The following is a 67349-nucleotide window of genomic DNA, read 5'->3' on the forward strand; positions in this document are numbered from 1 at the left end:
GCTGTCATACTTACACACCGTCAAATTTACAGTTGTGTATTGTGTTCGTGAGCCTATCTGTGTAATGAGCAAAGCAGAAGACATAACCTTAGTAAATGATTGCTGTTGTTTGCAGACAATTTTTGTTTGCATTTACGTTTAAAGATAGTAGGAAAAATGAAGTGCAGTGTAATATCCTGCGATAAGAAAGTGCAATTTAAATTTCCTTCTGATAGTGTGATAAAAAAAAAGTGGCTCGAAGCAATTGGGAGACCAACATTTTTGTCGCTCCCAAGTCATGGCTTACCTGTCCACGAGTTCTGCTTTTCTTTCACTGACTCTTGCTCCTTTCCCTTTTAAAAGCTTTTTCAATTCTGAAACTTTTAAGCTCCCATAATATTCTTTCTTGTCTTCCTTATTCATTTCAAAATTTCAAATATTCCGCTTTACCACTACACTTTAATTTCCTATGTACATACAATGCTGAAAAGTAATGTTGTGTGAGTGAGACGGCCATGACAGCCGCGACGTGCCCTGGCGCCATCTGATTCAAGCTTGACGGTAAAAGAGCCTCATAAATACCGCGTCCCGGTTCGTTTTCCAGAACACGAGTTGAAGTAAATTTCCGTACTTTTTATTTTATCTTTGCACTTAGTCTCTTCTGGTGATGTCCTGTGACGGCGAAGCAACGAGTTATAAATGATTAGGAAAAAAAAGGGGTTGACGTGGCAGATGACGAAGGCGTAAGGCTCTCCGAGCACTGGTGAATCTGGCAGATGAGGTTACTGGAGGTGGCGGTCGATCCGAGGGTGGAGGCTCTTATGGTATCGTCCAACTACCTGCTGATCAACTGTAAAAACTGCTCTTTACGGGTAGGTGCCCGGCTTATGTATCGTTTTAAGTGGTGGAGACCTACGCGACCGAAAAAAATTTAACGCTCCGGAAATTGTGTAAGAACGACTCGTGTGCAAGATTTTGATTAGAGTTCGGGAAAAAAAATTTGTTCGTTAAAGTTTGGGGGATAAGAATGTTTGTTGATAAGACGCCGCTATTCTTTTCGCAATACAAAAAAAAGACAATAGAAATAGTTAAGACGGTATGATAACGATGGCTAATTAATTTTAGGGGAATAAGAATGTTTGTTTGAAAGATGCCGCTGTTCTTTCCGCGTAACAAAGCTTACGGAAAATAAAATTACATGCAATAATATTAATAAAAATAACTTACATTAGTTAGTTTTGTAGCTTAAAATAAAATAAAACTATTGTTTGGCCACCTGGGTTTGAGGTGTGCGTACGTCCTTTATTGGAAAAAGTAAAAACTTCGAAGGCAAATGTCAAAAAGGGCTAATATTAGCATGCACCTCAGTTGCAACTATGGTGAGTGATAAAGGAAGCGAGTGGAAAATTTTAGGGACTAATTGGATGGCGTGTACCTTGAAGTGATATGTAAGCCGTTGAGGAAAGAAAAACGGGTTGTGAATGGAATTTTGGGAAAATTTGATGATCGGACGTAACATGAGCTTCAAAATCCAGTTGTTATTGAATTTACGGGTTTTGCAATAAGTTGATGTAAATGATAGATCTATAGGAAGTAATTTTTTACTAGAGAAACCTTCAACCTGAAAATATTGTAAAACGCATGATATTTTAGCGTCAAAAAGTTTATTTCGTATTTACAAAGTTTGTCAACCGCAACAATTGCCGAGCAAAGTAAGCCTTCCATCGACTTTATAATCTACGGGTGAGATTTTTTCAATGTAATTAATAACTTGTGGAACGTCGAGGCGACCAATTTGATGATTACGTTGTTTCATAGCTATTGTCGTTATATTGTCACCTTGATTCAGCACAAAAGTTGGAAGTATCAGCCTGTACCACTCGTCATCGTGCAGAACTTCAAAAACTGGCTGAGAACACTTTTGACATCTACACACGAAAATATTTGTTTGGTTGGTTATATTGTTTATGAAAAAATTTTATTATAATGGTTACGCGCTTACCTGACTTTGACATTGACTATACGAGAGTAGGCAGGTTTGGTGAGATTATAAACTACCCTGACTCCAGACCACTGCAGAAAACGAGCTCCCCAGAACCGTTTTGGGTTCTTACTAAACGCAACTGATTCTTCAAGGGTCTGACAAATTTTTTTTTTTTTTTTATTTATCACAGGCTCGTGTGACGAGATAGAGATCGAAAATAATAATAATAATAAATCAATTAAGATAAAAAAAATAAAATATATGTACTTACAGTGCGGAGATCCTCGCCCTTCAGTTCGACTACGTCCCACGTGTTGTCGAACGGCTGCACAGTAGCTACGTCACCATAAGTAATTGGGCCTGGTAAAATGTCATTTCTCACTCCTCCAGCGTTTGTGCAACTTATGGCGGCGTACGTCCAATAATTTGGATTATCTGATTTATTGACGTACTAAATGCATGACAAAGCACGAATAACTACGTGATAAGTACAAATTTCGCAACAAATCTGAAGCTGAAAAAAATTCACCGCATAAACCATCGCATCCGTTATGAGATTGGCCAAATTGCACTCCTCAGCGCGACAGTACGTCCCGTTCAGGAAGGACTTGGTCACGCCCACTTGGACCAAACCCTTTGCGTCCACAGCTTCCTGCCAAGGCTTCAGTTCTTCCAGAAGTTCAGGATCTATCGAAACACGTATTTTCAAATGTACAATTGTATACCACCAGTACAACCTGGCACATGAGTATGATGTATCACTTGCCTTGTACGATTTTTTTGTCCAATAATATTGGATTTCCCTCCCAGTCGGCGACTTCGCCTCGCGAGTCGAACCACACCGTCAAGTTCCCCAAATACTTTGTGAAAGCCGCCGCTTGAACTATCAGTACCGTCCGGTCAGTTCGATTCTGCTTGACAACAACCGGATACTCATCTTCGGGTTTGTCATTGAACGGTGGAGTACCTTTCGATATGCAATTACGGGACATTGGACGTTTTTTGCCAACCAAGTTAAGAAATACAAGTCGTCTTACCAGTGTACAAAAACGTGTGGCTGTGACCGCCAACGATGACGTCGATATCCGGGCAATTGGCAGCGATTTTTCGGTCCACGTCCAGGCCGCAGTGGCTCAAAACTATGATTATGTCGACCCCCTTGGCCTTCAGTCTCGCGGCTTCGGCATTCACCGACTCGATTTCGTCCAGAAACTTCAATTTTCCAGTTTTTGCCAATGTCTGGAAAAGGAAAATTCTCTACTTCAATGACATTAATTTGTGTACTTTGTCATTTTCATGTATAACTTGGATCGATAACAGCTTACACTGGTGCTTTGCAAAATCACGCCAATGACACCGATTCTCTGGTTCCCTCTCGTGATAATCGTGCTGTTTTTAAAGTAACCCTGGAACATCGTAAAAATGTATCAATACGAAAATAATAAAATGTAAATCATCATTTGAAATTTGTATACCTGAATGGTCGGTTCTTCGCTATCGTCGATATTTGTCACAACGACCGGTTTGTTGAACCGCTGAAGGAAAGGTACGAGGCCCTCAATGCCATCGTCAAAGTCGTGGTTCCCTACGTTCTGCCAAACATAAATGGATACAATAACACAATATAATTGTCAAGTTGAAATGATAAGTACGCACTATGGCATCGTGAGGTAGTTTGTTGAGAAAGTAAACGGTGGCGTTCCAAGTGTGGACATTGTACCATAGAGTGCCCATGTAGTGATCCCCGGCGTTGAGAAAAATGGCGTTTGGTCGTTCCCTCATGAGTTTCCGACTTTCTGTCAACAGGCGCGCGAGACCGGCTATGCATTCGTCGGTTTTACGACAAGTGCCGGACACAGCACTGGTTTCGACGAACCTATACACAATATACACGTGTCGAAACCGATCCCGTGACCGTCATTACTTTGATCGTGGCATTTTTGGGATCAGTCAAATTTCCATCCCTTACCTAGCGTGAAAGTCGTTGAAGTGGATGACGGACAGTTCAAAGTATTTGTCCTGCAGCGGGTGGACGGTGACCGTGAACGCGTTGCTGACGCAGAAAATAATGGCACCAATGTAAAGTAGTCCCAGATTCCAGGACATGATGACAGTTGTGGAGTTTGTGTGTGGAAATGTTCTGAAAGATAATGCGGAAACCGAACTTTTTTGTATTTCACCAAAATAAGATAACTAAATATAATAATCAATCGAGTGGGTCAGAATCTAAAGTTTTGAGTGATAAAAAAATGTAATTGTATTCACGCGATAAAAAGAGTACCGAAACTAGGCCATTTTTATACTATTACGTATTTTCATGAAATAAGTGATCAAGCCGCGTTCCTCACTTTTATCAAAATGGAGCTTATCTCGACTCAACAGTCGATAAGAGTCAACTCAAGTTATGCTTCTTTGACTATTGTATAATCGTAGATTTTAAAATAGCTTCTTTTGGGCGTATTTTCGGTGTGAACGTGTGCCCGTGTTAATTGAATTGAAAAAAAATGAATGAAAATAGTAATCACACACATTTAATGATCTATTCGTCATTTAGATTCACACGGAGATAAGAGTAAAAAAAAATAGTTTCGAGCGATTGTACGAAACTTCAAGTTGGTCAACACGCGTAAGTATACCGAATAACAACGCGCGATAAATCACAATGGCACAACGAAATATTTTTGCACGTCGCACACATGGTGCTCGGTTTCTTTGATCTTTGTCTCTCGGGCCGAATAGGACACGCTTAATTTTTCGCGGCCTTGGGCCACCGTTTTCCAGCCACAGGAAACGTAACACCGCGTCTCGTTTAAATAAATTGGCATAAAGTGACGCTTCGTTATGTGTCGCGTGTGTACGATACCCCAATGTATACGTATACACATATAAATCTCTTAGACACAGAGGCGAAGAGTATGGACAATCGAGAGATAAGCATTTATTTACGTTTTTACTAGCGAGCTTGAGAAGAAAAATAAAAAAATAAAATAATAATCAAATGCTATTTTGCTCGAGGTTCAACTGTAAGAGTAAAAACTCACTTACCACTTTGTAACAATGTTTATGGGCTCAGATCACAATATATGTATTTAAAAAAAAAAAAAAAAAATTGACTGTTTATGCAAAGGATGTTTAAAAATCAAAGGGAACTTTGTTGATGAAAATTTGACAGAAATCTTCGAAAGGGTGTGATCTGTTGAGCGCAAATTGAAAGAGTTGGCTCGAAACTTACACCGTAAGTCGACGACTCGAGGAACACAAATGCGATCTCTAGCGGTACAGAAAAGGGAGACGTAAATATTTGTACCGCGTGCACGCACATAAATAAAAGCCTCTCCGACACACAACAGACGCTATGTGGCCAGCTGTGCATGTAAGCACGTGTCCGAGCCTCAATATCCTATGTACTATATGCGCGCAGTGTGATAAGACTATACTCTGATGAAACTTTATTCTTCTCTTCTTTCCTGAGCTCGCGATCATCCATCATAGGTTTTTTTTTTTTTTTTTTTTTTTCTCCAAAACAGCTTTGTTCTTCTCCCGAGTCAATCCTTTGTTTTGTGATCCCATGAGACTTAACTAAATTCGATCAATTGCGACGTTGCGTGTATCTTGTCTTCGTTGTTGGCTGTACAAGTCTACAGCATAAATTGAAGAATAGGAAATGTCACATTTTTCTCATATTGCGTGTTTTACGATGTTGAAGTGACCTCAAAGCGCGATAAAATGAAAAATTATCCTTCGTCTATAACAGTCATCCAATTTTGCCATACACACGGATTTTATCTTTTTGATTTATTGATTTTATAACATAATGTTGCTAACAATCGTATATGGTGCATAATTACAGGATTATAATTAAAATTATATGATGGTTTACAAAGTCACAGGTACCTCTTATGTACATATGTCGTATTAATTTTCTAACTCTAAAGTATTATGTAGCAATGCACTTTTTACGTTCGCTGCTGATACGAACGTTTAGCATTGAGAAAAATTTATTTCTTCCTACTTTGAAGCTGTTACCAGATTTTTTCTATTGCTGCATAAATCGATCGAGCGGTAAGAAAAAAAAAACTTGGTTGCATTTACAGTTTTACTCATTTAACGCTATAATACGCGCTAAAACAACTTTAAGGCCAATTCAGTTGTATGCCTACAGTTTTTAGGTACTTGCACGTGTGCAGACAGAATTTTGACCTTTCGTAAATTAGTCGTCTATGATAAATCGTACTCAGAATAAAATAATTCTGTTTTTATAATATTAAGCCGTTAGCTGTTCTTGATTGTGTTCAATTTTAAATTTTACCTTTTCTTACAAAAGACATATACTCATCCTGTATTGTTTACTTAATGTAGATAAAAAAAAAAAAAAAAAAAAAAAATTAATAGAAACAATTTGTTTGTTTGATTATGATGTATATATGCACGGCGTGCTTGCAATAACAGAAAAATAAAGAAATTGATAAAAATCAAACGAATCAATTAATATTTTGAAATAAGCTGGATATGTATTAAAAATCAATCCAATGAAAAACAGTTTTGTATACGTTAGTTTCGCGTTTCAACAATCATAACAATCTATTTACGAATTTCATTATACGAAGCTCATTCACTCGAGTGGCTTACGTGAATGTGTCGAGTTAAATCTGGTACCGCTGGATTACAAGCTTGATTTTCGGCTATCCGGCAGACAAGATCAGGAAATCAATCAAAATAATTTACGTCGCAAAAAGTGGTTTATTTTCCACCCAAGTGAGGTCACCGTACAGTTTACGAAATATCGCCACTAGCTAATAGCGTATTTTATATACGTCTAAAAATGTCGTAAACAAAAAAACCGTGATTACGAATCATGCATTAATAACATCATTTTTGTTTTCCATCACTTTACGTCAGTTCTAGTACACTATCGTTGCGCGTGATCGTTCCCACTTTTTTTTATTATTATTATTAATTAAATTATTTTATCTGATACTGGTGTAAATTGTAAAAATAACGAAGTACTAGATCTATTTATGAGCAATCAAGCAAGAGTAATGAATATATATTTTTTTAAGTACAATCGCGTCTCACTGACACCAATATTATCCTTGGGTTGACGAGAAAAAACACAATTTCTCAACCTTACCGTATTTTTCACAAGGTAACAAATGTTCATAATACATCGTGTTGTATAACAAGTCAACAAATATTTAATTAACTCTGTTTTTTAAATGTCACCATGAAAAAAAAAAAAAAATCGTACCAAAAAAAGGTAGTTTTGAGTTACCGAAGCAGGTGCTTCGTCTCGAACAATTGAAATACGCGTAATTATTCGCACGCGCGTCAAAAATTCCGAACCGGCCGAAAACCAAACTGCGGGTAAAAAAATCACGTCAATTTTATACAGCGTGGAAAAAGGATGAGAGAAAAAAAAACACTCCTCGTTCCATCTGTATATACTCGCGAGTGGAAAAAAAAAAGATACAGCTCGCGAGAGAGGGATGGGTGACATGTACGAACGTCTAATCATTTCGAAAAGCAGCGCCCGCGCGCGAGTGCTCTCGTGCGTATATTGTACACTTTAGAGCGTGTATAGGTAGATATATATTTATGTATACGACAACCGAGAGCTCTCCGAACTTTAAAGTGCAGTGCAGTGAGCCTTGGAGCGCGTGGCGCACGGGTCCACTATATACCTAATGGGTACACAGGCGGTGCGCTAACTCCTCCGAAAAATATATCAGTCTGGCTCGGCGCGCCTCGGTGACCCGTCTTCGACGGACGGGCTTCGGAAACATTATTTTATTTTATAATTCGGAAATTCGCGTACACGTGCATGTTTTGCCTGTATTTTTTATAAATTGATTCTCATCGCATGTGGTAAATTTTGGCAGCAACAACAAAAAATGGGTGCAAAGTCTCGAAAGGGCCAAGTTTTGTTGGTGCTGGCGACGATCGCGATTTGGGTGTCCGAGGCAGCGCCAGCGGATGACAAGCTGACTGTGCGAATCATCCACACGAATGACATGCACGCGAGGTAAGCACTCGAAATTTCGTTTCGCTGCTCGAAGAGCGAGATCGGTAACGTACGCGTGTGCACTTGTATAGATTTTTCGTGCGCGCAAATCGGCAAATAAAAATACAAGACTGTAGGTACGGGTTATTTAAAGGGGTTGCGTGTCTCGTGCGATGGCATCCCTTTTGGGGCCTTTTTTCGTTTTTTTAACGATTCGAACGATTTCTTTGATCATCCGATCCCGCCATGCCAAAAAGTTGCGATCGGCGTTGTTTTCACGTGCTACGTGGATTGTACTTAGTGCTAATACATGCAGTTACGACAGATAATTTGCGTATGTCTTATCGCTTTATCGTGAAAATTTTTTTATTTAAAATTCGAGAGAGCGATACGAGTTGACGAAACCATACGTTTTCGTAAAACTCCTTTGTAATTATCTAAATAACTCCATTGGCTAGCTTAATGAGACTCTTGCCCTGTGGACAATTGAGGGTCCTATCGATGAAGTTGTGTTTAACTTCCTATCGCACTGATAATTATTGCGGAAACGTTTTAAATAAAATATTTTAAAAAAACACAACTGATAATCCTCCTTTAGTCGATTTGTTTCTCGGGCATTAATTTAAAATTCAAAGATTTTACTATTTACATATAAAAAGTGTTAACCTCTAAATAAATAAAAATATTCAAAAATCCTGATTTTGTCACTATTAAATTGTATGCGCTCACAATCTATCAATTTATTAGATAAACTTATTGAATGGAAAATCATTTAACGATTTTTTTTTGCAAATGACAGATTATGCTCTTTTATTTATGAGTATTTCATCATTCATCTTTATTAATATCTAATAACATAGTCCGCTAATTAACATGACTTTTCAAATGCTAATATCATTAAAATAGCACAGGTAAGTTTTTTGTTTGTGTGGTAGTCCTACTTGTATATTATTCACCTAAATTTTATGTCATTGATATAGTGAGCATGTAATAGAGAACATCTTTAAATCGCTATCGTACTTCTTGTTATTTTGGGAAAATTTGATTTTTCAGCGTTTACTTGTTATTTTTTCCGAGGTTGCATCAATATATTTTCATTGCCAATAAAAATGTCAGAGTTTACCGCAAAATGAATCGCCCAAGGACTCACGTGTTTACTTAATTTATTAGTTCGCTTCGTTTTTATCGTTATAGTTGAGCTTACAAGTGCATATTATTCTTCGGACGCACCAGGAAACAACTTATTACGAAGTCTACTGCAGTTTATTTATTTATTTATTTATTTATAGCTTTTTTTTCTTATTTTAATTTGCATACAAGTGCTCCACTTGCGAGATAATGAAGCGCAAACAATGATTTTCGTGTACTTTTGATAACACAACGGTTTTAACATTGATTGACATCACAAAAGAAACACATCACCTGATTTTGAGACAGTTCTTAACCTTTAGTGCGAAAAGTCATTCTCGCAAAAAAAAAGTTGATACCCAAAGTAGGGTGACAATTTTTAGTATACTGCAAATTCGTTGCAGTGGTTGCAATTGTACGAATGATATTCAACCTTTAATTAGTACGTACATTTCAGATAGGATGCTTTGATGGGTGACATTTTTTAAAATAATCAAGTCAAAATCGTCATATTTTTATAAATTGCCTTACATTAGTGCCAATTAACTTTTAAAAAAATAATAAAATCAGTGTTCACATTATGCGTATGGAACACACTTGTATGTAAACGTACTTCCACTTTTTCACATCAATTGGTGCCATTAAAATATGTTTGATTTCGCAAAACTTGTTAAATAGAGGATAGATGTCATATTGATTTTTCTATAGATCGATTGATTAATTAACATTACTGTGGTGCATTAACACAATTGGATTCACACACACACACGTTTGAAAGCTTTTGCTCGTAATTGAAAATTTTCGTAGTTTCTGCCTCGCGAAAGGGCACCCACCCGCGACAAAATCCGAAACATATGGCTCAATTGCGTGTATTTATCAGATTCGAGGAGATTTCAAAGCGCAACACGATCTGCAGCGAGGCCGAAAAGAAGCACCTGAGCTGTTACGGTGGCTTCGCCAGAATGGCCACTCTGATCCGACAAATGAGAGACGAAGCGCCCAAATACCTTCCCACCTTCTTCTTGAACGCCGGGGACACTTACCTCGGCTCCAGGCTCTTCACCCTGTACAAGTGGAAGATCGTCGCGAGGTTCCTCAACATCCTCAAGCCGGACGTAGCGGTGGGTATCTTTCATTTTTTATTTTTTGTATATCTTTTCCTCTACAGGTATAAAGCGTGAAAAAAGCTGTCGCCGAGACGTGAATCTTTCGGTGCACGGGAGCTTAGGACCGTGTTATTTTTGACAGACACGCGTCCCTGAAAAATACGAAAGGTGCAGGCTTAAAATAGATAAAGGCTCGGATTCTTTTTCGACCCAGCGCTTTGTGCTCGTTTTTTCTTTTTCCTTCCGTTTCTCATTACCAAAGTTCTTTGAATGTCTTTTATCGAGAGACAGCCTAGCACAGCGAGAGGAAAATAAAAGCGAAACAGCCGCGGAATGAGTGGAAAATCGGCAACTTTTTGGAGTAAAATCTACAATCGGGAGTAAAGTTTCACTTTTATTCGGATTAAAAAAGTGCGTCGCTCGCAGTATAACACATGCACATTACGTAAGTTGCTCAACGATCCTCGGGTTGCACGTCGCAATTCCTTCGGAGTTAAATTCGTCCACGCATCAAAAAAGGCACCTATATAATCAAAAAAAATCCGATCGACCACAGAGTTTGGGCAACCACGAGTTCGACCAGGGCCCCGACGGTCTGGTGCCATTTTTGCAAAATGCGAGCTTTCCGATTGTCGCGGCCAACCTGGACTTTTCCGGCGAGCCAGACCTGAGAGCGGCCAAGCAGCTAATGAAATCGTTCGTCCTGACGGCTAGGGGCCGCCAAATCGGCGTGATCGGCTACCTGACCCCGGACACCATGACGCTGTCGCAGCCGCGTAACGTAAAATTTTTTGACGAGGTGCCGGCCATCCGCGAAGAGGCCCAACGTCTCAAAGCTCAGGGATGCCGTATAATAATAGCCTTGGGCCACTCGGGCTTCGAGGCCGACAAGCGAATCGGCCGCGAAGTCGAGGACGTGGACCTCGTGATCGGTGGCCACACCAACACTTTCCTCTACAACGGGCCCCAGCCGGACATCGAGGTGCCCGAGGGACCCTACCCCTACGTCGTGACACAGCCGAGTGGACGGAAGGTGTACGTCGCGCAGGCGTTCGCGTACACCAAGTACCTCGGGAATCTGGAGATGGACTTTGACGCGGATGGCGAGATAACGAGGATCGAGGGCCAGCCCGTACTGGTAAACGCTAGCATTCCCAAAGCCAAGGACGTCGAGGAGGAGGTGTCCAGGTGGGCCGAGGCCGTGAAAAATTGGACGACCGAGGAGGTGGGCAAGACCAAGGTGCTGATCAACGGGAACGAGAAGAGCTGCCGGCTCTATGAGTGCAACTTTGGCAACCTAGTGACCGACGCTATGATTTACTGGGTAAATTGGCCATTTCTTTCTTACTCTTTTTTTTCAAATTTGGTTCAGAGGCGTAGAGACGACCTGTGGACCAGTATCAGTTTTTTGTTACTTGTAACCATATTGCGTAAATTGTATTGAAAAAAAAAAAAAAATTAGAACACCAAGTTGTACGACGGGGAGATTGGCTGGACGGACGCGCCGATAGCCATCTATCAGGCTGGGGGTATAAGGACGTCCATAGTGGCGACGAACGAGAACAAGGTGTCGAAGGACGACGTGGTCACCGCGTTGCCTTACGGTTCGCGGGTTTTCAAGGTATACGTGAAGGCGGAGACGCTCATGGAGGCGCTGGAGTGGAGCGTCCATGACAGGATCAGCCAGAACGAGACCGGCCATGGGGGATGCTTCCTTCAGTATTCCGGAATTCAGGTGCGTGATGGTGACAATTTTACTTATTATAGTTACAATTAGTTTCTAACTGATTGAAAGTATAATATTGGCGCACGAGAGTATTACCAAGCGAATAAAAAAATCTTGATGCGTTTCTACGAAAATAGTTCCAAACGCAGGTATATATCATTTCACCCTTATCAAATGGATTGTTTGGAATAATAATTGAATTTCATTTCAATTTTTAATACTTTTCAACTGTCGCAATTTCTTTGCAGATTTTTTTTTCTTCAGTGCGATTACAAGGCTTCGAGCGGAGAATATAATTCGCTATTATCATTAAAGTTTTCGGTCTGATATGATAAAGATAAAAAACCGTACAGTCCTTATCACAAACCTGTCCATCGCTTATTTTTAATTAGTAACATCAAATTGTCTTCGCTTGTCATTTACTCGGATGAAAGTTGATATTATTATTTCCTGTTGAATTTTTTTTTTTTTTTTTTTTTTTTTTTATTTCATTTTCAACAAAAACAAGCAACCCGATTTATTTTCCAAAAAAGTTTCATCAAACAATTAGCGTGCCATTTACGAGGAAACAAATCGATGTGCATAAATACACGTACAAAGAATTGTACATATTATTTTCCTCGCAATGACAGACATCGGGGGAAAAAAAAGTATAAGGCGAGTGTTGTACTCACGTATAATGTAAACGTAATGCACGTGCGTCGTCACGAGCGTGACATGCACGTCCCGAGCAGTAAAAATTCGCGATGCACACAATGAGTATATAAGTACACCTTTACGCGCTTTACTTCTCTTATCTCTGCAATATGCTCTCTCTAATGCGATTCTTATCCGCTTAATCGCCAACAATGTCGACGACATTTTGAAAAATAATTAGCAAATACTACCATGCATAACTACAAAAAGCATATGATGATTGCTTGACTACCGTGATGCATCGTATCTGCGATTATACTGCGAAAAATATACAACTACTTAATATATTCCGTTAGTGTTGAACAAGTGTATGCATATATTATAGTAAGTGCCCCGAATGGCATGTACAATTTAAGCTATCAAACGAAATTCTAATGTGATTTGTTAATAAAATTAATAAATAATTCATCTACAAAATGTTGACGTGGTGACTGTCCTTTGTTACAAAGTTATATTTGAATTGAAGGCAAATTAGAAGTATTTAGTCAACGACTTGATAAAAAAAGAATCATTATTTTCCGAGCACGATTTGTCATGAATGAACTGACTTACCGAAGGTCAAAATTACAAATATACACCTGCATAGATGTACCTAATCTATAATTGATGTGGAATTTCAGAATTTTCACTTATTTTAAGTTAATCATTGATTGTACTTGAAAAAAATTGGTTTCGTTTTATCTAGTCGTTAACTAAAAGCTTCTAATTTGCGTTCAATTCGGAAATTGAACTTTTCTTTAAAAACACCCGTTTATTTTTACTGTGTAATAATACGTTTAACATTGTATACCATTTTTTTATTCAATTTCGCTTGCATATTCTCTGATGGTATAAAACTTGAGTTTATTTTCATATCTTGAAACTGCAACCAACATTTAATTTAACTGGTTAACAATTTGAGTCAACTCTGTACGAGGCAGTTGATTCAGCTAATCAATGCTACGTTAAATAGTCAAAAAATAGCCACTCAATTAAACTCCCAGTGAAAGTAAAAAATCGCCACACCTGATCGTCCTGATGATTGCATTGCAAGTTAATACCTTTAAAGTATCACAATTACTTTTCCGTCAATTAGCATCGAGTTGAAAAAAAAAAAAAAAAATAGCAATAAAAAGCTCATTTATAGATCTATGTGTGTATATTTAGAACGTCAAAGTGTCGATCAAATGACGCAAGTGCAATAAAAATTCATCTGGTTTTAGGTCACCTACGACATATCGAAGCCACAAGGATCGCGAGTCGTGTCGGCGAAGGTACGGTGTGCCAAGTGCACGGTGCCGACTTATCTGGACCTCAAAAAGAACGCCACTTACACCGTACTTATGCCCGATTTTTTGCACAACGGTGGCGATGGATTTCAAATGCTTCGCAACACGACTTACAAAAATTTAAGTAAGTGATGGATTTACACACGATTGATTTTATTTTTTATTTATTTATTTTTTTTTTTTTTACGATTCTCGCGTGAATGCAAACAGACTTGGGCTCTGATAGATTTTCAGTTTTTTTGCGATACAATTTTTTTGCTGAAAAGAATTTTTCTAAATACAGCTTACAACGCTGTACTTGAAATTATTATTATTATTATTTTTTTTTTTTCAGCAAAAGCAATTTTTCTACAACTTTTAAATGTTTTAAAATATAATGTTACTCAGTGTTTAAGTATAAAATTTTTTGTAGGAAAAAGAATGCCCTGTATTGAGGAAAAAAATTTTTTTCTTCCAAAGTGTTTGAAACTGTGCCCAAATCTGGATGCAAACAATGATTTTTTTTTTTCCTTTCAACGATAATTTCATGAAAGTAATATTGTGTAAATTGGCTCTTGGCAAATAACGTGTTTCGAAAATCGGTATATCGATTAAATACCTCATTTTTTATCGATCTTTATCATGATCATCAATAGTTTTGAAGTATAATCTGTGACGCTATTAATCACAATCGGCATGCCGATTTTTTTTTATATTAAATCTATTTAGAGAACAATAGGGGAAAAAAAAATTTGTATTTTTTTCAGACGTAACAACAGCGGAAATACTATCGGATTACGTGAATCACACGAGTCCAGTGTACCCCGGAGTCGAGGGCAGAATCAAATTCGTGCTGACGTCAGCATCGGATGCACAAACACCACAGCAGAACTGTTCGTCGTCAGCGTCAGACATCACGGGTTTTCACCGGCTATCGTTTTTCGCGAAGCTCAGTTGTTTCACTTTGGCCTTTTTACTTCTTGCCGTCGTTTAATAATTTATTCCATTGTCTGATTAATTGATTGTGGGTGTGTGTGCGTGAATGGGGAAAAAGCGTGTGTCATTGAATGGTTTTGTCATGAGCAAACAATTTTTTTTTAATATTTGTATTATGTTATACTGTGTTCGTCACGAAGCTAGTGAAATGTGCGTGGATTATCTCTGTTGTTGATTTTTTCTAAAAAATGCTTTGCGCGTAATAAATTTTGTACATCCTCCTTAAAATCAAATATACATTGATTTTCCTCGAGATGTAAGGCACGATTCTTTGTAAAAAAAATTATTAAAAAAATTTTACACAATAAAACCTGCACGTTTATTCATTTTTTTTTTTTTTTTTTTTTTTCTATTTATACGTGTTAATTTTGCAATTGACGTACCTACAATCCTGTCGATACTGTCAATAAAGAGAAGAAAAATGATACACTTGCGCAGTTAACGAAGAAGCCAAGTGGTGCGGTCGTTATGGAAACGAACCCGGCAACAATCGAGAAAGCTTTACATTCTTCCGAGGAAAACAAGTGCCTCTACAAGTGTTGAAACCATATACTTTTTGTATACTGGAGTAGGAAAAACGAGAATTTCCCAAATAAAACGATATGATTTATTGCGCCACGCCTATCCTATACCTGAACATGGGAGGAGAGATGCTGTATGTGCTGCAGCAGAGATTGCAAGCGCAGAAGATCAGTCCCGAAAAAACGACTCAAGGCTAGTATATTGTTTATTACTACCAAGAAAAGTTTCGATCTCGAGATGATTTTGTTTTTATGATACACCGCGTTCTATTTATGTATTTTACGACCCAAATAATGCCGAAACGGAAACGGGCAAACGTTTTATTGCGACCCCGGATGCTCACATTATATTTTATTATGTCCTTAACGTGAATGCTAATGCATCACAGCCAAATAGCCCACGCTCTTGTGGCGTGTTCACGATCATCCAATTTTTTGCACATATATTACATTTGTTTTTACCAACAATCAAACAAATAGAATCGGTATAACGTAGGTGGAAAACTAAAGTTTCGACATAATTCTCAAAGTAAAGTTTAAAAAAAAAATGTTAACAATAATCGCAGTGATAAACGACGTGACGGGCGCCCTGCTGAATCCAAAGCAATTGGAGGTAGTGTTCGATCGAGGGCCTCTGATGAGGCTGGCGTGGCTGCGAACGAGCCTCGAACGCGTCGCTCTCTGCTCGATAATGAAGCTCGACGACAATAGCAGCAACAAATTGTTCGACCTCATGATCATGATGGTGAAGTACCAGTTGGCCACGGCCACGGGGCCTCGTGAAGTCATACTCTCGACTCTGAACCACCTCGACGCCATACGCGACATGGTCATGGACAAGAAGCTGCGCGGTTACGTTGACAATGCCCATCGGTACATCGTCGAGGTCAGTTGGCAATCGTATTTCGAAGCTGTTTCGATCAGACATAATATACATTACAAAAATTTAATTAATTTCAGACTTACGGTGGTATGACCTACAAGGAGATTTGGAGTATAAGGGACGATTGCCTGACGGAGATCCAGAGCCACTGCGTTCGCGTTTCGATGCTTTTGAAGCTTGGCATGCAAAACGAGGACACGAGCTTCAATCGGCTCATCCAGAGGTACAACGAAAAGTACCAGGAGCGCCGCGAGGTGCTGGAGAATTTCAAGCTGCTCGACTACTCCGAAGACGAGAACGTCATGGGCTCGCTGTCCTTTTGCGGCAATCGCGTTACTCTGTTGGGGAGGAACATGTAAGTTCTCATAATTATTGAATCAAAAGTCAACTCTGATTGTGAGCCATATGGCTTTCACGCTGAAGTGTTTTTTTTTTCAAATTTTAATCGTCACGTACGGTGTTTTTTTTTTCTCATCAGCTACTCACCAACTTTCGGTCTCGTGCCCAACAGTAGGCTGACCCGCAGCTTGCACCATGATCACCATCATCCGATTGTGGAGGTGAGCAACAAATCGATGAGGCAAGAGATCGAAACACTAGCCAAGCAGCTCGGCAAGGAGGACACGCCTCCCATGCGACCCTTCAGCTTGAAATTGTTTGGACACGATGACAGAGCTGCAATGGATTGCTGCACTCCCGACGAATCGGCCGTTGATTCGTCCAACAAGGATGAGGATGGGAACCTGGTGAGCAAGGCGACTCGGGACATCGAAGCTTACAGGACGAATCTGATCACGAGTATCGATACCGACTTCGCGGACGTAGAGCAGTCGCCCAGACCTCAGGAAATGGATATTATGAACATGTTGGATGCTGTGTGATTTTGCTTGTAAATGTATTACCTATTGAATCGTCACCCACTTGTTTAACGTTTCATAAAATTTATTCAATTTTTCAAAGTTTATAGTAATTTATGGTTGGTTCTTAGCTTTAAGAAAATTATAACGTTGTTATTTACTAAAATAGTTGTTCAGACTTTATATTCCTTAATAAAATGTATACACTATTTTGTATAAAAAATAATAATAATAATAATAATTTTTACACATTAACCCGTCAAGTCTAAAATGTATTTTGCATTGCTTTGTCCACCGGGTTTAAGAGCATTTACAACTGCCTCCTTGTAATTACAAAAAGAAACTAGTTGATGCGGTGGGGCTTTCAGTTCTTTATTTATGAACAGTTGCTGAAGCTCATCAAGCATTTTATGGCGTTCCTCAGAGTTGGCATTTTTATTGGTCCATGTGGTCATCCAGAAGCCCTTGAAGCTAAGGTTCTGCATCAAAATAAAATGTTTTTATCAAGAAATACTTGCAACTTAAACTAAAAAGTTCTTGGTTTATACTTTGAAGATCAAAGAGGAAGCTGGCACAGTCAAAGGCTCTCTGGACATTGCTCCGTAAGTCACCATGATACCACCGTGATCTAAATGTCTTTGAACCTCTGAAGCATTTTTGCCACATACACAGTTCAAGGCTAGTTGGGGCTTTGGTAATGTTTTGCTCTTGAACAAGGTGGTCGTTCTCAACTCTTCTTCAGTCATGACAACATTAGCGCCCAAATCTAACAGTTGGTTCTAAAACAGAAAACGTTTTAGAGTTGGCAAAAAATAACAACAACACAGCCAAATTCTAATAATTACCAGTATTTACCTTCAACTCTTGGACGTCTGGTCTATTTCTAATAATATTTACACTCTTTAAACCCCATATCCTACACAGTTGGATAACAAAAAGTCCAACTGCAGAATTACCACCGTTCTGAATAACAGTATCACCTGGCTTTAAAGGTACAAAGTCCTTTAACATTCTGTAAGCTGTGCAGGGATTGACATTAAGCATACTGGCTGTTATGGTATCAAGATTGTTGTTTATCTATGAAAATAATACAAAATCAAACAGTGTAATTGAATAGTTGTGAAATAAAATAACTTACCTTGTACATATCTTGAGATTTGTATAGAGCATGAGTTCTCCACGTTCCTTTATTGGCTCCATTGGGAACCACTTTATCCCCAACACAAAAATTGTTTGTATTCGTTCCAACAGCAACAATTTCACCCACACCTTCGTTACCAGGTACAGCAGGTAAAGGTGGCTTGCTTGGATATTTTCCCTGTATAGTGTTGATATCAGCTGGGTTCACAGGTGCATAAAGCCATTTTACAACAACCTGTCAAACAATCAACGAGTTAACTATATTTAAATAAATATCATCATAAGCTTGAAAAGAGTAATGGTAAGTTTGTTTCGTTACTTCATTTTCTTGTGGAGCTGTAAGACTCTCTGTAGTAATTTGTAAAACATCTGCTGGTTCTCCATACTCTTTGTACAACAACGATTTGGCACATTCTGAGCTTGACATTAGTCTCGAACCACAATAAAACGTTTTGCGTAAATTATTTACCACCAGCACACTCACTTTTAGGATTTGCATATTGTTTTAATAAACAAAAATTGTAAAAATAAACTGACCGGGTTACTCACAATTGAACACGACTAAGTACGAAATTTCTTTGATCTTACTCAATTTTCACTGATATTTTGGAGTTTGATCTGTTTGATCGTTTAATTTAATGTAAATTATGGGGATCAGCGCCACGTAGCGTTATTTTTCTTCTCAACTTTTTTTTCAAAAAGTCGGCCCCAAACGCCCAAACCATATATAATAATATAATTAATCATTACAATTAGTACAAGTTGACGCTAAGGTGTAAGATGTACGTTAAGTTATGTGTAGTAATTATAGTATCACTACTAAGAGTACTAAGTCGTGCCACATATGGTCGATTTTATTAAACCATATAAGTACAATATGTATGCTTTTGGAGGTCAATTTACAGGTAAAAGACATATTGTAAACTTGCCGCAAGTAGCCTAAAAAATGTCAACTATTTATCGTCTATTTATAAGATTATTTGCGGCTGGTTTGTAATTACTAAAGTGACTTTGCCGTAAATGGCAATAATTATTTGGATCAGCGCCATCTAGCGGTCTTTATTTTTTGGCCAAAAGTGGCTCCCAAAATTCTGAACCAGAGCAATCAGAAAAAGAGCTATTTAGTCAACCATAAACCAGCCGCAACTCTTGATGAAGCTATGAAATCAAAAAACAAAAATACATGTGTTTTTGGCGGCAAGTTAACAATCTATTTTCTACCAAAAAATCTACCTCCTATGTATTTATACCTTTGAAGATAAATTTTCGAGCATAAGATAGATTGTTAAAGTGCCGCCAAAAACACATGTATTCTTATTTTTTGATTTTATAGCTTTGTTATAAGTTGCGGCTGGTTTATAATTGACTAAATAGCTCTTTTTCTGATTGCTCTGGTTCAGAATTTTGGGAGCCACTTTTGGCCAAAAAATAAAGACCGCTAGATGGCGCTGATCCAAATAATTATTGCTATTTACAGTAAAGTCACTTTATTAATTATAAACCAGCCGCAACTGATCTTATGAATACAAAATAATAAGTTAACATTGTTTGTGCTGTTTGCGGCAAGTTTACAACTCATCTTTTACCTGAAAATTGATCCTGAAAAGTATAAATATTCCATTTATTTTACATGGCTTATAGAATCTACCATATTTACAAAATTACAATACTTTAGACCTTTTATCATTAACTCGCGGAAGCACAGCCCTTGAACCTTATAGTTTAAATATACAATTAAATTATATAATATGTACATACCAAGATTTGTGTTACAGAAATCTTGTACAACGATTAAATAGACACGTAAAGTAATCAGTCGAAAAGAGAGACAACTGAAGAAAAAAGGCTTAAAAAAGAAGTTCAGTCACACAAGAAGAGTCTCCTAAAAATGGAGCATTGGATCTCACCTAATCAGAGAAGGTTGGGTTCTTTGTTTATTTATAATACTTCAAAATTACTTCTCTGTAATAAATGTATTTTTTATTTAGTGAGATCCAATGCTCCATTCTTAGGAGACTCTTAGTGTGACTGTGCATCTTTTTTTCAGTCCTTTTTTCTTCAGTTGTCTATTCTAGACTGATTAATTCACGTATATATTCTACTGTTTTTGATGCCAGTTGAGACTTTTAACTTGTGTGTTATCAACCTTTGTTATAGTAATATTAAAACCTCACAACATGAATGTGTGATATATTGCAGAGGAACATATATCATATGTACATAAGAAAAAAAATATTACAGATTTCAGCGATTCGAAGTTTTTTAATCCAACATGGACCATTACAACATTTTTGAGGATTAATCAAAATGAATTTATTACATAAAACAACTTCTTAACTTTTAATATTTGAAATTCTTTAACAGTGTACACAAAAGGTCATTTTAATTAAAAAATTAATCAAGGTAGGATGGGAAGAATCTGCTTCTGCAGACTTACAATAAGATTTCAAAGATGCTTGTATAATCATCATCAATTATTTATTAAATGTAAAGCAGATAAAGCTCTATGTTTGATTAACAAATTTTCTTCATTATCCAAATAAACACAAATCCTTAGCATGAAATTATGAATTTTCACATTCTTTAAATCTGAAACAACTCTGATTAGGTGAGATCCAATGCTCAATTTTTAGGAGATTCTTCCTGTGTGACTGAACTTCTTTTTTAAGCCTTTTTTCTTCAGTTGTCTCTTTTCGACTGATTACTTTACGTATCTATTTAATCGTTGTTCAAGATTTCTGTAACACAAATCTTGGTATGTACATATTATATAAGTTAATTGTATATTTAAACTATAAAGTTCAAGGGCTGTGCTTCCGCGAGTTAATGATAAAAGGTCTAAAGTATTTTAATTTTGTAAATATGGTAGATTTTATAAGCCATGTAAGATAAATGGAATATTTATACTTTTCAGGGTCAATTTACAGGTAAAAGACATATTGTAAACTTGCCGCAAGTAGCCTAAAAAATGTCAACTATTTATCGTCTATTTATAAGATTATTTGCGGCTGGTTTGTAATTATTAAAGTGACTTTGCCGTAAATGGCAATAATTATTTGGATCAGCGCCATCTAGCGGTCTTTATTTTTTGGCCAAAAGTGGCTCCCAAAATTCTGAACCAGAGCAATCAGAAAAAGAGCTATTTAGTCAATTATAAACCAGCCGCAACTCTTGATGAAGCTATAAAATCAAAAAATAAGAATACATGTGTTTTTGGCGGCACTTTAACAATCTATCTTATGCTCAAAAATTTATCTTCAAAGGTATAAATACATAGGAGGTCGATTTTTTGGTAGAAAATAGATTGTTAACTTGCCGCCAAAAACACATGTATTCTTATTTTTTGATTTCATAGCTTCATCAAGAGTTGCGGCTGGTTTATAATTGACTAAATAGCTCTTTTTCTGATTGCTCTGGTTCAGAATTTTGGGAGCCACTTTTGGCCAAAAAATAAAGACCGCTAGATGGCGCTGATCCAAATAATTATTGCCATTTACGGCAAAGTCACTTTAATAATTACAAACCAGCCGCAAATAATCTTATAAATAGACGATAAATAGTTGACATTTTTTAGGCTACTTGCGGCAAGTTTACAATATGTCTTTTACCTGTAAATTGACCCTGAAAAGTATAAATATTCCATTTATCTTACATGGCTTATAAAATCTACCATATTTACAAAATTAAAATACTTTAGACCTTTTATCATTAACTCGCGGAAGCACAGCCCTTGAACTTTATAGTTTAAATATACAATTAACTTATATAATATGTACATACCAAGATTTGTGTTACAGAAATCTTGAACAACGATTAAATAGATACGTAAAGTAATCAGTCGAAAAGAGACAACTGAAGAAAAAAGGCTTAAAAAAGAAGTTCAGTCACACAGGAAGAATCTCCTAAAAATTGAGCATTGGATCTCACCTAATCAGAGTTGTTTCAGATTTAAAGAATGTGAAAATTCATAATTTCATGCTAAGGATTTGTGTTTATTTGGATAATGAAGAAAATTTGTTAATCAAACATAGAGCTTTATCTGCTTTACATTTAATAAATAATTGATGATGATTATACAAGCATCTTTGAAATCTTATTGTAAGTCTGCAGAAGCAGATTCTTCCCATCCTACCTTGATTAATTTTTTAATTAAAATGACCTTTTGTGTACACTGTTAAAGAATTTCAAATATTAAAAGTTAAGAAGTTGTTTTATGTAATAAATTCATTTTGATTAATCCTCAAAAATGTTGTAATGGTCCATGTTGGATTAAAAAACTTCGAATCGCTGAAATCTGTAATATTTTTTTTCTTATGTACATATGATATATGTTCCTCTGCAATATATCACACATTCATGTTGTGAGGTTTTAATATTACTATAACAAAGGTTGATAACACACAAGTTAAAAGTCTCAACTGGCATCAAAAACAGTAGAATATATACGTGAATTAATCAGTCTAGAATAGACAACTGAAGAAAAAAGGACTGAAAAAAAGATGCACAGTCACACTAAGAGTCTCCTAAGAATGGAGCATTGGATCTCACTAAATAAAAAATACATTTATTACAGAGAAGTAATTTTGAAGTATTATAAATAAACAAAGAACCCAACCTTCTCTGATTAGGTGAGATCCAATGCTCCATTTTTAGGAGACTCTTCTTGTGTGACTGAACTTCTTTTTTAAGCCTTTTTTCTTCAGTTGTCTCTCTTTTCGACTGATTACTTTACGTGTCTATTTAATCGTTGTACAAGATTTCTGTAACACAAATCTTGGTATGTACATATTATATAATTTAATTGTATATTTAAACTATAAGGTTCAAGGGCTGTGCTTCCGCGAGTTAATGATAAAAGGTCTAAAGTATTGTAATTTTGTAAATATGGTAGATTCTATAAGCCATGTAAAATAAATGGAATATTTATACTTTTCAGGATCAATTTTCAGGTAAAAGATGAGTTGTAAACTTGCCGCAAACAGCACAAACAATGTTAACTTATTATTTTGTATTCATAAGATCAGTTGCGGCTGGTTTATAATTAATAAAGTGACTTTACTGTAAATAGCAATAATTATTTGGATCAGCGCCATCTAGCGGTCTTTATTTTTTGGCCAAAAGTGGCTCCCAAAATTCTGAACCAGAGCAATCAGAAAAAGAGCTATTTAGTCAACCATAAACCAGCCGCAACTCTTGATGGAGCTATGAAATCAAAAAATAAGAATACATGTGTTTTTGGCGGCAAGTTAACAATCTATTTTCTACCAAAAAATCGACCTCCTATGTATTTATACCTTTGAAGATAAATTTTCGAGCATAAGATAGATTGTTAAAGTGCCGCCAAAAACACATGTATTCTTATTTTTTGATTTTATAGCTTCATCAAGAGTTGCGGCTGGTTTATAATTGACTAAATAGCTCTTTTTCTGATTGCTCTGGTTCAGAATTTTGGGAGCCACTTTTGGCCAAAAAATAAAGACCGCTAGATGGCGCTGATCCAAATAATTATTGCCATTTACGGCAAAGTCACTTTATAGTAATTACAAACCAGCCGCAAATAATCTTATAAATAGACGATAAATAGTTGACATTTTTTAGGCTACTTGCGGCAAGTTTACAATATGTCTTTTACCTGTAAATTGACCCTGAAAAGTATAAATATTCCATTTATCTTACATGGCTTATAAAATCTACCATATTTACAAAATTAAAATACTTTAGACCTTTTATCATTAACTCGCGGAAGCACAGCCCTTGAACCTTATAGTTTAAATATACAATTAAATTATATAATATGTACATACCAAGATTTGTGTTACAGAAATCTTGAACAACGATTAAATAGATACGTAAAGTAATCAGTCGAAAAGAGACAACTGAAGAAAAAAGGCTTAAAAAAGAAGTTCAGTCACACAGGAAGAGTCTCCTAAAAATGGAGCATTGGATCTCACCTAATCAGAGTTGTTTCAGATTTAAAGAATGTGAAAATTCATAATTTTATGCTAAGGATTTGTGTTTATTTGGATAATGTAGAAAATGCTATTTGCTTTGTCTATGCTATTTGCGGCAAGTTTACAACTTATTTTTTACCTGAAAATCGACCTCCAAAAGTATACATATTCTACTTATATGGTTTAATAAAATCGACCATATGTGGCACAACTTAGTACTCTTAGTAGTGATACTATAATTACTACACAATTACACATAACTTAACGTACATCTTACACCTTACACCGTGCTCTCTTTACGAGAATGATAAAATCAGAGGCTGTAGGTATTGTATTGTATTATTTGTATTCCGCAAATGTTGCCAGCAGTTAAGTTACGTATAGGTCGTTGTAACGCCGCATGTCAATAAACTGCGAAATTTTGGGTGGCATGGGAGGATGGGATTAAAAACAGCAAAAAATTTCGAAGTTTGTTGACATGCAGAACCCACCGACAGTTTAAAGCACCCTCATCGACTGTCTGCATGGTAAGTATGGTAGGCAAAAAATTCGGCTTAGGATTTTGGGAATTGGGGCCGACTTTTTGAAAAAAGTTGAGAAGAAAAATATCACTAGATGAAGCTGATGCAAGTAACTTACATTTTTTAATTTTTTTCATTTGTATACTAACTCCGAAATACTAGGTATTTGTAAAAATTGACTCATAAGTATATCCCTTATAACGGAGTTTAATACGTAAAAAGCCAATTCAATAATTGCAACTAGAACTAGATCATTGATTTCATTCTCTTAAATAATATATTATTGTATAGTCATATATTCACACACAAATTGCAATTGGCGAATCTTACTTACAGAACGAACAACCCTGTGCGAACATGTGTTACTAAAATAGATTTTCAATAAAAATGTTGATTTGGACTTTTTAAAAAATTGTGTTGGAATTTTTTTTCCATCAAGCATTTAAAAAGCTTTTTTAGAATTATATTTTAAGTTAAGCAGTAGATTTCATATTCGTTTTTTATTAATGATTCGCACAGAGTTTATTTTCATTTTGTAAATATTGCAACTTTATTTTAGTACAACTTGCTAAGTATTAATAGATGAACAAAACATTTTTCATTGTTGACATGACGGGAAATTGAAATTATAAATCTGCATGTTGAGATTCGGCAGTGACTCGAAAGGCGAAAGCGTATCGCAGTAAGTTACTTAGGTATCCATATCTTGGTGAAGAATGTTGATACATTATCTCAGTTTAGTTCAGAAATGATCTTTAGTATTTGTTTTATCACCACTATAAAACCTGGTACATTATGTACGTAGTTATTCTCTTAAAATGTGTGAAAACCTTAGTTAGAACTAATGATATAAAATTCAACAATTTATTCTTAAACATATATACAATTTATTTACTTTCCGCTTGTAGTCTACATGTTCATTATGCAATTGTAAATTAACTCGACTATACATTGAAATTTTATATTTGTACATAAAAAACTTATTTTAGAGTAATTCAAACAATAGTATATCGTGTGATTTGTATATATTTACAATTTATTTACTGTTTATTTACATTATTCATTTTAAAATGTGATTTTGGATCGTGTGGAATATGGGCACAAAATTGCCATTCAAGTGCAAAAGTATTCAGTTCCAAAAATCAATATTTTTAAGCACAAATAAAAACATTTGTTTGCTGTTATTACGCTTTGAAATAAATGTAAATAAAACAAATAATCAGATACAATTTTTCGACGTAGATGTGTATATATATATATAGATATATGTATGTATATATAAATTCGATATAATACGAACTACCTCACGTGAGTTAAATTCAAGTCGTTAGACATTTAATAAGAGAATTTACAAGAAAGAAAACTATTTTGCAAGAGTAACATGATATATTTGTAATATATAAGCTTTTAAGCATTAAGTAACAATATAAAACATTTTTCATTCCAACAATCATCAATAACAATGTTAATAATTAGGCTGACTTCACTTTAGTAAAAATGTTATGTGATGTCGCTAAGCAATTACACAAAATTAATCTTGAACCTCAGTCAAACAATAAAAAATATTTATCGAGTTATTAGTTTTTATAATGCTGCAATCGTTTTTAAAAATCTTCTGATTTATAAAGCAGTGAATAAAGTTGTATCAATGACCAAAATTTATACAATAATAAATTTTTGCAATGCTTTAAAAAAATCTTGAATTGATGTTTTTCATGCTAAGTTTGACAAAATATACACTAAGCAGATTTTTTAATAATAGTTCCAAATAGTTATAATTTTTAAATTCAACAATTTTTTTAAACAAATCATTTGAAACACAAGAAAAATTTTCTGCTCATCTTTGGCAATTAAAATCTGAAAATTTGTGTATAGAGTTACCATAAATGATTATCAATGAATCAACTACACCTTAATTAATTGTTTTGTGATGAAAATAAAAATAGTACCGTACCAAATTATTAATTTACACATATATTGCGACACTTACCTCCACGTGTATAAAGTTCAATTAGTCACATCAAAATGATTGCATTGTTCTACATTTTTTGCAGCATATAGCACTAAGTTAAATTTTAGAAATAATGTCGAAAAACATGAAATTTAATTATCAATGCATAAACATTAACATTAAGGGTTTGCTGTGTTTTGGTTCATCATCGTAGAAAAAATAAGAACATTAGAGTTTTAGTATAAAATTGGGCGATTTTGATTAACGATTAATTGTATATTAAAAAATTATCTTAAAAATTTAGATTCAGCACTTCTCGAACAAGAAGCTATTAAGAAAAAAAAAGAGCTTCAGCGTGTTAAACATCAGTCTCTAGTACATAAAATACTAGTTCCAGTACAGTATGCGTATCCTCACAGCCTTGTACAGCTTTCTGTAAGACCTGTATAAGTTCGTTATCTAAGCTTTTCATATAAATAGGTGGTAAGCGCGTGCCTTCACTTCCTGCTTCATATCCAACCTGGATTTAATACAGAAAACCAAACGTGGGAGAAAATCAAACAATTTTTCATTACTCCGTTGCATCAAGATGTTATACAAATAACTTACGTTATCAGGATGAATTGTGGTTCGCACAGCGATTTTCGTAAGCCCAGCAGCTGCCAATAAATCTAGCAACTTAACAAGAGCTGCACAAGTAGCTCGAGCTATGCTTTCTGATAATTTATTTATATCCACTGGATAATGCATGCCAAATGGTTGATCATCATCAGACTAACGCACGAGATATTTATTAGTAAGAAAAGTATATAAAACAAATTTTGTGACAAGGGATCACATTACCTTTATTATAAACACTTCAGTCCAGCGTATGAACCTACTTGTGCCCGCAAAGTTAATTCCATTATGTACTCTAATAGATGGAATTCCATCCATGGGTTTGCTGTCAATGGGACTTTTAACTCTAAAATAAATCAAAGACTTATTTTACTACGAAAGAAAAAAAGAGAGAAAATGGTTATTTCATCAAAGCACTAACCCCAAGTTGAACTGCATATCATTTTCGACCCATGTAATATTAACAATCTCATCAGGTTCAGGAGCACCCTGACGACCACAGCCAATGGTAAAATCTTGCATATTTTTAAGCGCAGCTTTCAAAGCTTCCATTTTTTCTGGCATTATCTGAACCATCAAGCCATCTTCTAATATATTTGAGTTTGCAGAAAGGCCCATAGAAGATTTTAAAGCACCATTAATTACAATGAAACTTGCACCAGTCACTGAAAAGTCAATTTGTTATGTTTTGTACAGACGATTTAAAGATTCATAACAAAATTTGAAAAATGTTAAACCATCTACCTTTTCTAGGTTTATTTTGTATATTTATCGCCTGAGTTTGATAAGTGCTCTCATCTTCCAAGTTTGTTTGCATGCAAACTAAATGTGAATCGGCCTCAATGCTAAAATTCGATGCAAAAGCTAAAACGTGGTCGTTCGAGTTGTTTAGACCTTTGATAACCTGATTAAATCGATTCTTCGGGAATCTAACTTGAGTAGTTCTGTCTTGCATATGTATAGTCAAGCCTTGAACTTTAGGTAACGTGTAGGCATAATTACGAAAATCAGCCAACACTTTCATTATGGTGTGGCCGATTTCAAAATACACTGCATCTCTAAATCGAACAGAGATAAGCGGACAAGGGTAGTAACGATACTCAGCACCTAAACGCAAGACCAGCCGAAGTGGAAAAACTTTTGCCCAAGGAGTTTCCCATCTATGAATTTAGATTCATATTTTTTATTATTTTGCGCTTAATTTTTTACGTAAAATAAATGAATATCATACCTGTGTACTAAAAGGCCAACAAGAAACGGAGCTGGGGGTACAATCACTTTTTGTAGGCATTGCAAAGTTTGTCTTATGAAAAGGAAGCCTGCGTGTTCACGAGAACCAAGAAGATTTCCACTTTGATGTATCGACATACCGTATTCGGATATTGTATTTCCTAAAATGGTGTTCAAGATTTTAGGAACAATATTTTTCAAAAATTTGCGAAATAAGTATGTTATAAATTTTATTCAAGGTAATGACTATCTTACCTTTCGTGGCTTCGTGATAAATTTGATTAATGTGCAATAGTAAATCTTTCGGAAATTCCTTTTCATCCGGCATTGTTTCTACTAAAAAAATTACTTCGTCTTGAGCGACGCAAGCTAATCCTTTCGAAGTTACGTTCCAACACGTTCTATTCGCGCAACAATTCACTACAATCAATTTTACGCTAATTAGTTATCTTTATTATTTCCTTAAAAACCAATTTCATCAAGCAACCCCTCCCTCCAACTTACGATTAATTATTTTTACATAGGCATACAGATTGCGATTAATTGCAAACATGACGGGTGGCTCGCATTCGTTTTTCAAGGAGTTGTAAAGACCGTCAACGTCAGTGATTTCATGATAAGTAACCTCTGGAAAATTAAAATTTCAAGAATTGAAGTTTTTTTTCTTCGGATGTTAACAGAGAAAAAAAAAATATCGGGTACTGACGTCCTTTGTGTATAATGACAGTCGGAGGTAGTGCGGCAGAATCCTGGGGTATATAACTATCGGTGACGGGATCGAGGGGAGGGCGATTTTGTTTTTTACTGGCTGCCGACGCCACGTAGCCCTGCACCGGACGTCTCGGTACCGCTTTGCGTGTCGACGGTGGCTTCCAGTCCCACGTAGTGTCGAGCTCTGTCAGGTCACAGCCAGGCCTTATTCCTGTGTTTTTATTATATGAAACGTGTGAAAACAAAACAAACGGGATATGGATCACAGGGCTCGAAGCATCCGCTGATGCGCTAGTGGAAGCTTCGAGGGGCCGAAATTAAAACAGTAATCTTGTGTGTCATAGGAAAGTGGATAAAACATTGAAACTCAAAAGAAAGATTCGAAACAATAATGGATTGCGTGCATGCAAGCGTGAGTGATGTGTGTACGTGTCTTATGAATATGCTTTTAAATGATTGTTCATAAATTCATAGTAAAATATGTCTAAAATTCTTTTTTTTTTTAAATAATTTTTCGGTACAATGACTGGCAACCAAAACTCACCATCGCTGAACATTACTGATTTCGGTCCCTCGGAACGCTGCTTCGTCGCACCTTCTCGTTTGAGAACTCCTACAGGCACCATCACTGTGGGAGGTGGTGGTGGCAAGCCACCTGCCAACTGTTGCAAAGGCGGTATTGTTGAACAGTACTCCATTGGATTGTTCGGATTAGGTCTCGCCTATAACCATTTGTCGAATACTCCAGAAATGGTGCGACTTTAATGGCACTCATCATTTGATTGATGATGCTTTATGTTACTGTGTTTGATCTTTGACTAATCTTTTAACGAGGCACCCACCATGCACAAATTTTTTTTATTTTTTTTTTCCAACAAAACTACTTTTACTTAATTGGATATCAACTTCCAAATTAGTATTTACATAATTTCAACAGTTTACTGTGTGCTGTGTTAATAGTCAAACAAATTAATTGTTATTAATCATGCACAAATTTTTTGTGACAATACTCATGCTCAATTTTTGATATTTAGGATCTTTTGGTATTCAACAAGTTGTCATGGGTACAGATCATACAAAGAAAATACATATGTCAATGTAATTTGAAAATGTGAGTACATTTTTCTTTCTTGATTATTAGGACATGAAGTACACAAATATGACGATGAAATAAAATACCTGTGGTGAATTTATGGTAGAAATATTGGTGTTTAAACAGCCTGCGTAATCACTTGACCCAGTGTCACTTTCAGCTAAAAATTTTTGATAAGTTTTGTTCATCCAGAAAATTTCAAACACGTATGATGGTAAGTATATTAATTAGATTTAAAACCTTTTGTTAAGAGTTGATGACATGGAATACACACTCTCGAATCTACATTGCTTTGATATTCTAGCCTATATCTCATATTGCAACACTTATGGCATAAGACCTTGAAACCAAAATTTGCGTCGAAATAAAAAATAAAAAAACAAATTGACTCCATATCAAAAAAACACAATGACAATGATTGTTATTACTATACCAACCTTGCCGCAAGCCCTGCAGTGATGCCTTCTTTTGTACACGGTAAACTTTGTGTTACACAACATACAGTTTGGTGCATCACCATCAGGTACCCAGAAGGGAGGTTGCTTTCCAAGTATAGAACCAGATTCCATTGAAGAGCTATCTGATACATCTGGGGATGGAGCTCTTCCGCTGTCCTTATCACCCTCTGCATCGGATGTTTCTTGATTATTATGCAGAGCCCCTTAGGAATAAAAATGGATGATTAATATCAAATATCAATCAACAAATAAAAAACTGTACGTACCTGCAGTAGAATTGTCAGACACGTTGATTGTAGAAACGACGTTCAAAGTTTGGGGTCTAGATGGCCTATGGGGATCGCTAGCACTGCTTTCGTCGCACGTCATATTGTTACCAGAACATTTTTGACTAGGCCTACTTCTGCTACCAATTTTGTCGTTGACATCTACATTTCTAGTAACTGAAAATCTCGATATAGTTTCTGTACTTCTAACGGGTGTCCCAGAATGAGTCGCTGATTTCTTATGATTCAAAGGCTTTGCGATATTTTGTTCTTTAGTTTCTAAATTTTTGTTATCCACATTTTCGAGCTGCGAAGTAAGAGCTTTAGCGCCATTCAAATCTATCTTTTCCTCTAAATTTAAATCCAAGCTCTGAGCATCCAATTTGCTCGGACCAGACTCTGTTTCGTTTGTAGTAGACACATAATTGCCGTCGTCCCAATCCTCAACTAAATCTTCATTTTTACTTTCATCGTTTTGGTTAATAGGATTTAGCGTTTGAGTGGGTTCTGTGTTGTCTGAACTTTTTCTTACTTTTTCGTGTATTAGTTTACTTTTAATTTTATTTTCGTTATCTCTAATTTGTGCGTTAAACTTACTTACATCGTGTAAATTATGCGCCGATTCTGAGCACGTTTCTTCATTACCACTTTCTTTGCTATAATCGATTACGGGAAATTTTTTCACCTTTTCTTGAAGATGCTCTTGAGGAACTTGGGGTAATTTGCCTATTGTGACAGATTCAAATATAGGAGCTTCATTGGCATCTTCGTCATCTCGTTGGACGGGCAACGATTTTGGCTTGACATTACTTTCTGCAACAGCGTCGATTTGAACATTTTCGTACAATGCTGCAACCTGTTCACTTGCTCTCTCTTCTGCTTCTAAATCTGCTAAATACTTGTTTAATTCTTCTTCGGACATGTCATCAATCGTAGTAAAACCAACAACTGATTTTGTATCTTGTTTCGGAATTTGTGAGTTATCTAATTGAATATTCTGGAAACCGAGTGTTGTACTTGCACCTAAACTTATAAATTGTGGCTCTTTCAAATTAAAGTGGTCAGTCGAATCGGAGCTAGTTTCTGTTCGTTCAACACTGTTATTTATGTAAAGTTGTTCATAAGCTCCACTATTATTAAATTGTGTATCTGAATTTGGAAAATTCACATTTTCATAGGTGTGTTTAAAGACAGAGCCTATTTTTCTAGCCTCATCAACTGCACTGCAGGCTTCTTGAGCTTTTGGAATATCTGTTCCAATATAAACATTTTCATAAACATGTTCTGGCTCATCCAGAATACTTTTTACCATTTGCTCTGGATTACTAAAAGCACTGGTGATTTTGTTACCAGCTGTCATCAGATCTGGAAAGTCCAAGTCTTGTTCTAATTTATTAGCTTGGGATTCTTTGAACTTGTCTGTGGAGTAGGGATCTATTTTAATGGGCAGCAAGATATTTTGGTAACTTGGAGACACAGAACTATTTCCTTTTTTATTTTCAAGCAGATCCTCCGTTTGGACTGTCAATAAATCATCTATCGAGCACTTTTTAACTACATCAACACTAGCCTTTGGAAAGTTGTTGACAAATGGATCAGCTACATCAATAAGCGCTTCATTTTGTCTAGAATCTTCCATTGTACTTGTCTTGCTTGGAATAGCGAAGTTAACCAAATTAGTGTTTGTGTCATGTACAAACTCGTTGAAGTTATTAAAAATATTGCCAACACTAGGCTTAACAACATTCAATAAAGATGATGATGACGCAGCTTCATTAACATCGATACAGAGGTTTTGTTGCAACTCATCGTTGTGCAGTCTATTGTGTGTGTAAAAATGATTGATGGAATCTAAATTGTCTATCAAGATATTCTGGTCAGAAGATACAGGGTTACTAATATTACTTGCTAGGCACTCTTGTTCCTCGAGAAGATTGACTTCTTTGGAATTGATGTCAATGCCCTCCAAAATTCCAGCGATTCCATCGTCACTGTTCACACCTTGCATAGGAACTTGACAAAATGCATTTGACATTCCATATTGCAAGGGTAGGCCACCAACTTGCAATGGAGCTGCATTACCAGAGACAGCAAGCGAAGGAGCTTGGTCTCCTCTGGCTGAAATAGATATCCAACAGAATTAGGTTGGTAAAAAATTAATTTGAAAAAAAAGTACACTTATTTAAAATTAGTAGTACCAATAATACCTTCATTAAAATCAAATTCACTGAGAACTTTGTTAACGTCAACAGAATATTGCTCCATCATGGGTAAAAGGGCCCGTAGAGATGGAGCTGAAGGAGGAAAGAAAAAGAGCAACAACAAGAATCAGGCAATAGCAACAACAGCGAGGAGTAGGAGGCAGCGCTTACTCCCTGAGCTGCTGCGGTACGACTGTCATTGAAGCTGGCCGAGCGTTGATTGAGCTCGTCACTGCATTTAGAAAAATATAAGAGGCTCTCCTCCTTGCAGGCAAATGGCAGCTGCTGCATCTGAGAGTTGCTTGCTCTTTGATTGAAGGAAGCACTGCATAAGTACCTATACGGTCGATCAAATAACATCAGCAGAAGTTGTCGTTGATGTTGCAGCAGTAGGATGCAGAAACGGAGCAAGAGCGTGTATAGATCTTATTTATACCTCGTGACATCAGCTGTGCGAGTTGTAAGTAGCTGATACAATATAACAAGCATGAAGGCTCTGCTCTGCTGCAGTTTTTTGACGTGCAGAGGATCGCTTCCTTATGATTTGGCTTTTGAAGACAATCCACTCGAAGTATCTGATATTCTGATATTTCTGATAACTCGCCGAAGCAACACAGGGAGCTCTCTTTTTATCTCTCTCTAGGGGTCTTTTGACTTTTGGCTTTGATTTGCCAGCTGACAAGTAAAACAAAACTCTTTAAGTCAGTAACAGTGCGTTTATCTCTACGGTACGCGTTGTGCCATTATAAAACTATATTTCATTTCATTAGTATATAAGTAAGTAGGTCTATTGTAAATTATGCGTCTTTTTTTTTTCTTTTTACACTCAGTTCTCACGTCCGCGCGTATTGCACTTTGTACACTTACTGGTAGAATGACGCGATGAGACTAAGACTTAAGACTACATAACGAACACAACCAAGTGGGCAAAAGTGTGTATCTATTATCACGGACAGATCACGGATATCAGGATATCACCATATCACGATCACGTCATGTATAGGTATACTATAGAGACAGCATTTAATACAAAAGGTTCGTTCAAGCCCCTTTTGGTTTGGTTCGGTTCTCTTAGCAAAGTATACCTGTATATAGCGAACCAAACATATTATCAGAACTGGTTCTGTATATATAGGTGTATTTTGTTAAGAGAACCGAACCGAACCAAAAGTGGCTTGAACAAATTAATCTATAAAGTGTCACACCTCACTCACTCAATAACTGAGAGCAGAGCACATGTTTACTTACACATATATTTTTATATGTGTCATTATCATTACATATCAGATATCACCACTTTCACTCTTTCACACTTCCCGACTCCCGACTATTGGGAATTGGGATCGGCCCCATAGCACTAGCGCCACTGTCCTAGGTTAATCTCCGCAAAGCGGCGAGTTTCAAAAATGGGGAGCGAAGGCTCGTGACTCTCAGCGCCACCAGCTTTTCTATCCTTACACATTGTGGCGTGACTCTGAAGTTTCGAGAGAAGGCTCTCTGAAGGGCCGATCATAATAAGTAGTTTTATTGCGAGTCCGATTCAATGATATAGGTATCGAATCAGAATGCTTGAATCACGGGAATCACTAAATTTTGTTACTTTGCCTGCAAGAGAGCTGTAAGCCCTGTGGAACGAATTGAAACAATTATCATTATCGTTTTTCCGACTTCATTCATTAGCAAATTAGCATACATTATACTCTTTATACAGCCTTTTTTAATTCTTTTTCGCACTATTTATCTTACCATTTTACGAGTTACACACAGCGTGGTTATCTTGAAGATTTCTCAAAGTGCCTACATCGTAAAGATAGAAATTAGTCAATCGCAAATTCACAAATGACAAATTGGGAAATTTTTTTTTTCAAAATACGTTAGTATCTACTTAAGTACTGCCACATCAGTAAAAAAAACACTTAAGTACAACGGCACAACGCACAATTTTACAAAGTTTCTGATTCTGATAACCCAAAAAGTCAACATATATACATGTGTACATATATGTACACAAATATATGTATATGCTTTCTTTATGCATGTGTCGATGTGTCGCGTATGTGCAATATGTGCATGTGTATAATATATGTATAACTGTATTACTGTATGTATAGTAAGTATATAGGACTATAGTGTTGTGTGCCATTGTGGCCAGTTCAGTTGTCAAACTGAAGAATAAAAACTGGGTCATAAGTACTTAACAAGCGAATATATTTCATATGTTCCCTTTTTCGATTTAGGTATAGTCAATTGTTATCGTTGCTAAAATAAGTTTATTTTTTGGAGTTATATATCTCTTGAAGTGGAAGCTCAAAATCTCCAGTTTTTTGGTTTAATGAGCTACATAATGAGCCTGTGCTAGCAGACAAGCGCGTCAACGTCAACTTGGAACTCGCGCCTATATACTCGCCTGTTTTACTTTGGACACATTTGTTGAAAGTCATTAGCTAAGTAGCAGAGTTCTAATGAGTTTTTAAAGAACCTCAATTGGATTGGTCCCGCACTCGAAAATCGTTGACTCAATCTCGGCTTTTGATAAGTATTTTGAACATACAATACGTTTATGTACCAAAAGTTGGATGAGTGTTGCAACCAATTTTGAGTTTTCATTGTGGAGCAGAGTAACAAAATGACTGACAACAAATCTGATAGAGCCACTACTGCCACGAGCAGAACATCGTGTTCCTGCCTTCTACTGTGAGCTTTTATTTTACTGTAACAATGACCTGCAACAGTGATAGTGATAGTAGTTACAGTTGCGACACAAACTTTACAATTCTGAGAAAAAAGTTTCATTGGAGGGGGTCGTTAATTTTTAAGCTACATTTTTCTTGCTGTGTATGATAAGCATACATCTCTAAACAGTAAAGTAGTAAGCAACAATCATGGCTGAGACTGAACCATATCCTGTTCATAAGTGTGTTTTCGAAGGGGACATTTCAATGTTGAATTCTTTGATTAAAACTAATAGTATGAGAAAGCAACTAACAGCCAAAGACAAGCAAGGTAATGTTACCTGATTAATTTCTTGTATATTTATTTTATTACTTTCCACGTGGTACTTGAATATTAATTTTTGTTTTAATACTTGCAATTTAGGAAATACTCCTTTACATTTGGCTGTTATGCTCGGAAAAAAAGGTTCACATTTCTTTTTCTACTTATTTTTTTCCATCATTTGGCAAATGATACTAATAATCAACTCATGTTTACAATGTCATAGAATGTATTCAAGTTTTATTGACTCATGGAGTACCTGTTAAGGTTAAAAATTTAGCTGGGTGGAGTCCTTTAGCAGAAGCAATCAGTTATGGAGACAGACAAACCAGTGAGTATCTGAAAAAGAATATTTAGTATTCTAATTGAGAACGGTTTTGTTATTTTATTATTATTATTATTATTTATTATTTTTTTTAGTATCATCTCTTGTTAGGAAACTCAAACAACAAGCAAGAGAACAAATGGAGGAGAGGAGACCGAATCTTGTAGCAGCTTTACGACAAATGGGTGATTTTTACATGGAATTGAAATGGGATTTTCAAAGTTGGGGTAAGTTTCATTTTTTCGTAGTATTTATTTATTAAGGCTTCAATAAAGTACATACTAAACATATTGTTATATTACCTACAGTGCCTCTAGTTTCAAGAATACTTCCATCTGATATTTGTAGAATTCACAAGAGTGGAGCCTCCATCAGAATGGACACAACTTTAGTGGATTTTAATGATATGAGATGGGAAAGGGGTGATATATCATTTATTTTTAATGGAGATCAAAAACCTAGTAAATCTTTAACGGTTTTGGATAATAAAGCTAAGCTTTATCAAAGAGTGAGATACGAGGTTGTTATCAGTTACTTACTTTTTGTTACCACTTGTCTTATATTATTAACTCATTTGTCATTTAGGAAACTGAACTCGAAATCGAGGATGAAGTGGATATTTTGATGTCTAGTGATATAATGGCTGCCCAAATGTCAACCAAAGGTATAACGTTCTCTAGAGCACAAACTGGATGGATCTTCAAGGAGGACAAAAAAGTATGTGTCTAATATAATTATAGCTGTAGGTATTTAACGACCAATATCAAAATAAATCATTTGATTTTTCCCAAGGAAATGGTTGGACCATTTAATGCTGATTTCTATCAAATCAATGGCATAGTACTAGAAAGTAGGAAAAGGAGAGAGCATTTGAGTGAAGAAGATCTACAAAAGAATAAAGCGATAATGGAATCTTTGACTAAAGGTTCGTCTCAAAGTTTTCAAAATGGAGAGGTGAGAAAATTATTTTTTCATGAGTGTTTTACAGCGGGTTTTACAACTTATGGGTGAACTGATTGTATAAATATGCAACGATTTTTAGCCTACTATAAGAAGGGCTTCATTGAATCCACCACCTGTGTCTAACATAACTTGGGAGGATTACATTTCTGCTCTACCTGGTCAATGTCCACTGTTGGGTAGGAACATAGTATACAAAGAAAGTAGCAAATCATTCAAAGCTGTTGTTGCAATGAGTCCTGACTTTCCTTTAACTGTCGAAATGTTGCTCAACGTTTTGGAAGTGGTTGCACCATTCAAACACTTCAACAAACTGCGAGAGTTTGTACTCATGAAATTGCCACCAGGTTTTCCTGTAAAAATTGATATTCCCATTCTCCCAACTGTCACGGCAAAGATCACATTTCAAGAATTTGCTTTTAAAAACGACATTGATCCAGAGTTGTTTCAAGTACCATCAGATTACTACGAAGATCCCATGAGGTAGGCCAAATTTCATTCTAAATTACATTGTTCAAAAAATAAATATATTCACGTGACTTTTAAATTTATAAGTGATTAAAAAAATTTTTTTTTCTATAACTAGTCATGGGCATTTTCAAGAGTGACCTTATTTAATCAACCATGTTTTAGAAAATTTCGCAAAATTCGTTTTTAAAATTTAGTTTTGTAAAAATAAATTTCAGATGTTATGGAGCATATTTGGATATGCTGATGGTCCTACATACTGTGTCGTCTGTTTGAAGATAAGATTCCAGGGAATTTCGATAGCTTTTATGAATTAACATCTAATGCTTTTTTTTATGTTTGTACTCATAGCTTTTTTGTACCTTTACACAAATTAATAACATTTTGATTACAAATTTTTTACATAACTACGGTGTTGACAATTTAACGAAATAAGTAATGGGAAGCTAAGCAATTTGTTTGTTTCTAATTGGTATTTAAAAATTGGATCCTTCAAACTAAAATGAATATTAAAATGATTTGGACTAAACGCTTAACAGACCCTTACAATGCCCTTATAATATTAACCAAAATAAAACACGTTAATCAAAGATATAATAAAAAATATATTGAGTTAATACCTTGGTGTAGGCATTGATGACTCGCTTGACTAATTTTTCATTTTTCCTTGCAGATTTCCAGACTTATGACGCTTCAATGTCCTAATAATAACAGAAGTCAATTGCACCAATTCGGGGTTGCTTTCTTTCATGAGAATGGGGATCAATCTCGTCGACATTTATTCGAGTCACCCTGTAATATTGAATATCACACAATGTTCACTCACTACGTTGCTATCACACCATTCTTTTTACTTTTAAAGATAATTAAGAAAAAAAAAAAAAAAAAAAAAAAAAAAAAAAAAAAAAAAAAAAAATCAGAATGATGTGTTATCTGTTAGTTGAAGAAAAATGACACAGCACTTTTGTATAAAGATTATTTATTAAGCTCTGTAAAAGACTGCTAATGTTTCTGTGCTCTTTGCCGTAATTACGTCAAAGTTTTTCTAAAAATTCTATTTACACAACTTAATGACCAACATAAAATATTTCATTATGTTAGAATTTAATTAAAGTCATTAAAAAAAAGCGTTTACTAAAACAAACTGTTAAAGTGTATAAAAAAATTGTATTCAATCCCATTCCATCAAATCCCATATTCCATTTACGTTGTAGTTGACAATATAAAATAGATTATTCAACTGACGTGATATATACATAATAAATTTTGTGATGCGTATTTGTAAGCTAATCAAAGCTATAGCAACGATTTATAACCAACTGGTGATAATACAGAGGAAAAAAAGCCAAAATAATCCGTTGATAACGTAACAGTGACTCAAGTTTTGTACAGAAATTGCTGCAATATATACTTACTTTCCTGGAAGAGAAAAGTGAAAAAGTAAATCACGCATATGATCACTGATCAAGATTAAGACAAAATTGCATCCACAGCGTATTAGCTTTATTCTGAGCTATTGATGTTATCCTCGTTTTCAAACTGGTAAGAAAACAACGATACTCACAAAAATTTTGAAAAATTATGAAAAACTTTGCACTAGACAAATTTTATGTCTCCATTTGGCTTTTCAAAAACGTCATCTACGTATATGGCGTATATGCATAATGAAACTGTAGAAATCTATTCAGCCGAGATTTCTGTTTGGTATATATGTACATAGGCTTGCAGCTGCAAACTTGGAGATAAGAAAAGCTATGGGGATTCTATGCACATCTTTTCGTTTTTCAAAAAAGTATGTATACATAGAGGTAAAAGAAAAAGAAATGAAAAGGGGGCCAAAAATTCTATACAATTGTGTTCTAGAATTTTTGAAATGACATATTAGAATGCAAATATTTTTCTTGGTTCAGTCGTCTCATTTTTTCTTATTTTATTAGATTTTTTTTTTAATACTAGCTGATCAATTTTTGCTCTCACTTGTTTCACATTGATAAACGGCTTAAATTTCATTGCCCCTTTCGAGTTGAATAAACATTTGACCTCTTTTTCATAGTAGTGGAACCGTAGAATATTTTCAATGGGTTTAAAGAGTCGAATTCTACCTGCGACTTGGATGTTTTTGATAAAAAAACGAATATTAAACTTTAACACAAAAGGATTTATCGAAAAATAAATTATACAAAGTTGTTTCCTTAAAAATAGGATTTTAATCAAAGTACTTATCATTTTAATCATATATTGAAAAAAAAAAAAAAAAACCAACTTATCTCCAAGTTTTACTTCCTCTAACGTTTACATAAGTTCGGATAAGTTGAGACAGCCGTTTTTCAAATCACAACGATTTTATAGTTAAAAATATTTCCATAAGTTATAAAATACGCAACCAAGTCACTACGAAAAAATAAATTTGATTAAAAAAATTTTCCTTACACCTAACTTTGCAGATCAAATTATGAAAACTTTTCTGATCGCTATAATCATTCATCATTAATCCAGTATATATAGAGAACTATTGAAAAATTGCCGATTCGATCGACAAAATTTTCCACGCTCCACAGCTTCAATGAAGATGCGGTTATTAATTTATAGTCGTGAAAAAAAAATTTTTTCGAAACCATTTGCTTTATCACTGCGGGCGAACAGAAGAAGAAGAAGAAAAAAAATGGTAAATCTATTTTGAAAATGTTGCTTTATTTACTTGCCGATCCGTGTGTTTAGAAACTTTTATCTATTTTTCTCTCGTTTTATCACCCTCCCCAGGCGATAAGAGAGACATTTTAAAACACGTTCGAAGAGAAAGAAAAAAAGGACAAAGGTCAAAGGTACGATAATCTAATAAAATAAACGAAGAATTTTAATGCGCAAATTACTAAATAAATCACGTGCGCGAAACTGTTGAAATCAATGACGGAAAGGGGGGGGGGGAAAAAAAAACGACGATGCCGTAATCTGAACAAAAATAATAAACCCTCAACGATAGCTGGCACTGTAACATTGTAGGTATACATACTTATATACATGCGTACTCGCAATACTTTATTTATAAAGTGTGTGGAAGATAAGTTGAAACGTTAATGCTTTCATTGTGCAAGGAAATCGCTATCGCTTTTGATTTACTTGTAATTTACGATGATATTTGGGTATATATTATATATATATATCACGTGCGGAGGGATATGTACTTAGCTTGCAACGAGAAAAACAGTGCGATTTCTCATTTACTTTTCCCGTCAACGGGCAGTAAAAAACTTTTTGGCGTTGGGCCTGAAATTTACGTAGCGTATGCAAATCAACGGGAAATCTACTAATACTTACTACGATTAATATCAATGTAACGCTTTCCGAACTCGAATCGCCGGAGAAACACACGCCCGCAGCATCCGGCAAGAAAAAGAGGTAGTTTGGCCAACTCGATTTCTCGGGCCAAAAAAGCCACCTCGAGGAATCTTTTTCTTTTTTTTTCTTCCTCAAACTTGGAAGTGGTAACAACATAGTTATTCCGAGAGCGACTCACGGAAGCTGTGCATCTAGAAAAAGCTAGCTTTTGTTCATTAGATACATTGTATTTCATCGATCGTCGATTATAGTCTTGCAAAAATTTATCATTATCTTGAATCAATATAATAACATAACGCTGGACAAGTTCAATAGTTATTCAATGTTTTATAATCATTGATTTACCGTTCAATGCATTTTTTTTATCGCTCGGAAGTATGCAAGATTAAAAATTTTTTCTATTAGTTAATAATAATTTTAGGAGTAACTAATAACTAGTAGTTAACAGTGTTAACTAATAGTAGGAAACAAAATTTTTAAATTAAATTTTGATAAGTATTAGTTAACAATTTTAGTATGAACTAGTAGTAGGAAGAAATTGGTAATGTTGTATACATTTCCAACTGATAAAAAAAAAAAAATGCATTCAACGGCGAGTCACTCTACTACTTTTCAATCAATTTTAATTTTTCACAGATTTTTTCCTCACATTGTACGATTATAAAAAATTAAATAACTATTGCATTATTGGTGATAGACAAAGTATACCTTTCGACGAATTAATATTTCGTTTTAGCGAGCTTCCTACGAGCACTTTAACCATTTTAATATTTCAAAGTCGCTTTATTATTTGTTTTTCAGGCTGCGGAGCTTTTCCGATTTTTGCAAAGTCCTGCAGGTGGTGCGAAATTTTTTGGAAAAAGGAAAATAAAATCAACTGCAAGAAACCACGCTATTGGCCTTTTATTGTCTTCCTTTCGAGAAATTTTGGCTCCAGAGCTAGATTGTTCTTTTCCCTCGGGAGAGATTTTCGAAAGCAAAGCAATAATACCATTTTTCGTACAGCCATCACTTACGGAAAAGGAAGAGGGATGGAGTAATTTCAATGAAATAAAGGAAGGCATGCGGAGGAATCACGATGATGAGAGAGAGGGCACCGGGGGGAAAAAGGCGCATGGAAGGAGGGAGAGTTACCACTGCTGCTTCTATATGGTCATTCATCGAGAGAGAGAGAGCGAATCAGCTGTATGTTCTATGTATACCCGCATACGGGTGATAAGCGGATCGCGCCGATGACCGTTGACCCGGCAACTATAATCTCCTCGAGCTTTCTCTCCCTTCGATTTAACACATGCGTTATTTTTCTTCTGTACTTACATTTTTGCGCGTTTATTTTCGAGATGTAACCACATATGTGATATACCGATCACAATAAATGGCCCTTTTCGGTGTTGCAACTTTTTTTTTGTTCGATTCATTGGCCCCAAGCATAGTTGGTTCCGATGTACTTGTGTATCAGGACATAAAAGCTATTTACAGGTAAACACTTGTGCAATGCACCATAGTGTCCAGATAACGCTTGATTCCCCGTTGCCTCTCCTCTTCCGCCCCCCGCATCAGCGCCTTATTGATTTAGTCTTTACAATATAGACGTATATACATGTGTACCATATTTTATATTGTAGCGCTTTGATTTTTCTCGGTTTCTGTCCCCATACCGGGCGCGCGTGTCTTTCACATTTTTATGTTTGAAGAAGATCGATAATTTTCTTTTTTTTTTCTTTCCCCCCCTCACCCCTCGACACAGTTGCAGTGCCGTTTATGGGCGTTTTATCATCTCCTTCGATGCAGCTCGTTACGATCGATGTTATCTCGCGAGGCGGGTCGTTTCTTTTTTTTTTCTTTCGCTAGAGATGGGCGCTCTCAAACGAGTCACGACCCGTATAATAATAATTTTAGAGCGGCCAATTTGTACCACCGATCGTTGGATTTTTCGGCAACAGAGAGAAAGAGATTTCTCGCCCCCTCCCGTTTGACTGAGAAAGAGATTGACGCGAGCTATTGGAATCGATGAATAAATTTGTATAAGCACATTGTGCGGAATCGGCGCGATATGTTCCACGTCGAGCTGATTCAGCGGTGCATGTTTACTCTAAACTTTCTTTAGGAAATTTACGAAGGTCTTGATCTCGCGTGCGCACACATGTACGTACACACAATGAGTAATACGCTCGCTCGTTCGTAGTCGTTTATCTGCAAAACTCCGGTTCTATGTTGGATTTTTTCTAGAGATTTGACGATACATCGGCATCTGGGTTACCGATTTTCGCAACGCGTGCAATAGCCCCCCCGAAAAAGAGAGACGTAACTTCAAGCGTTGAAAAAAAAAAAAAAAAAAAAACAACAACAACAATTACAACAATTTTCTCGATCATCACGCAAGGTAACAATACAATACTTTTTACGTAACTTATCGGCATTTCCAAAGCGATACATCCACGTGATCGTCGGGCTGAAGAAAAAAAACATGTATATCCTCGTCTCGACTTGAGCAACCATGTACACACACGCGTTATAAGCACGTGAAATATACACGTACTCTCGTTGCGTAAATTTTTCTTTCCCCCCTTTAACCTCGTGATAAAACCTCTAAAATATACTACCTGCAATTTATTGAAATTGCAGGTGGTATGGAACGTTATATAACTGGAGGAGTGTAAAGTGGAAAGGGCCGGGGGCAAAGTTTACGCGTAAAATGCACAAGGAACTAAACGCGTACGAAACTTCCGAGTTACTCGACGACACGTTTGATACGATTTTACACGTGAACGAGAGAGCACGAATAGTTTATATATATTGTTTTACAAGCTCGTCGAGTAGTTTTCCGGGAACACGTAGTTCCATCGACCCGAGAGACTACAGGTATATGTGGAGCGATGCGCGTAGCTTTTACGACGGTATTGTCGTTTATACGACATCTATACCCTTGTCTCTCTCTCCCCCGTACAACCGGTGGGTATAATATATAACATTTTGCCGAACGAGCCGAGGTGAGAGAGCGCGTTGACGGAAGAATACAAATATACGTGTGCAAAACGCCAAACTCCGTGCGAATGGCCGTATTCAATTTATAATGGAGCGCATGGCAAACGCATGATGCACGTAGTAGGTGCGTGGATGATTCGCCGGTCAAGAGAAAAATATCGGTTGGTCGAGAGAGGGAGGGAGATTTGAGGCCCTTGGAAAAAAAGAAAGAGGGAAGAGGGGATGCCGAGGATGGCCCCCGGGGAGGGGCGACCGCGGCCGAGAGCATAAAAGCTCGCTCGGGAGAAAAGCGAGCCGCTGTGGTGATCCCGTACCCCGTGTCGCTGGACCCGCAATCGGTCCATTAAACGCATCGGAAACGCACGGAGTTGTTTTTTTTTTTTTTTTTTTTTTTTCCCCACGCAAACCCCTTTTTCCCCTTTTCGAACGGAAAAGTGACCATTTGAACGTCCGAGGATCCACGAGGTGCGCTAAACATGGCTCAGCCGCCACGGCTCCTGGCCGCGGCTATCGTTGCCTGCTTGGTACTACCCCTGCTAGCCCAACCGATCGCAACGAGTAAGTATTCCTTCTTCTTGTTTTTTCTTTCTTCTCATCCCTTCATTGATATTTCACCAATTGCATTTTCATCCCCTACCTTCCGAAATCGACGATCATACATGCGATTCACCTTTTTGGCATCCTTAGTACTCGTAATGATAAAAAAAAAAAAAAAAAAAAAAAAAAAAATTGCGATAACGAATCAAACGTATATGGGAACGAGAATTCACCCCTGGCTCTTCGCTTGGACGGCAATCGAGTTCTAGAATGTTGTCGGAGGACAAATTAAAGTGTCGAGATACGCCGCTTGTATATAATGTATACCCCTTTCGAATCGCAAGTGAGAGCGAGTGTATAAAGCCTCCGACCGCGTCTTAATGAAATGATTACCGCTTTCCCCCCTGCGTTGGACCGGACATTTGGTAGATTGATATCTGGCTTGTGTGTATATACTGCAGCACCAACATAATTGGCACCCTCATGATCGCCACGATGATGATGATGCGAGAACAAATGGTAAAATCAATTCATCCCGTATACACATGCGGACACCCGACAGATTGTAGCTCATATATATTATGTGGTATTATAGGCTCATTTGCTCAAACTGTTTTTATTTATTTTATTTTATTCACTACTCTTGTTATTTTAAGCTTCGTCGACGCGCAGATGATTCACGTAATGGGCCCCCATAGATTCGTGTTGCTTCGACGCCACCGCTGTGCCCCCCTCGGCCATAAAATTGTAGATATACTTTTGTTTTTCAACGGAATACGTGTGTGTGTGTGTGTTTTTGCGCACTTTTGTACCAGATGGCCGTGGAATAATTGGAAAATTTCCAAAGTATCGCGTAAATATACAAAACGACAACGCTTTTACCCCCTCCTCCTCCCGTCGCGGTTCTTAACGTATCGTAACTACGCGGTAATGGTCACTTTGTCCGATAATATGTGTACTAAAGTGCATAGGCAACAATAAACAACTCGGACGAACTCCCCCCCCCACACACACACAGCCCTGTTGTTATTATTTCTATGATCGGTTCGTTGATTGAAATTATTCCCAACAAAAGACGTTACAACGTGTATATGTATACGTGTGTCGTCAGTGTACGATCGAAGGCCTCTTCTCTCGTAAATAAGTCTTTGATTAGAGCGGCCCTTATCTCTCGGTTTAATTAATGAGCTCGCGCACGAGCCGGTCGTTGCGAGGCTCCGTCAATTTAACCTTTTCGATAAATCGGATACATTTTTCATCCATGCGCGCACACGTATTACCGATTATGCTCGTTCTCTTTCTTCGTTTTTTCCTGTTTGCATATATGTATTATATCGAGCTTTGATAATTCCAAAAGTGCGAACAAACAACCAAAGGGGAGGGAAAGAGAAAAACAAAAAAAAAAAAATTACCACATATACGTGTAATCGCCGGGGAGTGCGCGAAATTTGTCGGGGAGCCGATGATATTTTGCAACGAGTTTTTTTTTTTCTTTCTTTTTTTCTTGGCGCAAGGGGGTACATAGCTTTGCTCGGAGCGCGCGGCTCAAAAATCTCTCATCGCGGGTCAGAAGAAGAAAACACGACGATTAACGACGGGCTTTATCAGTCGCGACCCCACCACGAACTTTTCTCTTGTCAGTGCATAAATTATATGGGTTTTTTTTCTCTCTCTCTCTCCCTTGGCGGCTATCTCGCATCTTCTTCTTCTCAGAGAAGGGGGAGATTAATTTTTATCTCCTTTTCTCGACTTTATTTTTCGACTGTGTATACACGCACGCTGCCCGCTTGTGCAAGTGTACAATTATTGTTAACTATTCACAAACTCATCTTTTTTTTCTTCTTCATTTTATCAACAATCATCATCATCGTCGTCGTCGACCTCAACGTTAATCACCCGTTTTTACCGTTAAAACTCGCTTCGGCCCACCATCAGCCCCCTACACGCATAAATACCTATTTGTTACGTAACACGTAAGCACGATAAAAAAAAAAAAAAAAAAAAAAAAAAATGTATCGCACCATGGACTGATTTTTCTTTTTTCTTCCCGCACAGGCAAATGCACGGTCGGCTGCCATGGAAGTAAGTATAAAAAAAAAAAACGACCCTAAAAAAGGGGTGGGTTGGATTTAGGAAAAAAATAACGAATAATCTAAAATTTCAGTGCACTCGGACCAATCGTACAACGAGGGCCAGATCTACACGTATACGTTGGAGGGCACATCGGTGACGACGTTGGTGAGCGAGGGCCAGGGGGAGGCGACTCTCAAGCTCAAAGCCGACGTCGAGCTCGCCGTCAAGCCCGACTGCATCAGACAGCTCAAGCTCAAAAACGTCCAGGTCAACGGAGCTGTGAGTACACCGATATATATATATACGTGATACAGTTTGCAACGGTATGACCTTGTACTTGTCAATTGTACGTGAAAAAAAACACTCACTCGCACACAGGCCGTACCCCAACAAGATCTCGAAAAGTACGCGCTCCAGTTCAACTATCACCATGGGCACATCGACACGGAGCTGTGCGCCGAGCCCGGAGACTCCCAAGCCTCCCTCAACATCAAGCGAGCCGTCATCTCGCTCTTCCAATCGGCGGTCGTGCAGGACGAGGGCACGACCAGCAGGCACGAGGTGAGCCATAATGGCACTCTCTTTTCGTTTCCCTCCCTCCCCTCCGACCAACCCACCACGTTTGTTGATGCTTCCAGGTGGACGTACTCGGGGGCTGCCCGACGGACTTTAGCTTCTTCAAGGAGGCCGATGTCCAGGTGGTCCAGAAAACCCGCAACCTGAACGCATGCTCGGGCCGGGAGCACGTGAAGCACGGTCTGTTCTCGGGCATCGTCGACTCGTCGGCCGGCATGCAATCGACGCCCCTGATAGGGGCCAAGCAAAAGGTCGAGCAGCGCTTCAAGGCCGGTGTCCTCGACAAGGCCGTGTCGACCGAGACGTACAAGCTACGGCCGTTCAGCAACGGCGAGGCGGGGGCTCGCACGACCGTAGAGACGACCCTCACCTACAAGGGGAAGAAGGACGGCTCGGGTGGGGCCCAAGTCTCCCTGCCCAAGTCACTGATCTTCGAGGCGCCGCACCCGGTGGTCAAGTCGTCGGTCGAGGCCATCGAAAAGGCCCTCCAGCCGATCCACAAGGACGACGCCGACGCGGTCAAGCCCGAGGCGGCCCGGCAATTCTCCGAGCTCGTTCGCGTCCTGCGCACCAGCAGCCGCAAGGACATGCTCACGGTGTACCACAGGATCAAGGCGGGCGCGGGCTACAACAAGGAACGCGACAAGAAGCTGCTGCTCGACGCGCTCTACCGGGTGGGCACGGGCGAGGCGGCCGAGGTCGTGGTCGAGCTCATCAAGAACAAGGAGATCAGCGAGCTCCAGGCGGTGCTCTACTACGCGAGTCTGGCCTTCGTGCGGCACGTGAACTTGCCATCGGTGGCCGCGGTGGCCGAGCTCTTGGACCAGCCGAACTTGTCGCGCTTGGGTTATCTCGGCGTGGGTCAGATCATCGGCAAGTATTGCCGGCAGCACCAGTGCGACGAGGCGCCCGAGGTGAAGAAGGCCCTGGAGAAGCTCCTGGCCAAGGTCAAGGACGGCAAGCCCCAGAAACGAGCCGAAGAGGACACGGCGATCGCGGCCCTCAAGGCCCTCGGCAACGCCAACTACCTCGACGAGGCGAGCATCAAGAAAATCGCGGCCATCGCCGCCGACAAGACGGTGCGCCGGCGAGTACGAGTACCCGCGATCGAGGCCCTCCCGGCAAAGTGCTCCAAGCTCTGGAAGGACGTGATGATCAAGAGTTTCGCCGACCAAGAGGAGGACAGCGAGATCCGGATAAAGGCTTACTTGGCCCTGGTCGCTTGTCCGTGCGCCGGTTCGGCGGCCAAGGTCAAGGAGGCCCTCGACAAGGAGAAGGTCTACCAGGTCGGCTCGTTCGTGAGCTCGCATTTGCGCAACTTGCGCGCCTCGGCCGATCCGTTCAAGGAAGCGGCCAAGACCTATTACGGGCAGATAAGGCCCAAAGCCAAGTTCCCCGAGGACGTGCGCAAGTACTCGTTCAACAGCGAGATCTCGCACAACCTGGGGGCCTTCGGGGCGGCCTCGAGCGTCGAGAGCAACGTCATCTTCAGCCAGGACAGCTACGTACCGCGCTCGGTCAGTCTGAACCTGACGACGGGGCTGTTTGGCCGGTCGTTCAACTTTTTCGAGATGGACGCGCGCGTCGAGAACCTCGACCGGATGATCGAGCACTTCCTCGGCCCGAAGGGCGTGATACCGAGCCAACGGGCCCAGGAGTCGGCTAAAAACAGCATAGACCGCGTCAATCATCTTGCCAAGTACATCAGGGATCGGCTGACCGAGCGCAAACAGCGCGCCAAACGGGACGTCAAACAGGCCGATCTCGACAAGTTCGCCAAGGGCGTGCAGCTGCACACGAGCAACGAGATCGACGAGGACCTCGTGCTCGATCTCTCGTTCAGGCTCTTTGGCACCGAGTTGGCCTACTTGAGCTACGGTAGCTCCGAGCAGGCGGCGTACACGCCCCAGCAGCTGGTCGATCGGTTCTTCGAGTACGCCGATCGGGCCATCTCGGGCCTGAAAAACCTCGAGCACGACACCGAGAGCCACATCCACTTCCTCCAGGCGGAGCTGTGCTACCCCACGGGTCTCGGTTTGGCCCTGAATCTGGCCGTTTCGGGTTCGAGCGTCGTGCGCACCAAGGCCAGCGCCAAGATCGACCTGCCGGCCATAATGAACGAGCCGTGGGACGCCACGTTCAAGATCGCCCTGGAGCCGAGCGCCGCGGTCGAGGTGGTAGGTGAGCTCGGGGTCTCGGACGGTTTCGGCACCGAGTCGGGCATCAAGCTCGTGGCCACCCTGCACACTGCGACCGGCTACGATCTCAACTTCAAGGTGCTCAACGGCAAGGGCATCGACATCAGTCTTGGGCTACCCAAGCGCAAACAAGAGATCATCAGCGTGACGAGTGACGTGCTCTACAGCAACGGCAAACCCGACAAGTACGCACCTGTCAAGTTCGGCAAGGGCAAGGAGCGCTCCGATTGCTTCGACCAGTTTACCGCCCCTCTGGGCTTGACGATTTGCGGCCACGTGTCCTACCCGTACGAGAACTTGGCGGCCCTCCAGAAGAAGCCGTTCTTCCCGCTGAGCGGGCCTTTCAAGGCCCACGCCACCATTGAGAACAACGACGTGACCAGTTACCACCTAAAGGCCCTTTGGGCCAGCGATGTCCCCGGTGAGCGCAAGCTCGAGCTGCTCCTCGAGACGCCCAACAGCCGTACCAACAGGTACTTGTCGATGCTGGCCTCCATGTCGGATGGGCCCGGTCCCCAGTTCAAGCTCGCCTTCGACTCGCCGATCAAGAAAGCCTCGGCCGAGCTCGTCATCAAGAACGAGTCCATGGAGCACACGTACAGTGTCACCCTCAAGAACGACCAGATGGAGTACTACGCGCGCGTGGGCGGCAAGTCACTGAGCCTAGGCAAGTACAAGCCGGTGCTCGAGTACAAGATGCCCGAGCACATCGAGAAACTGGCCGGGCTCAAGTCGGCCAAGGGCCAGGCCCACCAGTTGTTGGGTACGGTGGAGGTCGCGGAACACGACGGTGGCCACAAGATCGCCTTCAACGACTTGCAGTTCGTCTCCAACGGCAAGAAGGTCATTGGCTTGGAGGGCACGGCCGTGGAGACTCCTAAGTCCACGGAACTCGACGTCAGCCTCAGTTACGGCGTGGACGAGAAGCTCGAGGTCAAGCTTGACCACAAGCGCCTCGGTAGGCTGCAGTACACCCTGACCGCCTCGGTCAAGCCGTCCAAGTACCCGGCCAGCTCGTTCGGCATCGAGTGGGAGCTCAACCGCGACAAGCCGGGTCACTTTGAGCACAAGTTCGCCTTCGTCCAGGGCGCCGATCTCAAGTCCAAGGACAACCGGCTGGAGCTCATCCAAAAGGCCGAGTACAACCCCGAGCCGTCCAAGTTTAGCCTGTCGAGCAGCAACAAGCTTCACTACCCGCGGGTGGGCATGGTCGCCCGATTCGACAGCTCCGTCACCAGGAACACCCTCGGCTCCGAGCTGGAGCTCAAGTACGACAAGTTCAAGCTCGGCGCCGAGCTCTCGGGCAAGCACAGCCAAAAAAAGCCACTGGATTACGAGATCGAGTTCAGCGCCGAGATGCTCGAGAACAAGATCAAGCTCGAGTCGAAGCGCAGCATCGTCGACGCGCACAAGAGCAAGTTCGAGAACTCGCTGAAACTGACGCCGGGCGGCACATACCGGGCCGACGCGGCCGTCAAGTGGCAGGCCGTAAAGAACGACGTGGACGTGGCCGTGGACGCCGACATCGACCTCAACGGCAAGCAGATCAAGGTGGACACTGGCCTCCAGTGCACGCCGGACAAACTCGACAACCACGTACAGCTGATTGTCGGCAAGGAGAAATGCGTCGACTACTCGCTCGGGATCAAGCGGGCCCCGAGCTCCGCCAGTGGGAGTCTCAAGTTCGACCTCAAGAGCTACCTGATCGCCAACGGCGAGTTCGCCTACCAGAACGACAAGGGCAGCGTGAGTGTGAACATCGACGTGCCGAAGATCAACCGGAAGATCCGGGGTACCGGCGACATCACCGTCACCGGTCCGAGGCACGTGGCCAACTTCGAGCTGGCCTACGACGCCGACAAGAACCCGAGCAAGAGGATCAAACTGTCGACCGACAGCCAACTCTCCAGGAGCTCGGTCGATTCGAAGAACACCATCGAGATCATGAGCTACAAGACCCAGGTGAACTTCAAGGCCAATCACCAGGGAGTACTGATGAACGGCAAGCAGGACATCGAGGTCGAGCTGGTGCTGCCGAACGGCCGCCAATTGACGATGAAGGGCGACCGAGTGATAGCCAAGAAGGACGAGAAGCTCGACGGCAAGGTTCACTTGGAGTTGGCCGATGCTGTCACCAAGGGCGGCGAGACACGCAAGATCATAGCCGATGGCACCGGTAACGTGTACAACGTCAGGGAGTACCTATTTAACAATGCCTACGAGATCAAGTACGTGCACAACGACGGCAAGGAGCTCGTATACAAGGTGATGCTGAAGAACGAGGCCCAGCCCGATTCCGACAAGAAAACGGCTGCCGTGGACGTTGCCGTGTCGGGCAGTCTGCTTCCGTACGTGGTCAACGGCAAAGCGGCCCTGGAATACGACCACGACAACATGGCGTTCAAGGGTTCCGTCTCCCGAGGCGACGATCTTCAAGTTAAGGTACGTAAAAGGCTTATTACATATGACGCGTTTCGCGGTACACGTGGGGGTGCCTAATGTTGGGATTCCCCGTGTTATTTTGAATTGCAGAGCAACGTGAACATTGTCAGTGGCAACCGGGCCGACAAGCCGGGGACGATCAAGGGTTTCGTCGAGGCCAAGTTGCCGAGCGACAAACTGAAGAACATCAGGTACGACTTTGATGACTCCGTGATGGACCAGGCGGACGAGAACGGCGTTTTTGAGTTCACGAGGGCGAGGACGCTCACGTACAACGACGACAAGACGATCAAGCTCAACAGCCACTACAAGCACTCGGGCAGCAAGGGCTTTGACAGCTTCGGGAAATTCGAGCGCGCCGTGACGAGCTCGCTCAAGATCCTCGACAAGCCGACCCTGTCCATCAGCGAGAACTACAACCACGATCTCACCGAGGACGTGAAGAAGGTGCACGAGAAGGGCAGTGTCAAGTACGGCGACAAGGAAGTCACCGGGGATCTGAATCTCCAGTGGCACTCTGACTTTACCAAGGTCTCCGTCAACGGCAAGTTCACCACGCCTTTGGATAAACTGAAGAACGTCGATCTACAGATGGATCACAAGGTATATAGCGCAATGCTTTTGAATGACAATAATGACATCATGGCTCAAGTGGCAAACACGTATGATTTTTGATACCAGAGGGAGAGCGAAAAGTCAAGAAAGACGGAGATCACCGTTACGGTCGACGGTGTCAAGTACACGCAGACGACCGAGATCGAGCTCGAGGACGCGCCCGGCATACATTTGGTCTTTACCTGTCCGGTCGGTAAAACCGAGCTCCTGTCCAAGTTCAAGAAATTGGGTGACAACGAGTACTCGGGGAGCTACAAACTGATGACGCCCAAGGGATTTGTCGTTGCCGACGGGCGCGTCAAACTCGAGAGCGTCGATGATTTCGTGCTCAACGTCGACTTTGACAGCGACAAGGTCAAGTATCGCAAGATTCACGCCGAAATCGCCAACAAGCTCAGCTCCCAAGAGGGTAGGAGAGTCTTCATCACGGTTACCTCGGAAGGAAAGAACCTCGTCACTGGAAGGTACATTATTTTTTTTTCATTTAATCCGTTTTTGAGATTTTTTATTTTTTCATTGAATCCTCTGTGCAGTACAAACTACAAGAGACACGAGGAGGACAAGAAGGTGACGCTCGAGGGTAACGGCAGCCTGAAGATCGGCGAGAACCAGAAGAGCTCCTCCTTCAAGTACGTCCGCAAGCTTTTGACGCGCGAGGCGGACAAGGAGGTAGGAGTCGCCATCATGCTGAACGCCAGCTTCGGCCCCTCGGCCATCGTTGGCGAGCTCAAGCTCTCCGACAAGGAGGTCCACGTGTTCAACAGCTACTGCGAGCAGAGCAAGGACTGCGCTCACTTCAAGCTCCAATCGACCCTCGACACTGATAGTACGTACTTTTTTTTCCCCCTCTTCGAATGGTCTGCAAAATGCGCGTTACTACATGAATTCTTCCACTGTGCCTTTGAAGAGCTCACGCACTTGAACCACAATCTCCAAGTCGAAGTCAATCTTAAAAAGTTCAACGTCCCCGTCGAGTTTGGACTGCTCTCGAGCACCAAGTACGCCGACTACTCGCTCGACCATCAGGCCAATCTCTACCTCCACTCGTCCAAGGACCGTACTCAGTACACGTACCACTTGTATTTCAACAAACGCGAATCCGGTAGGTTTATCGTACACATGGCCTTTATTTTGCCTATATCAATTCTCATCGTTGACGCGTGTGTTGTTGGGTTTAAGCTGCCGTTTTCACACTCCCGAGCCGCGAGTTGGCTATCGTCGCTTTCCACGATGTCCCAGCCATCAAGCACTCCGGGGCGTACAAAATCGACGTGTCCCTGTACTTGGACAGGAAAAACAAGCCCTCGGAGAAGACCAGTGTCGTTTTGGTGGGCGACATCAACATCAACAAGAACGTCGTAGGAGTCAATGGAGAAGCCAAATTCACTTATCCAACTCAACCAAAGGTTCGTCGATTATTGATACACTTTTTTTTTCCCCCACCGCAGACGTACGCGTCTTATTAATACCCAAACTACGTTCAACGTAGGACATGATAGTCAAAGGAAAGGTATTTGTCGGAGGGGACCAAATACTCGACGCCAGCTTCGACATAGACGTTTTCAGCAACAAAAACGACAAGATCATGGCTACTGCCAAACTCATGCGTAGCGACGTGCCGAAAGGCTGCAACGTCACGGGACACTTTTACGTGCACAGCAAGGGCCAAAAATTGGATGTCAAGGCCGACCAGCACGTGGCCGTGAGCGCAAATGCCATGGATCTCGGTGCTAGCCTCTCGTACACCGACAAACTTCAGAAACCAAAGTCACTTGGGGCGTACTTCTCGGCCAGTCCGCAGCAAGCTGACCTCTACGTCTTCATACCCGGAAAGGAACTCGTCAAGTCCCACTCCGCCATCACCGTCACCAAGGACTTGCAGAAACTCGAGAACGTCTTCTCGTTATTGGGCCACAAGCCGATCTCGGCCAACGTTGAATTCAAGGACTACAACAGCTTCCAAATCGACTTTGGTCGCAAAGGTGTTTCAATCAAACGTTTTCGCAACTTTTTTTTTTTTTTTTTTTCCCATCAATACTTATTTGGCCATTTTGATGTTGTTAGATGACTCCAAGAACAAAATTGCCGTCAACGGAAAAATCGTTCTCGGACAGCTCGCGCAAATTCACGCTGACGCGTACAAGGACGGAGCGAAACAGGAATTGTTCCACCTGTTGATTCACTTGGAGGAGAAGAAACTCACAAAGCCCGACTTTGGTTACAACAACAAGAACATCATAAACGTGATGGCAAGTTTCTAATCGCAATATCATTCGGGACGGTACTATTGTGAAACAACGAAAATATGACGGGCTTTGATTAATACTGTTTGTAGAACCATTACCGCGACGTTCTGACGGAAAGAGTTAAGGAGAGCAAGCAAATTGGCGAGGAAATGGGCAAAGAGTTCATCGTCGAGATGACCGATCTTTTCGAGCACCTGAAAAAAGCCCAGCCAAACATCAAGCCTCTCATCGCCTACTTCGAGGGAGAGCTGGTAAAACTCAAGAGCGAGCTCCACGCCGACCAGACCGTTAAGGAGATCCAAGACATACTGTGAGTTTCGCCATATAGTATCCTCCGATTAAAGGAATGACCTGTATTTACTTGTTTATTATTTATTCGTAGTAACAAGACCTTTGGAGGTATTATCGAAGCCGTTCTTGAAACTGTGAAGAAATTCGCCGAAAACTTTGAGGAATTGCGAGAGCAGTTCAACAACATCATCACCAAACTGCAAGAGGCCATCAAGGCTACCTATCCGCAGTTTAAGGAGTCGTGCGACAAGCTCTTGAAAGTCAGCATCGCCATTTTTGATTCCGCTACGAAGCTAGCGACAGCTTACGTCGAGGCCATCCTCAAGGTCTTGAACGAACACCAGAAAGACATCGAGGAACTCGTGTCGGTCGTGTCCGAGCTTGTCCAGGACATCGCCAAAATCATCTCCAAGGGCGCCACTCAGATAGAAAAAGAGGTCAAGGAATTCGTACAACTGCTTGCCCAACAGCTGCGCGCCTTGCCCGTTTACGAGATCACCCAGAATATGTACAGGGAGCTCGCCAACTACAAAATCCCTGACTACATTCTCGCCCCGATCGAGGAATTCTGCAACAACATCAAGAACATCCTGCCTACCCAGGAGCTCAAAGATTTCTTCACCACCCTGTACAATTACATTCTCAAGCACGCCAAGCACGAAAAGGTACGCGTGTTTCCTCGTTAATCTCATCATTCCCATATACTTTCGGTCGTGATGACGATTTCTTTGTGATCCCCCAGGTGGACGACTCGAACGAAGTCAAAAAGATATACACGCAGGCGTTGAACGCGATCTATTCGATAGTCGATCTCCTACAGTCGCACGCGACGGCCGAGAACGTCTTTGGCTTCTTTGAGACCCAACTGATGCCAGTCGACATGAGCTACTTCAGGAAGCTTCCAGGACTCTCAATTATCAAATTCTCGATCCTAAAACTCCTGATGAACGGCGAACTTCCCACCGCAGCTGACTTTTACTACACGTACAGGTGGGTATTTGCTATTATTATAAAAACATTTGTGGAGCGAATTTTTCAATTTTCATACAACACACACTTGATCACCAGACCGACTTACCACACGGAGGATTCGATCCCACCCGCCAAAAAGTACGGCTACTTCGGTGATGGTGGCGTCTTTGTAACTTTCGACGGCAGGCAGTTAGTGTTCCCCGGTACTTGCCAGTACGTCCTGGCCCAAGATATACAGGACGGCAACTTTAGCGTCGTCTTGGATACTGCCAACGGTAATATCGTCAGCGTCTCCATCACTGAGCCGGGCGAGAGCATCACCATCAAGTCGAACGGAAACGTAAATAAGCCCCTCCAATAAACCGTAAAAGCTATAGTACATAACTTAGCTGTGGATGTATTACAAATAATGATCTTTCCCGCGCGCAGCTTCTCGTGAACAACAAGCCATCCGAGTTCCCGAGAAGCACCAAGAACATGGACGCCCACATCGTCGGGCCGCTCAGGAAGGTCATCTCCAAGTACGGCGTCAAGCTGGTTTGCTCGGTCGGCACGGCTACGTCGTGCTACGTGCGAGTCTCGGGCTTCTACCACGCCAAGCTCCGCGGTCTCCTCGGTGACGCCAACAACGAGCCCTTCGACGACTTTGTCCTGCCCAACGGCAAACTGGCCGCGGGCACCAGCGAATTCGGCAACGCCTATAAGCTCAATCCGTCCTGCGGCGCTGCTTCCGCCAAGGAGGCCGAAGCTCCCCGTTCCCCCGTATGTACCAAGTACTTCACCGGAAAGTCGACGCTCAGGTAATTATACATTGCTCAATAACATGTGACGCCGTGACCTTTTTTTTTTTTTTTCTTCTTCTTTTCACATCGAAATTCTTTGCAGCCCGTGCTTCAGCTACGTCGAGGCCAAGGATTACCGAGCGTCGTGCGACCAATTGGCTGGCCAGAAGTCCGGTCCCTGCGTAGTCGCTGCGACTTACGCGGCTGCCTGTCTGGTGAAAAACATCTTCGTCAGTCTTCCCGCCGACTGCAGTAAGTTGAGCCGCGCGTTAATACCATTCGTGGTGCATTTTGCTGATCCATCCATCTTGCGTTTGCAGTTCAGTGCAAGGTCGGCGATTCAGTCATCAGCGGTGGCGACAGTTTCAGCGTCAAAATCCCGGGAAAGCAGGCCGACATCGTGATCGTCGTCGAGCAGGAGTCCGACAACGAGAAAACTTTCAAGGATTTCATCAAGCCCGTCATCAGCGAGCTCAGAACTGAGCTGAAACAACAAGGAATCACGTAAGCTATTTAAATTTCTCTTTGTTTTTTTTTTTTTTTTTCTAACGGCAATCATTGATATTTCGCAACTGGTTCGTTCGAGAACAGCGACGTGTTCATCGGACTCATCGGTTTCGGCAACAACCTCAAGTGGCCGAAGCACTACACCTCGAACGGAAATCTCAACATCGAGGGCGGAGACTTTAGTAACATGGCGTTCAGCAACACTCGCGAGCCACTCGTGTCGCTGCAGGTAATATTGTCATTATCGAGCTGAGCCTACATTGATTGGAACACCATTGATTTGAATCGATAATGTTCCAGGAAGCCAAAGAGGACAAGCAAACGTCGACAAAAATAAAGTATCTCAAGCAAAGGCTGGACGTCGAGTTGGGAACCTTCAAGCTCACCGACGCCTACGAGGCAGCCATCCGCTACCCGTTCAGGCCGGGCGCGGCCAAGGCCGTCGTCGGTCTCATAAGCACGCCTTGCGAGAAGAGCCCATTGTCCCCGCTATCGGTGACTATGTTCACTCCACATAATACCGGGACAAATGAACTCGAGCACACGTGACCGACATTTTTTTTTAACAGCTCCAGGACTACAGGCTGCTCCTGGGCCGTGAGATATACAAGCAGCTGGGCATGACGTACTACCACCTGTCGCCTCTCAAGGACATCGAAATCGCGGGCAAGCCGCAGAAGAGCGTCGTTGGTTTCGACAAGGACTACGTGTACACGTTCTCCGACAGCAAGAAAAAGCCGCTCGAAGGCAGCACCGAGATGAAGAGCAGCCTCACTCTGCCCGGCAAGGACGTCTGTGCCGGTTTCGCAGTCAGCGTAAGTTCCATACAATAAACACTACTCTATTTTGGCTTTTACCTAAAATGAAACGATAAATATAATATGTATAATACAACTTTTTACACAGACCGGAGGTGCGGCCTTTGGTATGCACAACTTCTTGGAGGCCAAGCCGAACCAGCAGGCGCAGTACATCAAAGTGGCGGCCAGGAGGATCGCCGAGAACCTGGCGTCCATCGAAATCGAGCAGGACTGCGTCTGCGGCGCCGAGGCGAGTTACGGCTACTCGGCTCATGTCGTCAGCCGGCCGCAGTGCAAGGTCGTCAATCGCGAGGACAAGGTACGTGATGGTTTTTTTTGTTTTGTTTTTTTGTTGTTTCTTCATGCTGTAACTATGATATAAGTATGTATGTACTCTATTGCTGAATGAAATCGTTTGCTCTTTTTCATGCTCTGCAGAGGCACAAGGCTTGAGGAAGGGGACACCACGACACCAGGAAGAAACCCCCCAGTGAACACACACGCGGCTCGGTTATAATACGTATATAACAACGACACAGTTACCAGTTATTGGCGCTCATCTGTTACTTTGTTATTTTTATTAATTAATATTATTATTATTATCATTATTATTAATACCATTATGATATAAGTATGCGAGATATTTTTACAGAATGCAAGCACAAATGAACCGTCCGCTTAATTACGACAGTGGCTTTTTCGATCGTTCAAGGGCAGCAGAAACGAAAATTACGGCAAAGTATGATTAGAAATTTTATTGTACTTTTTATTTTTATAAAAAAAAAAAAAAAAAAAAACGTTCAAGATTTTGACACTCAGAGTGAGAGAAACTGTCGTAATTAGTGCGCGACTGAAAGGACGACTCTATCGTCGAATTTATATTATATACTACCATGACACTATATATATCAATATATTATACATTTATAATTGACTCACTGTACAATCATTATTACACGATTTGTTTTTCAAATATATGTATGTTATAATCAAAGAAATATAAAATTGTGTAACAAGCTAACACGTCAATAAAAACAAAATAATCCATGGTTGCTACATAACTATATATGTATGTATACGTAAATATATACACAGACACACGACTTATATATACTATTATATATGTAAATTGTAAGATACGATTGATGATTGTGGTTTTTAATGACAATGGAATAATAAAAAAATAAATGCGTTCACACCATACATACCTGTTACGCGTACTTTTTGTGTTGATGTAACACCCGCAACGATAACAATTTGAGGTTAATAACCTATCAAGTTACTTACCTTTAGAAATTCTCCAAAGTGACGGCAAAACCTGGTTATAGTCAATTTCCAAAGGTCAAGAAACATGTATCCCCATCCAAAGTTGAATAGCTTCCTTCAAACCTGCAATCCCGACTTGTCCACGAAGATCCTCGACCGAGTAGTCGAAAGAGGTTATGTACAGTAAAGTCTCTGTGAATGGCGTGTTTCTTCAAATATTCGAAAACGATACTTTCTTTTCGTTCCACAGCGTGCATCTACACCAGAACTTTGAAAACCGAGGCTACGAAATCGAAATTTCCATTGTCACGCTTACGCACAGCTCAGCCACAGTGTTTTGCTCCCGATGTCGACGTGACTCGCTCCAAGTGCGCGTTCGGCCCGTATGCATTGCCTCAGCTCGTGAGCCACTGTCACCCTTATCCTACGGGTAGTTTTTTTTTTTTTTTTTGTAAATTCAGGTGACTTTTTTTGTAGAAAAAAGAGCTTGAGAACTGCGATCCTTTGATCGTAAGACAAGCAGTGACTACCTTGGGAGATCTCCTGATCGACCCCGCAAAATCGATCGAAGCAATCGGCTTGGGTATCGTTGACGAGTGAGACTTGCAACAATAACACACATAAATTCCTCGTTTCAACGTTTAAGAGAAACATATTTCAGGTTATCGAGTTTTTTGGTGTCGAAAGATCCTTACTTGAGGGAGCGCGTCGCCATGATTTACTCAACAATAGCCAACCAAAACGCGGGAAGGACCGCGATCACGGAGAACTTTGACATCCTGTTGAACTTGCTGAAAGCCCTCGGCGACAAGTTCGCGGCTGTGCGACTGAAGGTAGCCCTGGCCGTGGAAATCCTGGCCCAGGTGCCAAACGGTAGGTCCGTTCATTTCCTCCAATCGATCTCACGTGCACTAACCTTCTTTTTATGATCATAAACACAGCTGCCGACCTCATGATCACTTGTGGCTTCCTGGAGGTCATCGTAAAGAGCTTGTGCGAGGAAAAGAAGGAAGTTTTGGTACGACTCGATTCGCATAAAGATGGTGTTAACCAGATGGAAAAAAAAAACAGTCCACGTGCTTGCAGATCGTTCACTTGGACACGCTGAGGTGGCTGACGCAAAGAGACGCAGCCAGGGCGATCGAGGACGGGCTCTTTGAAAAATTAGCGAGCCTGCTCGAAAATGTGGACGATGAGCGAGTTTTGCGCGGAGCGCTGATTTGCATGAAAAACCTGTGCGAGTGCCCCACCGGGAAACAAAGGGCAAACGACGCCGACCTCTTGAAGACCCTCAAGAGATACATCTACGACAAAGTGAAGTATTTTTTTTTTCTTTCTTGAGAGTTGTTTTACATGCGAACAAAACAAAACAAGAAAAAAAAAGTGAAAGGGCCAACGGGGGAAAAAAGTAGTGCGACGTGCAGGTATATGCTTGTATGGGTACGAATAAACATTGCAGCGGGAGCATCTGCTAGTGGAGGCCGTGCGCGTCGCCTCGTTTGTTACAATTACGACGAAGGGTAAGCTGCGAGCTCTCGAGCTGGAAATGATGAACAGGCTCCTCTATTTAGCGACGGGGAGGAAAAAAAAGGGCTGCCGGTGTTGCGGCGACCACGACAACGACGACGACGACATGCTGCTGCTCGCGATTTTAAAGGTGTGAGAGTTGCTTTGAAAAAATAAAAGTAGAGCAAAGAAGAATCTTTCACGGGAGGGATAAAAGTTATCGAGGGTTAACTTTTTCTTTTTTCTCTCCCCCCCCCTTGCAGACCGTGACCAACATCGCCGAGGCACCCGAGGCTCGTAAACAACTGTTCCAGGAGTACCAGGGACTCATAGAGAACCTAGACGTCGGAGAAAGTGAATTACTGCACAGGCACAGGCAAATACTCCTGGACGTCGTTCGCTGGCGGCCTTAATTTTACCTCCATAAAATGAAGATATCTCCGAACTGACAATAAAAAAAAAGCCCCCTCGAGCGCTAATTCCATTAACCCGAACTTTGACTCCTGGTTTTACCTAACGAGCTTGTTCGAAAGATCACGAGGATTAAACAGAGCCAAGACCAACAAATTTCTCGTCTGTACATGCACTACCTATATTATATAAGTACCCGTCCCCGTTATAATATGCATTTAATCTTGGCAGCAGTGCTCCCTCCCCGTTTGCCCCAAGCAACTTGAACGCATTGTAATTGGATAGCCTCAAATTAAGCTCGACAATTATTCCCGAAGATCGAGCCCGGGTCTTAAACTTGGATGATCAAACACTGCGAGCACCGAAAGTCCATTTTCCTCATACAATGTACAAACGCACCCTTTGATGGCGAAAAAAAAACCAAAATCTCAGAGAGAGGGATTCGCAAAGTCGCGGGGATAAGCAAATATTGACGTGGGCGTTTAGGCGGGTCTGGCGCGGGCGCGTGATATTGCCTTTAAATTTGCTTTTCTTTGAACGATTCGCGATACCATCCCACTGCTCGTACACAGCTCTGTATGCAGTATAAATATGTATATATATATACACCTTTACCGCTACTCTTCTTTGAAACTCCAGCGGCGAACAGCTATTTCGAAGCGGAAACTTTTCGGAGATAAAGCGGGAACGAGGGAGGGTGTACCCTTTTTCTTCTTTTTTTCTTTCTGCGCGGAAAAAAACTTATGGCTCTTTTTACCTCTTGTTTCATTTTCGTTTTCGCGATCCATCCTTTTTTCTTTCGTGGTTTTTGTTGGCCATACCGGAAGCGATTCTACTGTTTCGCGAAATTTAATTAGTTTGATTATATCCCGAGAAAACGTACATGGTATACGTGTCAAGGATGTGCCTATCATTTAAATATATATGAAAACGTGCAATTAGAGCGCGGCACGGAAAATTCATTCCCTTTGATCGAGAAACCAGACGTCGTACGTATGTATATGTACAAAAATACGTGTCAAGAGTCAGAGGGAGGTATATTCTCAAAGGGCGTGTTTGCCCGCAACAGCTATAGACGGAGCATAGGGACGTTGGGTTTTTGCGAGCTATACCTACCGTTGCTTTTTTTTCGGGGGGGTTGGAAAAATAAAGTAAGATATTTATAAGCAGCACCTGCACGTATACCTACTACAATGAATCGAAGGGGTGGTGACGCATCAATTTATACGCTCAGCTCTGACAGCTCGAGTGCCTTGTGGATGTGTGGGGAAAGGGAGGCATTCTTGATTAATCTAATTTGACGACATACATATACAAGAAGATGTATATTGTACATATATGTATACTGCCGTGGTTGGTGGTGTGCGGATAGTATAACTATACCATCGTAAGGCAGGAAACGTCGCGCATTACCGTGACAATCGATTGGACGTATGTATAATATATACCTCGTTAGGATCCGCCTATCCCCCCGGCTTGTGTCTTTGTATACACGTAAGTATATAATACGGCACCAGTTTCATTCATTACTCCTCTCCTCCTTGTACTAATTGTGGGCGTTTATTTGTTTTTTTTTATCTCTGGTGACTTTTTACTTTTTATTTCTACGCTCCATCCTTTGTCTCCTTTGCAAACACAATTAAGTACCAGACAAAGCTGTCTCGGAAGGCATCGGGTTAAAGAACACAACGTCATGATTACAAGAAAATCTGCAGAGGTGTGTGTACGCTTTTGTGCTTCGAAACAAAGGTAAACTAATTGTTTTTGAGGTATAAAATAAATTGCCCATCCTGCCCGTATACCCATACATAATATACAATAAGTACACGCATCCACTGTAAGTTATTGTATCGACGAGTGAGTTGTTGGAAAATCGTATTTTTGCGCTATCGCGCTCCTCGTCGAGATTAGAATTTTGACGAATGGCTTGTAAAGTTGAGTAGATGGGGCGTTTTTTCCACTGCACACGCAGCAATGGTATACATCATCGCGGAATATGTATGTTACATGTGTACATAATATTTATGCACTGTTGTGTATGTGGAAAGTCCCCCGAGGATGGGGAACTTCCCGATGATGCGGTGGTATTGCTATGTGTGCGTTTGATCGCTTGTATAATTTATACGTGAGCAGAGTAGTGTTTCCTTTTTTGATACCGTGTGTGCGCGTCTACGCCGGAAAAATCTGTTTTTCGCATTACAAATTTATGTATACCTATAATGCCTCACTCGTAGTCGAAAAGAGAGAAGGCTGGCTTTGACTAAAATGGAATTTCCTACTTTTGCAGTGCAAAGAGGCATAAACAAGCGTGACTTTTTTTTTTTTTTTTTTTTTTTCCACAAAAATTTTGTTGAAAGACGGTAAAAAGAATACATGTATCATATCCTCATTCCACGGGTGCGGGATGGAGGTAAAAAAAAATTTTTTAAAAATGTTTTTCGGAATTCAAAATTCGTTTGGTGTATAAATATTTTTAATTTTCAATTTGCATGAATCCGCGAGGAGCAGAGCTTGAATTATAAATAGAACTCGCCCTAATTTACTACGGCCAAGCGGAAGGAAATCGATGACCTCAAGAGACGTAGGAGACACCGTGACGCACGTTTTCAACTACTAATTAGCAGAAAACGGAGGATAATCAGTTGAAGTACAGTTACAAATGGCTCTTTGAATTTTCGTTGTTTGAGAATTAAAAATCAAAAGCCAAAGGACACACGAGGATGATAAAAATCGCAACTTCTGCGATACAAACCAAGGATAATCATGTCGAATAATGCAGAATTTACCCGATGTGTGTATTTGGCTAAAGCTACGATTACGAGATTGGGATTCAAAAGAAATTCACGAAAGATTGAAACAATATACAATAATGTTTTTGTCATTTCGCGATGATAAAGTTACTGCGTTGAAAAACATTTGCAGTAATCGTTCACAATTAACCAGTTGATTAACTAATTGAGTTGTTTTTCATCACTTAATCATTGCAGCGGTGAAAAAGTAAGAGGAACGCACGATAAATTGCGATACGGACATGGGCTCGAACAGACGGAGAATAAAAACAGGATATATAGTTTTATCAATTTGACATTCTTGTATATACAATACACACCTCGTGTGATTCACGAGCACTTACAGTGACAAACTTTATTTTTCCTTTTTTTTTTTTTTTTTTTTTTTTTAACAAAAAAAAGAGTAAAATTTTCGTAAAAATATCTTTATATAAGAGTATAAGAAAATGATTGGTTCTCACTCGACGGCACGTGCAAAGTGATAATCATGATGGACGATTTTATCGATGAACGGGATTCCATAAAATGTTCATTCGAAAAGGAAACGTAACGAAACGCTGCACCGATCTCTGATTTTGAACGATCAGATCGGTACGCCGACGAAGGCCGCGTACAGCGCTGCTGGCACCGTCACACCCACACGCGCACACATGAAAATTCGCGGAAGAGGGAGAGAGAGAGAGAGGAAACTGAGCGCGGTAAATACGATGCAGCCAAGCAACGGAGGAGACAGTGTCGCGCCAGAGTCAGCCTGACAGATCGGTAGTAAGTATAGCCGATCTCGCGCGCGCGTGTGTGGAAGATACGGCTCTTCCTTTTCTTTTGCGTCTGACGTACACGCACCGTTAGCTGGACACTTTACTTTTAATTGTTAACGTGATTTTTCTCGTCATAAAACGTATCATCATCATCGTTATCGGTTGGCAGTTCGGTAAGTGGTAAATAACACTCGCGGTTACACATACTTATAGACAACGGACGTCGGGTAACGATAAAAAAACATAAGCATCGTATAGCTCGCTCGTTCGCCTCGACCGTAACCTTGAGTTCCTTTTTTTTTCCTTACACTCGTCGTATTTTTTCCACGTCTCATCCGTTTTTTGGTCAGTAAGGTGTAGACAGACACATGATCGGTGAAAAAATTCCAATAATTCAGACACTAGCATGAATAAGCATTGCGTCTATATGTAGCGTTGATTACATAAACGAGACAGAGAGAGAGAGAGAGAGAGAGAGAGAGAGAGAGAGAGAGAGAGAGAGACAAAATAATATAAAAAACGAAAAGTGCGGGTCGGTATGAAAACGAGTAGGTAATCTGCCGACGGGTAAAGCGTTAATTTTTGTGCAACGACAGAGAACTATGTGCCTGTACAAAGGACATGCGGGTACATCGTCGTTTGATATAATTGTTTGATATTATAATTGTAACGAGCTTCGCGCGAACTCTTCGTTTATGAGGTATACACGTATACGGCAAACAGTGCAAATAAGTTAGCAGAGTCGAAATAACAACGCTCGTTACGCCATGCAAACGAGCTTCCCTGCCGTCAACCCTCCGGCCTCCGAGTGTATTATAATCTCGTTACGTGTACGCGCGACAAAGTCTCCCTTATCGCGCTTTGTTTTTTTTGTTGTTTTTTTTCGTGCAGTCATTCGACTTGTCGACCCGCAGTTGGATCGATCGAGTTATGCCGTCGCTTCCGTGTACACAATAAATCAGAGAGAAAAACGAATCAAGTATACCCGAATAATTTACAACGAATAATGACGATTGGCCGTTGGAGCTTAGTTTTGTTTTAAATCTACTTACTTACTCGCGTGTAAATTTCGCTCCCGACGAACAAAAACAGCGATGACTGGCACTCACACGCGCTGCGGAGTGAAAAAAAAAAAAAAAAAGAAAAAAAAGAAGAGGGGAACCTTGAATAAAAATTATATTCCGATTGTTCGGGGTTTCCCTCTCTCTATTTTTCTGCTTTCATTTCCCTGTACCCGCGAGTCCAAACACGCGCGCGGGTCGGGCATTAAATTTCAAAGAATCGGTCGGCATGTAAATTTAATTGTCCGATCTGAAGCGGCTGAACGAAAATGGGCGTGTGGGACGTGCCGGACAGCTGCTCTTTTATTTTTTTTTAGCCACGCGCGCGCTTTATATTATACACAATGAATTTCACGTGCTTACTATCATCGCTGCTATTCGCACACCATTTTTTATTTTTTTTCATCAACATCAAGCGCGACATTTGCTTGAATTATAAATAACACGTGTCATTTTGTACACAGGCGTATACAGGGCGTAGAAGTGACCATTTTGGGACAATAACGAGTGAAAAAGAAGCGTCGAAGCGCGACTCGTCGGAGCTTGATATTTTGGACAGACATAATATGTATGTTTTATATGCCGTTAACTATATGTTCCAGGGTTGACGGTGCACGGAATTGTCAATCACAACAGTGTAGGCCATGAGGTGGACGGGGTTGCTGCTCGCGCTGGTAGTCGCGGTGGGGCTCAGCGAGTGCAGGGCCGACATCGTCTGGCCGGACGAGTACGAGAAGCTCAAGCGCGTGGGAGCGCGTAAGCCCGGCAAACTCCAGGGCATGAAGCTCGCGTACAACGAGAGCGCGCAGAGACAGATACCGGCAGCCGCTCGGCCAACCGGCACGCTCTTCGACACCTTCCTCCCGCTCAAGTGGAGGGACCACGTGAGTGGAATATATTATACCCTTGCGTGTCCCGAGGGGTATTGGGTGATTTTATATCTGGTTGTCGCGTGCAGGTGCTGAATCTGATATCGCGAGGTGTGGCCAAGTTCACGCTCGACATGGACGGCGCGATCGAGCGCACGAGTCCGGGCGGTGAGCTCGGCGGGAACCTCGTCTTCTCGCCGATCAGCTTGACGGTGACGCTGGCCATGATACTATTGGCGTCGAGCGGCCAAACTTTCCAGGAGGTCGTTAAGATCCTGGGGCTTGAATCCGGCGTCGACATAACTCATCACTCGGAGA

General features: G+C 40.4%; 9 protein-coding genes across 11 annotated transcripts in view; 6 read left to right on the plus strand and 3 right to left on the minus strand.

Moving 5' to 3' along the window:
• Positions 1-1356: 1356 nt before the first annotated feature.
• Positions 1357-4094, minus strand: LOC106646583 (apyrase). The gene is made up of 10 exons (XM_089597321.1): positions 3933-4094; positions 3620-3839; positions 3439-3555; positions 3289-3369; positions 3001-3202; positions 2730-2930; positions 2493-2650; positions 2235-2414; positions 1982-2118; positions 1357-1907 (listed from the first exon to the last, which is right to left on the minus strand). Exons 1-10 carry the CDS (start codon positions 4067-4069, stop codon positions 1667-1669), a joined length of 1674 nt encoding a protein of 557 aa, XP_089453447.1. The 5' UTR covers positions 4070-4094; the 3' UTR covers positions 1357-1666.
• A 3529-nt stretch (positions 4095-7623) lies between these two features.
• Positions 7624-15180, plus strand: LOC106646588 (protein 5NUC). Its single transcript, XM_014362643.2, has 6 exons — positions 7624-7985; positions 9973-10213; positions 10755-11522; positions 11661-11933; positions 13823-14012; positions 14635-15180. Exons 1-6 carry the CDS (start codon positions 7855-7857, stop codon positions 14859-14861), a joined length of 1830 nt encoding a protein of 609 aa, XP_014218129.2. The 5' UTR covers positions 7624-7854; the 3' UTR covers positions 14862-15180.
• Positions 15181-15319: 139 nt separating this feature from the next.
• On the plus strand, positions 15320-17288 carry OSCP1 (Organic solute carrier partner 1). The gene is made up of 4 exons (XM_014362644.2): positions 15320-15577; positions 15951-16270; positions 16345-16622; positions 16746-17288. The coding sequence occupies exons 1-4, from the start codon at positions 15466-15468 to the stop codon at positions 17146-17148; spliced, it is 1113 nt and encodes a 370-aa protein (XP_014218130.2). The 5' UTR covers positions 15320-15465; the 3' UTR covers positions 17149-17288.
• Positions 17230-18965, minus strand: LOC106646634 (enoyl-[acyl-carrier-protein] reductase, mitochondrial). Its single transcript, XM_014362713.2, has 5 exons — positions 18584-18965; positions 18263-18499; positions 17980-18201; positions 17673-17903; positions 17230-17603 (listed from the first exon to the last, which is right to left on the minus strand). Exons 1-5 carry the CDS (start codon positions 18761-18763, stop codon positions 17376-17378), a joined length of 1098 nt encoding a protein of 365 aa, XP_014218199.2. The 5' UTR covers positions 18764-18965; the 3' UTR covers positions 17230-17375.
• A 6674-nt stretch (positions 18966-25639) lies between these two features.
• Positions 25640-34241, minus strand: Sara (Smad anchor for receptor activation). 2 transcript variants are annotated; one of them, XM_089597259.1, is made up of 15 exons: positions 33271-34241; positions 31064-33181; positions 30777-31000; positions 30580-30679; positions 30426-30499; positions 29791-29908; positions 29242-29457; positions 29040-29162; positions 28791-28955; positions 28537-28696; positions 28050-28465; positions 27727-27970; positions 27531-27651; positions 27297-27461; positions 25640-27207 (listed from the first exon to the last, which is right to left on the minus strand). In XM_089597259.1, exons 1-15 carry the CDS (start codon positions 33329-33331, stop codon positions 27046-27048), a joined length of 4467 nt encoding a protein of 1488 aa, XP_089453385.1. In that variant the 5' UTR covers positions 33332-34241; the 3' UTR covers positions 25640-27045. The 2 variants fall into 2 exon arrangements, with proteins under 2 accessions (XP_089453385.1, XP_089453384.1); XM_089597258.1 differs by having other exon boundaries at positions 29791-29968.
• A 1128-nt stretch (positions 34242-35369) lies between these two features.
• Positions 35370-39134, plus strand: LOC106646600 (ankyrin repeat domain-containing protein 13C). 2 transcript variants are annotated; one of them, XM_014362664.2, is made up of 9 exons: positions 35370-36267; positions 36361-36402; positions 36485-36589; positions 36679-36810; positions 36892-37103; positions 37169-37300; positions 37376-37537; positions 37626-38026; positions 38230-38297. In XM_014362664.2, exons 1-9 carry the CDS (start codon positions 36147-36149, stop codon positions 38285-38287), a joined length of 1365 nt encoding a protein of 454 aa, XP_014218150.1. In that variant the 5' UTR covers positions 35370-36146; the 3' UTR covers positions 38288-38297. The 2 variants fall into 2 exon arrangements, with proteins under 2 accessions (XP_014218150.1, XP_089453374.1); XM_089597248.1 differs by lacking the exon at positions 38230-38297 and adding an exon at positions 38685-39134 and having other exon boundaries at positions 35373-36267; positions 36892-37091.
• Positions 39135-44629: 5495 nt separating this feature from the next.
• Positions 44630-59574, plus strand: apolpp (retinoid- and fatty-acid binding glycoprotein apolipophorin). Its single transcript, XM_023390248.2, has 24 exons — positions 44630-44890; positions 46925-46951; positions 47034-47221; positions 47321-47503; positions 47581-52158; positions 52249-52761; positions 52840-53237; positions 53307-53599; positions 53681-53875; positions 53953-54179; positions 54263-54755; positions 54838-55022; positions 55109-55329; positions 55402-55975; positions 56053-56300; positions 56379-56622; positions 56712-57082; positions 57168-57316; positions 57385-57568; positions 57656-57800; positions 57872-58066; positions 58141-58386; positions 58478-58690; positions 58810-59574. The coding sequence occupies exons 1-24, from the start codon at positions 44809-44811 to the stop codon at positions 58822-58824; spliced, it is 10167 nt and encodes a 3388-aa protein (XP_023246016.2). The 5' UTR covers positions 44630-44808; the 3' UTR covers positions 58825-59574.
• Positions 59575-59722: 148 nt separating this feature from the next.
• On the plus strand, positions 59723-61556 carry LOC106645793 (radial spoke head 14 homolog). The gene is made up of 8 exons (XM_014361737.2): positions 59723-59820; positions 59904-60039; positions 60115-60233; positions 60299-60510; positions 60579-60655; positions 60724-60951; positions 61097-61294; positions 61407-61556. Exons 1-8 carry the CDS (start codon positions 59723-59725, stop codon positions 61554-61556), a joined length of 1218 nt encoding a protein of 405 aa, XP_014217223.2.
• A 3529-nt stretch (positions 61557-65085) lies between these two features.
• The window catches only part of LOC106646574 (leukocyte elastase inhibitor), a 4414-nt gene continuing 2150 nt past the window's right edge, over positions 65086-67349 (plus strand). Inside the window, exons 1-3 of the mRNA XM_014362617.2 lie at positions 65086-65274; positions 66765-67046; positions 67121-67349. The exon at positions 67121-67349 is cut by the window's right edge and continues 104 nt beyond it. Coding sequence (XP_014218103.2) covers positions 66807-67046; positions 67121-67349 — 469 coding nt within the window. The 5' untranslated portion in view covers positions 65086-65274; positions 66765-66806. The remainder of the gene's footprint in view (positions 65275-66764; positions 67047-67120) is intronic.

The sequence above is a fragment of the Copidosoma floridanum genome, unplaced genomic scaffold (genome assembly GCF_036245765.1).
Source record: "Copidosoma floridanum isolate Cflo_tuat_1 unplaced genomic scaffold, Cflo_Japanese_pri ptg000032l, whole genome shotgun sequence".
NCBI lineage: Eukaryota > Metazoa > Arthropoda > Insecta > Hymenoptera > Encyrtidae > Copidosoma > Copidosoma floridanum.

Excerpts from the sequence above, each read along its gene's own strand:
- LOC106646583 (XM_089597321.1), bottom strand. The coding sequence starts at position 4,069 with ATGTCCTGGAATCTGGGACTACTTTACATTGGTGCCATTATTTTCTGC. Across the intron at positions 2,931-3,000 it reads CCACACGTTTTTGTACACTG|GTACTCCACCGTTCAATGAC; the intron begins GTAAGACGACTT and ends GCATATCGAAAG. Across the intron at positions 2,119-2,234 it reads AGGGCGAGGATCTCCGCACT|ACCCTTGAAGAATCAGTTGC; the intron begins GTAAGTACATAT and ends AAAATTTGTCAG.
- LOC106646588 (XM_014362643.2), top strand. The coding sequence starts at position 7,855 with ATGGGTGCAAAGTCTCGAAAGGGCCAAGTTTTGTTGGTGCTGGCGACG. Across the intron at positions 11,934-13,822 it reads TTCAGTATTCCGGAATTCAG|GTCACCTACGACATATCGAA; the intron begins GTGCGTGATGGT and ends ATCTGGTTTTAG. Across the intron at positions 14,013-14,634 it reads CACGACTTACAAAAATTTAA|ACGTAACAACAGCGGAAATA; the intron begins GTAAGTGATGGA and ends TATTTTTTTCAG.
- OSCP1 (XM_014362644.2), top strand. The coding sequence starts at position 15,466 with ATGATTTATTGCGCCACGCCTATCCTATACCTGAACATGGGAGGAGAG. Across the intron at positions 16,271-16,344 it reads CCCATCGGTACATCGTCGAG|ACTTACGGTGGTATGACCTA; the intron begins GTCAGTTGGCAA and ends AATTAATTTCAG. Across the intron at positions 16,623-16,745 it reads ACTCTGTTGGGGAGGAACAT|CTACTCACCAACTTTCGGTC; the intron begins GTAAGTTCTCAT and ends TTTTCTCATCAG.
- LOC106646634 (XM_014362713.2), bottom strand. The coding sequence starts at position 18,763 with ATGCAAATCCTAAAAGTGAGTGTGCTGGTGGTAAATAATTTACGCAAA. Across the intron at positions 18,500-18,583 it reads CAGCTCCACAAGAAAATGAA|GTTGTTGTAAAATGGCTTTA; the intron begins GTAACGAAACAA and ends ATTGTTTGACAG. Across the intron at positions 17,904-17,979 it reads CAGACGTCCAAGAGTTGAAG|AACCAACTGTTAGATTTGGG; the intron begins GTAAATACTGGT and ends TTTCTGTTTTAG.
- Sara (XM_089597258.1), bottom strand. The coding sequence starts at position 33,331 with ATGATGGAGCAATATTCTGTTGACGTTAACAAAGTTCTCAGTGAATTT. Across the intron at positions 33,182-33,270 it reads TGAATTTGATTTTAATGAAG|CCAGAGGAGACCAAGCTCCT; the intron begins GTATTATTGGTA and ends TATCTATTTCAG. Across the intron at positions 27,652-27,726 it reads GATATGCAGTTCAACTTGGG|AGTTAAAAGTCCCATTGACA; the intron begins GTTAGTGCTTTG and ends GATTTATTTTAG.
- LOC106646600 (XM_014362664.2), top strand. The coding sequence starts at position 36,147 with ATGGCTGAGACTGAACCATATCCTGTTCATAAGTGTGTTTTCGAAGGG. Across the intron at positions 36,268-36,360 it reads AACAGCCAAAGACAAGCAAG|GAAATACTCCTTTACATTTG; the intron begins GTAATGTTACCT and ends CTTGCAATTTAG. Across the intron at positions 37,301-37,375 it reads TCTTCAAGGAGGACAAAAAA|GAAATGGTTGGACCATTTAA; the intron begins GTATGTGTCTAA and ends ATTTTTCCCAAG.
- apolpp (XM_023390248.2), top strand. The coding sequence starts at position 44,809 with ATGGCTCAGCCGCCACGGCTCCTGGCCGCGGCTATCGTTGCCTGCTTG. Across the intron at positions 53,600-53,680 it reads ATCGACCCTCGACACTGATA|AGCTCACGCACTTGAACCAC; the intron begins GTACGTACTTTT and ends GTGCCTTTGAAG. Across the intron at positions 57,569-57,655 it reads CTGAAACAACAAGGAATCAC|CGACGTGTTCATCGGACTCA; the intron begins GTAAGCTATTTA and ends GTTCGAGAACAG.
- LOC106645793 (XM_014361737.2), top strand. The coding sequence starts at position 59,723 with ATGTATCCCCATCCAAAGTTGAATAGCTTCCTTCAAACCTGCAATCCC. Across the intron at positions 60,656-60,723 it reads AGGAAAAGAAGGAAGTTTTG|ATCGTTCACTTGGACACGCT; the intron begins GTACGACTCGAT and ends ACGTGCTTGCAG. Across the intron at positions 60,952-61,096 it reads AGAGATACATCTACGACAAA|CGGGAGCATCTGCTAGTGGA; the intron begins GTGAAGTATTTT and ends TAAACATTGCAG.